The sequence below is a fragment of the Pleurodeles waltl genome, chromosome 3_1 (genome assembly GCF_031143425.1).
Source record: "Pleurodeles waltl isolate 20211129_DDA chromosome 3_1, aPleWal1.hap1.20221129, whole genome shotgun sequence".
Lineage (NCBI taxonomy): Eukaryota > Metazoa > Chordata > Amphibia > Caudata > Salamandridae > Pleurodeles > Pleurodeles waltl.
The window spans coordinates 750,885,170-750,957,258 of record NC_090440.1 but is presented as its reverse complement, the minus strand read 5'-3'; positions in this window follow the sequence as shown (position 1 = coordinate 750,957,258).

The following is a 72,089-nucleotide window of genomic DNA, read 5'->3' as shown; positions in this document are numbered from 1 at the left end:
TTTGGTTCAATGTGTGCTACTTGTGTGTGTTGAGGTGGGTGTGTGCGGATGTGTCTGTGTGCTAGGGACAGGTAGGGGAATAGGGAATTTGGATTAGGAAGAGGGAGCTGTTGGGGAGAGGATTGTGGGAGGTGGATAGCTGCCATCAGTGAGGAGGCCAGAGCCTGAAAAGCTATCTGTAGGCCAGCCATTGCACCCTGAATGACCTCCAGGAACACGTTTGTCTGTTGGAGTTGTGCGCAAGTCTCTGGATGGCATTCACAATGGCTGGCTGACTAACTGAGATCGCCCTCAGAATGTCACTAGCATCCTCACTGATGGCACCAGGGGTAACAGGGGCTGGGGCAAAGGTGCCTGTGGCAAAGGAGGCACTCTCCCTCTTGGGTGAGTAGGCACAGTCAACTAGGTGGGGAGTAACAGGGAGGGTGGTGATAGGACAAGGGTGGCGGACAAGGATGGCACAGAGGGGTCCCTGAAGGGCCTGCCACCACTAGGGAGTGGCCACTGGAGGAGGAATCCTAAGATGTTGACATGGTCCCAGTCTCCCCTGTTGCATTCTCATAGCCCTCCAGGCCGTTGTGCCCCTCTGTGTTGGTTGTATCTTGACCTTTGGTCCTGTGGCCAGATGCTTCCCCACTTGGCTCAGCTCCATCTCCCTCACTTACCTATGCTGAAGCTACAAGATTCAAAGAGAAATAGGGTCATCGGTTCATAACAAGTACATGACTACTCTTCAACTACAACTCAGAGTGAAAGGCAATACCATCATGTCAACTAGTCCCGAGCAAAACTTTCAACTAAGTGGCACATTGATGTGCCATCACATATGCATGCATGTCAGCAGGACTTACCCACCAGAAAATCAGGATCTCAGACAACAACAACTGAATGGATGAAATCTAGCAACCACATAAACATAACTATAACTAGGCGACCTCTCCATCTTCCAAGATGTACCACATGCAGCAGACCCCAGTCAACTTGTAGCCAACAATGGTATCCCACTGTGAACTACTCTGCCATATTTCACACACAACCAAATGCACACATCTATCGTGCACTTACACGATGTACCAACAAATAGAGATGATGCTAATGAAAACCATTCCTATCTGCAATATCCTGGTGTAGGTGACATGTAAATAAACATGTCACAATAGACACATTCCAGCAATGTACAGCTCAATAAGTTGCACCAGTCCCATCTAAGTCAAAGAGGTAGTAGCAAGGTCACCCAGATAGGCCTCGCATGTGACAACAAAAGGACCAACATTGACGTCAGGTCTAATATGTCAGGGAGAGATGTTTGAAGAGAACATACAACAATCAATCAGCAATCTACAGGATAGCCACCACTAATGTCTGATACCAATGACAGTGACATCTGAGTGTGTCTGTAGTAAAAATATTTTTCTTGCACGTTGGAGAGTCACAGAACCTGCAATGACCAATAGAAGGACCCCAATTCGTTGTCCAATGTGAAGCTACATCGCTACCCCATCTCAGAAATGGTAAGCCTGCCATCTGGCTGTGGATGAATGCCTGAACCCAAACACATGTGATGCCAACATCACTGCAAGTCACTCCATGAGGCATGCCTACAGCCAGGGCACAATCCCCAATCCCTACACAGGTGCAGTGCATTATACAAAATGATGCCCCAACAAGGGCATGGGAAACACAGAGTTGTTCCATAATCTTGGTCTACCTGCCATGTCTCTCAGTGTAACTGCAGTCATACATGCCAAATGACATACTGTGATGCAAGAAGGTATCAGTCAGATGATAACCAAATGTGGCACACTCCTGTCTGTGGGACAACATGAAATGGACCACCTTTGTACCTGTACTTATCCATTAACTGTTTTTCATGCATATATGTATATATATATATATATATATGACTACATACATTATCCCATCAACATGGGTACAACATGCATGTCATTGCAGAAAGGAATGCATCCCTATGAGGAAAGGACACATGTTGACATGTAGGCACAATGGTACAGTCATGGGACATAGTTGTTGCAAATGGACATTCCCCACTTACCAAGGGAAAGTAGCTTGCTACATCTGACAGCCTTTAGCCATGTAAGTCATGTCACATCTGTGCTGGGCACAGACCTATCACAGACTGCAATGAGGCACCAGCATCAACCATATATCTAATCACTTGCTTCTGGGTGGCAGATGTCTGCATATACATATGCCCAGACACATAGCAAACAAAAGTGATCCCTCACCCACTTACCTATTGTCTGTGACATTCAGGGGAAGTAATCTGTGGGTCAGAAATCATACCTATCCCAACTACAAATAGCAACTGATTGTTCACTGTACACAGCCATTTGTGGTCCCTGCAGAGGAAGTGGCTTAGGGATTCACAACAGATTTGTAGTAGGTTCGAGGTTCAGAAGGCAATGTTTCATACACATCACATATTATCACAAACAATCTCCCATCAAGTGTGTGACACATGACTCAGCCCTCATTGTTAGGGGGAGCAGTCAGCACTCATTTATCTGGCAAATGTGAATTTGTCTGCAATGCTAGCGTCCCCAGTAGGAGGTTATGTTTTGCATGTTTAGGTATGTGTGTGTGTAATCACAATGTTGGTATTGTGACATTATGTAGCATTTGTTGTGGTATGTATTTCTTATTATGTTGAGCAATGTGGGCATGCATGGTGTTGGACTAGTCCCCACGATATGGATTCTGTACTGATGTGATGTGTATCATCTTGAGTTTTGTATGTGCAGACATGTGGTGTGTTCAGTTGTGCTACCTATGTTTGCATGTTCGATTTAGGTGTGAGTCCCTTGCAGCTGGTTCCTATAGAGGTCTGTCCCATGCAGTAGGAGTTGTGGCGCTTTGTTGACTTGCCCTTCCCCATTGTTTAGATGTGCATGGCAGTTGTATTAAGTATTGATTATCCCTGTGACCTATGTAGGGCCATTTCCTGTGGACATGTTGGTTGAGGGTCCTGTTGGGAGCCTGATATGTCCCAGTGCAGTCTCCTTCCCTGGATGTCCCAGATGGCCCCACCCCAAATATGTAGGAATAGCTGTGAAGTTGTTCCTGGTGCATTTGCCTCTCTGTGTTTTGTGGATGGCATTGTGCTTCCATTGTGGTGTGTTGTGTGTTGTGTGTGTCCATTTCACAGTTGTTTACTGTTGATGTTGTTTGTGTTCCATGCCATAGATATTGAGATGTGTGTTGTATGTAGAGACAGTCCCTGGCCAGTGTTGGATATGAATATGTGAGTATGTGAGTTGTATTTGCATATGTACTGTAGGTGTGTTGTTGTTGCTATGTGTGACAATGTTGTGTAGCCTTCAGTGTCCCTGAGCTGTGTGGCCATGTGTATTTTTGTGGTGTTGGCATGCAGTGTGAGTGTGCTGGCTAAAGTGTGCATATTGTGAGTGTGTATGTGTCCGTGTTGCTGTGTGTCAGTGAGTGTGTATTGTATATAAAGTGTAGCTGCTGGCTGTGGCGTCCTCCCCATTATGTCTTTGCAGGCGCTACGTCCAATTTTTAAGGGTTAATGATACAGGTAGGTGTGTGTACTTACAGTTGGTGTCGCTCAGGTTGATTACAGTGTTTCAGGATGAGCAAGAGCAGTGGCATGACGTTTGCGAAGGGGTCCATGGTGGTTCCGAGTGTGTGAGGCTGCCTGCAGGTGAATATCTCCCTTTATACTGTTCGCTTCCACCAGCTTGTCCCTGGTGGTTGGACTGCCACAGTCATGTTGGCGGTGTGCAACCTTGTAATGGGTCCATTTGAAACACAGGCTCCGTCAGCCTGTATGTACTTGCTTGTGGCCGTGGCAGTCTGTGCTGCCTGGCGGTGGCAGCGGACCGCTGGTGGTCTTCTGGTGGTATGACCTCCAAACTCATAATACGGCGGTCTGCTTCCCCAGACCATTGAGGGTCAGATCGTCACCACCAACATGGTGGTCCAAGGACCGCCAAACTCATAATCAGCCCCTAAATGTTTTGCATGTGGTTTTTTGTGATGGTAATGTATTGTATGGGTGGGTGTTTAACATTTCTATTGCAGATTTGCAGGAGGTTGAAGTTACATTTGTTTTACATTTTGTTTTCTTTTTAAAGAAAATCTGTTTTGGGTTATTAAAAAACAATTATTTTTACTTTTATTTTTCAGGTTTCCTGCCATGGTTCTTTTTTTTAAAACATTTTTTCGGTTACAGACCTTTAATTATTTGGATTGGCAATATTTTTGCAATATTTAGGGCTTTTTGTATTCATTTTCTTCATTTGTTGGTGGATTACTATCTTATGCTATGTGGCAACTGCGAGAGATCTGCAGCTACAAAACAGTAATTTGTTTATATACATTTTTTGTTAAGGGTGGGAAATGTGACATTGTATAGTTTTTGGTATATTTATGTTATTATAGTGTGGAATTGTTTGGATTGCATGTTGTATTTATTTGATGTGATGGATTTAATTTGTTTTTAAGTTGGTTATTATTACATATGTTTTATTCATATTTACATTTTATTTTATCAGTGAATATTATGTTTTAGATTTTTTAAAATATTTTCATAGATGTAATAAAATATATCCTTGATTTCTTCTGTTAAAGTATGTTGTAGATTTTGAGGTTTTTGGTAGGGTAATGTGTTTAGAGGATAGGTGTGACCATTATGCCGACCGATGTGTCATTGAAATAATCCATTAGCGTACTAAGGAGTTGATTATGACTTTGGCGGCTGTAGGACCACCTTACTCTTTTTGGCAGTCCGACCACCACCTCCCCGGTATTTCGACTGCCTGATATCAATCTGTGTGGTCAGACCACCACAAGGCCGCTCTTACCGCTGACATTTGAGCTACTGCGATGTTGGCGGTAGGAATTGATTGCATCAGTAGAAGCCATTAGTCCTTTGTTTATTGGAGAGGCCCAGGGATTTGCAACTATTTGTAGAAAGCTCTCAACATGTTACCCAATGGGAAGCCACATCACTGTCTCCAATTTGGACCTGCAAACCCATATGTCCATGGATTAATGGTTGTACCCATTGACATGTGATTCCCACAAAACTGCAAGTCTCTCCATGATGCATGTGAACAGTCAGGTAACAAATCTTCCCACTTTCACATGTGCAGAGCATTCCACATCAATGCCATGGAAATGCACATTGTGGTAAAATGCTGTAGTTCTACCTGTCATTGCTACTGCAGTTGTACATGCCAAATGACATGCAATGACGTGAGGGTACGTGTCCAACAACAATCAATGGCAACACACTCCTGTCTGCAGCACCACATGAAATGTAGCCTCATTAGATATGTCCAATTTCAAACACAGGCTGGCATGCACGCATATGTGAGAGGAAATCATCCCATGAACACAGGTAGACCATGCATGAAACAGCAGTCTCCAGGGTCCGCACCTTCCTGGTGATGGCTTTCCAAAACCCCTTCTTCTGATGGGCATTGACCTGCATGGATGCAAAAAACAAGACAGGAAATCATGTCATAAATGCCCCATCCAAAATGACAGTGTCACATACATGTCTGTACACTAAGCTAAGCACATCATGTATTGCTTAGACTAGCCAGGTGTGGCACATACCAGTCACTGAGTACAGGGACATGACAACAAACACTTCCTAATCAGAAGACCTCCCACCACTCTGCTCAGGCCCTCCACTGACCAGGTAGGCCAACTTACATCTTGTGGGACAAGCCCAAGCAATCAGAGTGAGCTCAGAAGCACTGTAGAACACCATGACAACTCTGTGGCTTCTGAGAGGTGGAATCCATAGGCGCACAGGTTTTAATTCACTCACACTCTGTGGGGATGGTTATCCACCAACATTTACTCCAGCCTTTTGCCAGGGCACAAGATCCAAACGCACACATGGGTAACTGTAGGAAAGTCCTCCTTTTTGCCCTGGTCACCCCCAAAGGTTTTGGACAGGTACTGGTGGTTACTGACTCTTGGCTGTGCCCTGGGTACTGCTTGCCAGTCCCAGGGCCAGTGCTCTGTGTAAAGTGGATATGCAAATTAGGCTAATTATAATTGGAAAAATTAACCTACCTGTAAGTCCCTAGTATATGATAGGGCATGGAGGTTTAGGGACCCCAGCATAGGTAGTGCCCCCATGGGTGCACTGCTGAGGTGCCCAGTGTCATTTTAAAGGCAGGCCTGCCTTGCTGGCTGCTTTTAAATTAAAGTTACATGCAAATTCGACTTTGGAATTAAATGTAGTTCCAAAGGCTTAAACTACCTTATTGTTACATATAGGTCACCCCTAAGGTGTGCCCTATGTGCCCCTAGGGCTGGGTGCCATGTAACTATAAGCAGGGCCCTTATAAAAATAGTTTTATAGGCCCTGGTGAGGTAAAACAGCCAAATTCATTTTTCCCTCATTGTAGTGAATGGCCTCCATAGGCTAGAATGGGGAGACTTTATTTTAATTTTTAAAATCCCCTTAAGTAACAGATACCAGAAGTATCAAATTAATTGTTATAATAAATCCCACAACTTCCAGTTATTAAATGTAATATAACTTGTTCAGGTAAAGAGTTTTAAACTTTACCTCAAAAGTTGCCTACTTCAGCCCTGCAGTGTTTTTGCTGCTTTGCTATGATTGGCCAGCCTCTGGCAGCCTGGCCAGGCTGCCTTGATGAGGTGTGAAGTGGCCTGGCTCAACACAAAGAGATGTGCCTGGGGGAGGACATCTCCCCTCAGCAGATGGGGAAGCAGGAAGGGAGAGGGCTGCCAAACTGGTCTTCAATGGCAGAGAAGGACATTTGGAGCAACTCAGCAACACCCTCACATCCTGCAAACCCAGACAATTGGGTCCCCCCATGATTAGATTAGGAGAGAGCAGGAGAGGGGTGTGTTTAGGATTTTTAGCCACACCAGTGGGTGGGCTCAGCCAGATGCAACCTCCAAAAATCACTTTCAGCCACAATGGATTTTTGAGGAACGTTGCTCCCTGGGATAGATTTTTGCCGCACTTCCCAGGAAGTGGTCATCACAGGAGGAAGGATCCTGCCCCTGATAGGAGAACCAGGACCACCCTGTTTTTCACCCAGGAGCAAGGATAAAACTGTCAGACCTGCACCTACACCTCAGATCCCTATCAGATTCCAACAAGGAGGAACTACATAAGAAGAAGGACTGCCCTGCTGGACCCCTGGCCTGCACCTGGACACTGCACTCTGGAGGACTGCACAAGCTGCACACTTGGACTTCACCACAAGAAGGACTTTGCCTGGCTCAACTGGTTCAAGGAGGGGCTCCCTGTTTGCTACATGTGACAACTTGCTAACCAGAGTCCCCTGCACCAACTCCTGAAGAAACCAACCAGCTGACCAGTGTCCAGTGTCCAAAAAGGAGTTTGCACCAGGTACATTCTGGGAGTTGTAGTCAGGACCCTCAAGGAGCATCTCAGAGATTCTGGAACCTTGGAGTGAACTGTGGACCTCAACATAACCTCAAAAGAACATCTGGAAGAAGATCCGGAAGTTTGGAGAAGTTTGGAGAACTTCTGAAAAAAAAGCTCCATAGAGGGACCGACCCGCCGCTGCAACTCTAGCCGGCTTGCCTCAACTGCGACCCGGCCTGACTTGCAGGTTCTTCCCGGTGAAGAAAATCTCCAAAAAAGAGACTAAGGGGTCATTACAACACTGGCGGTAAAAGCCGCTTACCGCCGCGCCGAAGACCGCCAACACACTGCGGCGGCTGTGGAATTCCGCCACAGCCATTATGACCCACAGCTCGGAATCCGCCAAAATCTAGACACCCACACAAGTCCGCCACACCAAAGGTCAGTGATAAACTGGCGATAACAAAACCTCCACCGTCACGCCAACAGGAATACGCTCACACTATCACGACCCACGAATCCACGCGGCAGTCTTACAACCGTGGTATTCCATTGGCGGTACACACTGCCGTGCTCAAAATACACACACATTCACAAAACACTACCACCTTGGACAATTCAAAATACACACCTGATACACATACACACACCACTCCCACACACCCAATACACTATACAACACACACCCACATAACCTACAAACCCCTACGACAACAATTGCGACAGAAGGCCAGAGAGAGACACCTCCAGAAAGAATAATAGCATCCACAGGCACTCAACACCATCACTCACACAACATCCACGCACCTCACACAACACACCTCTAAATATCACCCCACACATCGCAACACACACCACCCCACACATCACCCATACCACCCCATGGCACTGCAAAGACACCCCATGTTTTCTGAGGAGGAGCTCAGGATCATGGTGGAGGAAATCATCCGGGTAGAGCCACAGCTATTCGGATCACAGGTGCAGCACACCACCATAGCTAGGAAGATGGAGCTATGGCGCAGAATCGTGGACAGGGTCAACGCAGTGGGACAGCACCCAAGAACCAGGGATGACATCAGGAAGAGGTGGAACGGCCTACGGGGAAGGTGCGTTCCGTGGTCTCAAGAAACCAGATTGCGGTTCAGAGGACTGGCGGCAGACCCCCACCTCCTCCCCCAGAACTCACAACATGGGAGGAGCAGGTCTTGGCTATACTGCATCATGAGGAACTCGCAGGAGTAGCTGGAGTAATGGACTTTGGTAAGTCAAACCTTTAACTACTTCATCCCCCACCCACCTGCATGCTATCACATACCCCCACCCTCGCCCTCACCCCCATCACTCCAACTCCTCACACATGTCCCACTATCACAAACCACACATCCCAAACCCAAGCCCTGCATGTAACACCAAAGCATGGACACCCAACACCAAAGCATGTCCACTGCACATACAAATACACCCCCCTAAACCATTATCACAGAAGGTCCCACACAGGAATGGAAGCACTGGGGTACAGGGTGACCCACCCATTGCACACCCTGGCACACACAGATGCAATAATCATGCCTTTACACCCCTGCAGGACCCCTACCTAACGTCACCGGACAGGAAGGTCCAGACATGTCCACTCCACCCACAGAAGATGCCCACAGTGATGACAGCAGCTCTGTCCAACTGGATCTAGACGGACCAGCTCGGCCCATCTGGGACCTCGGGACAGTCGATCCCCTCACACTAGCACAGGCCACTACAGAGCTTCCTCCCTCTGGAAACACCAGCAGACCCCCCCTGCAGGCCCATACCTCTGTCCCCAGGACACGTCAAGCAGCAGTGTGTCCACCACTACAGGGAACCCAGGCTAACCCACCACCCCAACAACATCAGGGACGTGGGGGCAGTGGTAGTGGGCACACAGTTCAGGGGACAGAGGCACAGGGAAACAGGGGAACTGGGAGGGCTGATGTGCGACAGGGGGAGGACAGGCCCAGGGAACCCACTCTCCACAAGGCCCTCTCCAACATCATGGGAGCCTACCACCATTCCCAGGAGACGATGGCAACGGTACTGGCCAAGTTTCAGGAGACCCAGCGGCAGCAGGAGGAATAGTATTTGGGGTTCAGGGAGGAACTCAAATCCATCAATTCCACCCTGGGCACCATCGTAGGGGTGCTGAAGGAACTCGTGAGCACCGGGAAGGACACTGTGGCACAACAAGGGGCCCCTGACACTAGCCAGGACGATGAACTGTCCAGGTGAAGAAAATCTCCCAAAAAGAGACTAAGGGGGTCATTACAACATTGGCAGTAAAAGCCGCTTACCACCGTGCAGAAGACCGCCAACACACCACCGCGGCCACGGAATTCCACCACAGCCATTATGACCCACAGCTCAGAATCCACCAAAATCTAGACACCCACACAAGTCCGCCACACCAATGGTCAGTGATAAATTGGGGATCACCGGACAGGAGGGTCCAGACAAGTCCACTCCACCCACAGAATAGGCCGACAGTGATGACAGCAGCTCTAGATGACCAGCCCGGCCCATCTGGGACCTCAGGACAGTTGGTTCCCCTCACACTGGCACAGACCACTACAGAGCTTCCCCCCTTTGGAAACACCAGCACAGCACCCCCCCAGCAGGCCCATACCTCTGTCCCCAGGACACATCAAGCGGCAGTGTGTCCACCACTACAGGGAACGCAGGCTAACCCACCACCCCAACAACACCAGGGACCTGGGGGCAATGGTAGTGGGCACACGGTTCAGGGGACAGAGGCACAGGGAAACAGGGGAACTGGGAGGGCTGCTGTGCGACAGGGGAAGGACAGGCCCAAGGAACCCACTCTCCAACATCATGGGAGCCTACCACCATTCCCAGGAGACGATGGCAACGGTACTGGCCAAGTTTCAGGAGACCCAGCGGCTGCAGGAGGAACAGTATTTGGGGTTCAGGGAGGAACTCAAATCCATCAATTCCACCCTGGGCACCATTGTAAGGGTGCTGAAGGAACTCGTGAACAGCAGGAGGGACACTGTGGCACAACAAGGGGCCCCTGACACTAGCCTGGACGATGAACTGCCCACCATCTCCGCCGGCGCTAGTGGACAGGAGGCACCGCCACAGGACCACAACACCAGCACCCCACCCCCTGCAGATGGAGAACCACCCCGCAAGCGGTCCCTGAGATCCAGGATAAAGACAGAGAACAATGCCAAGACCCCTGCCAAGAAATGAGACCACCCTGATTGTCATCCTTCTGTCCCACTTTGTCACCCTTTCCATACTTAAACTGCCCTAGCTCCACTTCCTATGCCCCTTTGGACAGTGCACCTGTGAGACTAATAGACTGGACTCTGCCATGGACATTCCTCCATCATCACCCCTGACCAGTCTGTGCTTTCGAAAATTTGTATTAGCAATAACTGTGGCAAAATGCTATATCCAATGTAATGACAACATACCTATGTCACACAGCTCTAGTCCATGTGGAAACAAAGCAGAGGTCACACAGTGGGACCCACATCTGTGATTTCGAAAGGGAAAGTGACAACTGAGTGTCCATACACTGGGTGAAAATGACAGACAGATGAGAGGTAGAAGAATTAAATCAAATGTAGCAGGCAGTGTTGACTTCTTACCTGTGTCTCACTGGAAGTATTGCTGGATCACCTTGTTCCTGTTGTCTATGTCCTCTTCTTCTGCTTCCTCGTCTTCACTGTCCACAGACTCCACAGTTGCCACAACACCTCCATCTGGACCATCCTCCTGCAGAAAAGGCACCTGTCGTCGCAAAGCCAAGTTGTGAAGCATACAGCAGGCCACGATGATCTGACACAGCTTCTGTGGTGAGTAGAATAGGGAACCACCTGTCATATGGAGGCACCGGATCCTGGGATTCCAATGCATACCTGGAGGGCATTCATTCTGGTCAAGCAGCCCAACAGCAAGCTTTTCAGACTCTGGCCTCAACACTGATAGCAGCCATTGTCCCTGTCTCTAGCCTCCCCCCTCCAACTTTCTCCACCCAGACCCAAACCCCTGTACCTCAGCCTATAACAAAGCACACCATCAGACCAGCATGCACACACCTCAACTCACAAGGGAAGCTCAGGCAAACATAAGCACCACACATCCCACAGGCACTCACGCAAGCATCATACCCATGCAGACATACCAACAGCCACTGCCTCCACTGTGTCCCCCTCCTCCTCGACTCCCTCCTCCCTCCCAGTCCCGTCTCCACTCACACCTGCATGCACTACATCGTCAGCCACTACCTCCATCACCAGCACACCCACCACCACGCCCCACTCACGTGCACTCACCACCCCCACTACCATTCACATATCCCCTGTGTCCTCTCCCAGTGTGTCTGTGAGCCCACCTCCCAAGGTACAAAAACGCAGCCACACATCCACCCAACAGCCATCCACCTCACAACAGCCTCCAGCCCATGCACCTTCACCCAAAGTCACCAAACGTACACCTCCGACAACAACTACCTCTTCCTCCACTCCCAAACCCCCTCCATCTACCCGTCCCAGTGTGTCCAAAAAGCTTTTCCTGTCCAACCTTGACCTCTTCCCCTCACCTCCCCCACCCCTTCAGTCTCCCAGGGCCCGCCTTTCCAGGTCCCAACCCAGCGCCTCAGCCACTACATCTGCGGAAACAGTGGTGCCAGCAGTAACCGGCTTCTGGAGTGCGCCAGGCAGCAGGGCAGCCAGTGTGCCAAGGAGCCAGACCACGGACAGTCCCCCACCTCAAAAGCACAAAAAGTTGGCCAGTGCCCGGCGGGAGAGAGAGGCAAACCATCTTCCACCAAATCCTCTCCCAGGGGTACAGTTGGGAGTGTGAAGACAGCTACGCCACCAACCAAGGTGGGGAAGGGGCACAGTAAAACAGGCTGCGAAAACCTGCACGGCAGACAAGATCGCCACCAGCACCACTGAACAGGACACTGCCGCAACAAGCACCGCTGCCAAGGACACCGCCACCACCAGCACCGCTGAACAGGACACCGCCGCCACCAGCACCGCTGAACAGGACACCGCCACACCAAGCACCGCTGCCAAGGACACCGCCGCCACCAGCACCGCTGAACAGGACACCGCCACCACCAGCACCGCCACCAGCACCGCTGAACAGGACCCCGCCGCAACAAGCACCGCTGCCAAGGGCACCGCCGCCACCAGCACTGCTGAACAAGACTGCGCCGCCACGAGCACCGCTGACCAGGACACCGCCGCAACAAGCACCGCTGCCAAGGACACCGCTGCCACAAGCACCGCTGCCAAGGACACCGCCGCCACAAGCACCGCTGCCAAGGACACCGCCACCACCAGCACCACTGAACAGGACACTGCCGCAACAAGCACCGCAGGCCAGTGAGCCCCAAAGCTTCCGACGCTACTGAGGCCGCCACGAGCAGGATGAATCACTCTGGGCACAAAGCCCCCTCCAGAGCCAGTGGAGATTTACATCCACTACCTCTGTCCTTGGCAGGATGAAGCACTCTGGTCACAAAGCCCCCTCCAGAACCAGTGAAGATTTACATCCACTACCTCTGTCCTTGACAGGATCAAGCACTCTGGGCACAAAGCCCCCTACAGAACCAGTGGAATATCATATCCAATACCTCTGTCCTTGGCAGGATGAAGCACTCTGGGCACATGGCCCCCTCCAGAACCAGTGGAGATTGACATCCACTTGAGAGACTGTGGCTTTGCACTCCCCAGGATAAAGCAGTGGACAAACCACCCACTGGAGAGACTTGAGAGACTGTGGCTTTGCACTCCCCAGGATAAAGCAGTGGACAAACCACCCACTGGAGAGACTTGAGAGACTGTGGCTTTGCACTCCCCAGGATAAAGGAGTGGGCAACCCACCCACTGGAGAGACTTGAGAGACTGTGGCTTTGCACTCTCCAGGTTAAAGCAGTGGGAAAACCACCCACTGGAGAGACTTGAGAGACTGTGGCTTTGCACTACCCAGGATAAAGCAGTGGGCAAACCACCCACTGGAGAGACTTGAGAAACTGTGGCTTTGCACTCCCCAGGATGCATCAGTGGGCAAACCACCCATTGGAGAGACTTGAGAAACTGTGGCTTTGCACTCCCCAGGATGCAGCAGTGGGCAAACCACCCACTGGAGAGACTTGAGAGACTGTGGTTTTGCACTCCCCAGGATAAAGCAGTGGGAATGGAGCCCCCTTGTGGATCTGGCATTGTGCACTCATCCGGCTGAGGTGCCCCCCCTTCCCTTCCCCCTGAGGTGCCTGTTGTATTTCTATCTGATGCCCCAGCAGTGTTCTCTCCGTTTTGATCGGGTATTAAGTGTGGGCCTCGCCCATGCATTTTGGGCCCAGTGGTCCACGGACTATGATGGTGGAATACCTTGGACTTGTATTCTTGGTGTATATATTTGTTTCTAGTGTAAATATATATATATGTATATATTTTTGATTACTCTGTATTTGAATAGATTACAAACGTTCGACTCATTTCCTTTTGTCCTTGCATTCTTCCGAGGGGGTGGGGGTTGTTAATGTAATGTATCAACATGTACTTGTGTGTGTGTTGTAGTGGGTGAGGGTGGGGGTGGGGGTGTTGCGTGTGTGTGTCACTTTTCTTTCCCTCCCCTCCCCTGTGTCGCAGGTGCAGTACTCACTGTGGTCTTCGCTGCCGTCTTTGTTGTTCCTGGTAGAGAAGCAGGAAGATAAAGGCTGGGAGTATCTGGAGCTCGGGTTCCATGGCGTACTGATTCCTCGTGGGGTGTGTAGAGGTGAGCGTTTTCCCTTCCAAGTCCTGTTTCTGCCGTGTTTTTGTTTGCGGTGAATTCGCCCCGGAAAAGGTGGCGGATTGGCCTGTTGTAATACAGTGGGCAGAACCTTGTCTTCCGCCTGTCTGTTGGCGGTTACCGCTGCGGTGTTTGTTTGTACCGCCTTGGCGGTCGGAGTGTTAAAGTGGCTGTCTATGTTGGGGGTTTCCGCCACGGTCGTGATTCCAATTTTTTTACCGCCATCCTCTTGGCGGTTTTACTGCCGCTTTAACACTGACCGCCAGGGTTGTAATGACCACCTAAGTCTGAACGTAGGAAGTTGACTGGGACATCCCAGCCAGTGATCGAAGAGGGCTCCACAGACGTCGGATCAAGCTTCAGGTTTGTCCGGGTCGAAAGATTTTCACCTTGAAAAGATGACTAAGGGGGTTATTCTAACTTTGGAGGAGGTGTTAATCCGTCCCAAAAGGGACGGAAAAGTGACGGATTTACCACCAGCCGTATTACGAGTCCATTATATCCTATGGAACTCGTAATACGGCTGGTGGTATATCCGTCACTTTACCGTCACTTTTGGGACGGATTAACACTCCTCCAAAGTAAGAATAACCCCCTAAGTCCGAAGGTAAAAATCTCCAGAGGGCTCCCGCAACACGTATCCGGGGAAGAGTTCCATGAGGTCGGATTGGACAGGCAGGTTCGTCCCGCTGAAGAAAATCTCCAGAAAAACGATTAAGTCCTAATGTAAACTTTTTACTGAGGCCTCCCGCGGGCTGTAGCTGAGCCAAGCTCCATCGCAGTCGGCCTTAAACTTTGACTTTGCCCCGGTCGAGGTGGGACCAGATGACCAGATTGGCGCTTTTTGTTTCTATGCGCTAGAAAGCAATAATTGTTTAAAAATTCATATCTCAGGTTCCTCTTATCCGATTTTATTGGTTTTGGTGTCATTTTAAAGCTAAAAATATTTTTACATTGATTTTGGATTTTTAAACTGTTTTTTTTGTTTTATTTTATTACTGTTTTTTGATATTTGAATACTTTATGCTTTGTCTCCTAAGTTAAGCCTTGTCGCTTGTTGCCAAGCTGCCAAGGGTTGGGCTAGGTTTAATTTACTGAGACCTAACTGGACCTAAGTGGAGGTTAGTGGCCTATTGCTAAGTGTAGGTACTAACCTACCCTTACTAATAACCCATTTTCCAACAGTAACAATGAAGTAACTGCCATGATGGGTACAGGAGATTCCTAACTTGTCTATGTGATGCATACTCATTCCACCTCAGAGTGTGGGGTAATGCACCCTCAACCGGTGACACAGAACATGCTTCTGGAAATGTGTCCATCCTACACTGATGGCATACAACAAACAAAGGCATGCTTTGTCCATTGTCAGCCATGTAACACAACAGTTGGGCCAGATATCATTGGTTCACGGGATTCATTACACTGTCTGCACTGTGAGACTGACATGTATGCTATAAGCCTACACAGGACAAATTTGACCCATGTAATGATGACAACAGGGCAGTGGGAGTAAGGGACCTGTCAGGGGTCAGAGTCACACATTGACAGTGATGCTTAGTGCACGTTGTCACAGAGCTTTGACTCTCCATCCAATACCACCTACATACTTCTCAGTGAAATAACCTCAGGAAGCTGCATCTTAGCACAGAGACTAGAGTGGTCCACATGACAGGATGTCCTGCAAGACAGGTAATGGACACAGTGTCACAGTTGCATATTCAAAATTACTCAACTGAAGCCTAGACTTGGACCCATATAGTGAGATGCAGTTGACAGACACTGGTCTCTGAGGGCTGAGCAGACAAAACCTGCATAAAATTGATTTCCATCACTTCCATGCATGACAGAACATAATGTAGCCAAAGCAACTTACCATGTGATGTCTATGTGGCACCCAGAAAGGCAGAATGAGTCCAAGCATGCCTCCAAAATGACAGATTAGCATAGCCAGACATACTCTGAAGCTCAGTGTAACATACACATGGCTCAGTTTACACACACATTACACATACAACATACCCACTCTGCCCATGCTGTCATGGATATACATGTGCTCTAAGACTGTCGACGTCCATGTGTCATGTGTTGTATAGGCATGGCTGAGGAGTCCCCTCACCTAGTTTAGTGCATCCCACCTAAGGAACAACATGGTACACTTAAAAAACACACACACAAAAGGCAGATGCCTCAACATCTGTGATTGATCCAAGTTACATGCACAATAAGACTCTCATTGATGCCACACCAACTGCAATCCCTGGCCCATACTTTATATTCTGGTCACCATGGCCTCAATCTAGCCTGTGAGGAGTAGAAATATGGTGAAGTACAGGGTAAAATAGTGTACATGAGGCACTTACCTGCTCCTCTGATCCACAATAAGGCTGTTCATACAGGGGTAGGACCTCCTCTTCTAGCTTATCAAGCTCCTCCGGGGAGAAGGCTGGAGCTCTATCACCTGCTGGACGTGGCATGATTGCTCCCAGAGGTGGTATACTGCAGTTCAGATAGTAGAGGTCTCGCTGGCAGCATTGTCAGGAGTCAAGTGATTGACGTTGCAGAACATGGGGTTCACGTCCACCATGTACGCAGCCATCACCGCCAGCGCACACAGCCATTGGCCCATGACCGCCGCTGGCAACAACATTAGCCTATAGCAGTGGTCAAGGACGGTTCACATTGTCTAGTGGAGTAGGTCAGGCAGTCGCCATTTTGGGGGCATAACATGCGGGTCATAGCCAAACAAAAGGCATCACAAGTACAAAAATGTGCTAATGCTAGTGGTGAGTGCTGGTCTTGTCCTGGTATATAGGTCCTTTGTCTTTTACCTCCTTTTGGGTATACAGTACTCACATATGGCTGCTTGCTTTGGGGCCCAGCCCTCCCAGCACAAATTATATTATGTGACATCAACTCACAGTCTGACTGGCAAGTCTAAAGCACAAATAGTTGCTGTCAAGGGATATGATGTGTATATAGTTGTGGGAATGCAGGGGGGAAACATGTTACTTCTGTGTGATTGACAGTGATGATGTGTACTGTGTATCATATACTCGCCCTCTGACATGCCTTGTCACAGTTTGTGAATAACATGCATATATATATGTATGTTGCAAGGGACACATTGAATGATGTCTATACTCATTTTTATCCCACATAGGTATTAAGGGAGGGGAGGGATCAGACATTCTTCTTTGTACCATTCCATTGGAAAACCTTCAGGCCATGGAAGACAGAGACATCATCGATTTCTACTGCCTGAATAGGCAATCAGTCGTGGAACCCTCTGTCAGTTGGAGCCAGATCTTATTCCTGCCATTCGTCATCCAAGTAGCATACCAGCCATCTCACAAGTCATGGCAGTGTTGCCCTTCCTGGTCACAGGGTCCTTCTAGAATAAAGTGGCACTATCTGCTGGAATGTCCCAGCATATGTTCTGTCTAATATTGAAGGATGTATTCCTAGCAATGTTGGGACACCTGGACAGCTACATCCAATTTCCTCAACTTGAGGATTTTGCCCATGGTATGGCTAACTTCCGTGGTCTTGCATGCATCTCACATGTGGTGAGGGCCATTGATGGCACACATGCAGCCTTGGTTCCACCGCATTGCAATGAACAAGTCTGTCAGAACAGGAAGAATTTCAATTCCATCAATGTCAATGTGGCATTCCCTTACAGGGGACTCTGCATACCCAAACTGTCTTGCTGATGTTGTCCCTTGTGCGTGGGGTAGAGCCTATAGCATTCACTGTGTCGAAGATCCTTTGCCACATTTTAATTTCCCATGCAATAGTAGTTTGCTGGACTTGGGCTCCAAATAAATGTGGCTCTACTCTAATGATTTCATCCAGCAGCACTCTTAACTCATCTTCAGTGAAACAGGGATCTTTCTTTTGTGACATGGTGGTGTTAAAAATAGATGGATGGGTGCTGGGAAAATGAACAGGTGACGGGGAGTAAATGGAGTAGAGAGGTGCAGTCAGATGTGATAGGGATGTTTGGAGGATGAGGGGAATGTGGTTAGTGTAAATTGGAGGGGTGTCTATTTTAGTGGATATTAAGTTTTGGGAATTGTGCGCTGTTTTGCAAAGTCTTGCTGTGACAATGCAAAGGATTGTGGTGTGTGAAGGGGTGTGCTTTATAGTGTGCTTTGTAGGTGTGTGAGGTGTAGGAATGTGTGTCAGCTGTGTTGTTTTGAATTCCATCCAGTGTTGTGTTGTACATTACTGTGGTGACAGTGAACTGCCGTCGTTCATTCTGCCATTGGAAGACCGCCGTGTCTGAACCGCCATTGCGGCTGTTGACTTGTAATAGGTTTGGTGGTTGGTTGACAAGCTGGCGGTCCAGTGGTCGGACTGCCTATTTCCGGCCCTCATGTGTCCTGGCAGTGTCATTTTTTGGCTGGCTTTTGGTGGTCCTGGCTGTGTGAGGCGTAATACAAGTGGTCTGTATGACTGCCAACATGGCAGTCTTTTGGTGGCCGCCGCTATGGCAGTCAAACCGCCAAACTAGCAATGCGGCCCAAAATCATAAAAACATAATTACCATCACATATTTTAAAATAACCTAAGCATATATTAATGCAATTTTAAAAAGTGACATGACAACCTGGTGTAAAACTTTAACAAAAACCCATGTAAACATCGCAAAAACCTAAACAACACTAGATCCAACTATTGCACATCCATCCTAAATCCCCTTTTCCCTCAAAATCATAAAGTCAATCAATCAATCAATCAAGGATTTGTAAAACACTGCTAATCACCCATAGGGTCTCAAGGTGCTGAATGTAGGCGGGCTGATCAGTCGAAAACTCAGGACTTGAGGTCCTTTTTGAACTGCTTCAGTGATGCGGTCTGCCTGAGCTTGAGGGGAAGTGTGTTCCATGTCTGGGCTGCTAGCTAGGAGAAAGATCTCCCTCCTGCTGTACTTTTCAGGATCTGGGGGACGGCTGCAAGGGCGAGTAGGGAGGAACGGAGACATCTATTGGGTATGTAGACAGTGTGGATCAGGAGTTTGTATGTGATGCGCTTGTTGACTGGGAGCTAGTGTAGGTCTGTGAGGTGGGAGGAGATTCGGCTGTGTTGAGGAATGTCTAGGATGAGTCTGGCTGCTGCATTCTGGACTCATTGTAGTCTTGATTGACGTTTCTTGGTAATGCCGGCATATAGTGTGTTGCCCTAGTCTAGTTAGCTGGTGATGAGTGCTTGGTTGACTGTCCTCCTCGTGTTGAGGGGAATCCATTTGAAAATCTTCCACAGGAGATGGAGGGTGCGGGAGCTTGAGGTGGAGATAGTGTTAACTTGGTGGGTCATCGATAGAATGAAGTCCAGGATGATGCCCAGGTTGCGCACATGTTCCGTGAGGGTAGGGGCATTAGCCTGAGCGGTGGGCCACCAGGAGTCGTTCCAGGCAGAAGGGGTGGAGCCGATCATGAGGATCTCTGTCTTGTCCGGCTTGAGGCAGCTGGCCTCCATTCAGGTGGCGACTGCTCTCATTCCATTGTGGAAATAGCTCTTGGCTTGTGCAGAGTCCTCAGACAGAGAGAGGATCAGTTGGGTGTCGTCAGAGTGACTCGAACCCACATGAGACAGACCAAGAATAAACATTAATAACAATCATTTTAAAATTTTGCTGAAACGAAATTTGCATACCCATTAAATCGACACAGTCAATATCTAATATCATGAGTTCACACTGCAATTTCTTGCTTAAAAGTATTAACAGGCCTCCTTTGGCACGGCCTAAGCCCTTCTCTGGTGGGTGCGCCCGGATACTAAATGAAAGAAACCCATCTATATTGGTTTCACCCTCAACCCAGGTTTCCTGAAACAAACAAATATCCTGATTGTTAATTTACATAATCCATTCTGGATCGTCCAGTTTCCTGTCGAGGCCAGCTAAGTTCCTAGTCATTAAGGTTAGATCATGATTGTCTGACTCAATTCCAGGGATCGAACATCCAGGCTCCCTAAGGGCCATTTCCTCATTACAAATCCCATGAGATACCACCCTATTTCCCTCATCCGTATGTATAACCCCAGAGGAGATCCCCACAGGTACTACCTGATCAGTAGCTAGTCATACAGGGTTTGCCAGCAAACAAGGAATTTTTGTCATCATAAATGGATCATTTCACTGGGGAAAATTTGGACTACCCTGAATAGTAGTCGGGCAGACACTGGCTGGCTTCAATGTGAGTCTAATCCCTCCTCTACTCGACTCCCTATACTGGTCGGTGTGTAAATCAAAAGCCATATGTTGGTTCACCATAATCTTATCAAAAAAGTCGACAGAAATTGTATCAAGATTTAAACCTGGGATACTACATCTTTCTACTGCAAGAATATCCGAACAAATAACTCAAAGACAGTTCCTTCGGATACGTATCCAGTGTATTACCTTGTTAACCAGTGAATCATGATTCTCAACAGATCCTGATGTCAATTTTGGGACATTAACCATATAAATTATATTGTAGCAACTTTTCGGGCTCAGGTTCTGGGTCCTAGTTGCTAAACCACTGGTATCCTTACAAAAGAGAATATTACTGTTGGTCAGAGGTTCCAGTGGCTTATTCGGGGGGGGAGGGAGGTCACCCGCCCTACCAACTATTTTGGAAACATCATACACCCTTGCTCCTTGCCTATCTTTGGAGATCTCAGGGTAAATAATGTTGCATATCTGATCTCCCAGAAGATCTCTGCAACTAGATGCTCTATTGGGCCCTCCACTTTTGCTAATACGATTGCTTGTGGAACTTAACTGGTGACACTCAGCACCAAAAGTAGACAGTTGATCGCAAGCTGGGGATCTTACTGACCCCCTTAAGCGGGTATCATTTGGTGTATTTAATTTGGTCATAACAAACATTTTCATCCCCTCTTACCTCCTCACCAACCCACTGACATTTACAGCTACATTGGTGGGTCGCTTTCTTCTTCATTAAGCCTGTTAATGCTAGAACCAGGCTCCTAACTTCATCCACCCTCTGTAGAATAAGAGCCATATAAGTCCTATTATCTATTGATTTCAATCCTTTGGAATCGGGCTGGGGCTTAATCGGAGTATTGTCATGGATGGCTACTCCAGGCACGGATTGAAGCGTGTACAGACGAGCATCTCCTTCCTCTGACAATGGGTTGAATCGATTGGTGCACACTATACTTGGAACCACCCTTACTGCTGAACGGGAGAGGAGGGGGCATTGCTGCCTCAAGGAAGGAGTCCTTCTGATGGGGAGGAGAGCTAGGGGCACTGCATGGTATTACCAGCGATGGAGATCTAACAGTATTTCTTGGAATGTGCATTCCCCCCCCCAACCTCCTCTAAAGCAGTGGCTGGTAGCTGCCTCCTCCTCTTCCCGATGAAAATCTCCGGGATTTTCCTACCTCGAGACAAATCCTTTTTAGCAGGAGTACTACCGGTTAAATGAATGTTCTACTTCCTCAAATAAAAAGATCAATTTCATCGAGAGGGTTCGGTCCACAAGCAGATGCCAATTTCCCTTGTTTTCTTGGATGTTTTTTACGTTTTTTTGTGCCTTTTACTGTCACTGGTAGACCAACAGCCTTCCTTTTCCCCATGGTGAATAAATGATGTAACAAACCGTATAAAAAGGGAAATAAGACCTCTTACTTGCTTATATGTCCCTTCTTCACCAACCAGAGTGATAGGCCCAGCCCAGCCTTGTCTTGGCCCGGTCTTCGCCTGGGAGCGTCCCGCGCACACCCTGCATGCCTCCCGGGCACGTCCTGGGCGCGTCCCATGCCGTGCAAGTTCTGGCCTGTAGTTATCTAGAGGCAGGGAGTCTGGGGGATGTAGTCCCACCCCAGGCTAATGGTGAAATGCCGATAGTGCGACCCGCACCGCGCGAGTTCTGGCCAGCACAGTTATCTAGAGGCAGGGAGTCTGGGGGATGTAGTCCAACCCCAGGCTAATTTTAAAATGCCGATAGCGCGTCCCATGCCACACGAGTTCTGGCCAGCAGTTATCTAGAGGCAGGGAGACTGGGGGATGTAGTCCCACCCCAGGCTAATGGTGAAATGCCGATAGCGCGTCCTGCCCGCTCAAGTTCTGGCCAGCAGTTATCTAGAGGCAGGGAGTCTGAGGGATGTAGTCCCACCCCAGGCTAATGGTGAAATGTCGATAGCGCGTCCTGGGTCTGTAGTTTTCCAGCTCCCTAGGGTCGGTGGTGGGTTTCCTGAGTAGCGTGCTGATTTCAGTGTGTTTCCAGTCTGAGGGGAATGTGGCAGTCTTGAAGGATAGGTTCATGGTTCTGCAGACCTCAGGTGCTATGGAGGCTCTGGCCAAGTTGAGGATCTGATGAGGGCATGGATCTTAGGGTACTCCAGAGTGGATGGAGTTCATCAGTCTTTGGGTGTCCTCTATCGTGATGGGGGTCCAGGAGTTCAGTATCTGGTGTGGTGCAAGGTCCGTGGTGGTGAGTGGTGCTGGCGGTCCCCCTAAAAAAGGACTTACCTGCTTTGGCAAATAGCAGCACTGAACCACGACTTTGCTCCTGGAAAAAAGACCCAAAAATAACACCAACAGACTGCAAATAAGAAGTTAGTGGTTAGAAAAATGGGCACCAACTGAAATTAAAAAACAGCTATCTCCCCATTGATAGGAAATAGTGAAAATGTTTCATAAATGTCGTGAAAATGTTAAAAATTATAAAAATTTTACATATGTCACACAAAGCTGTGAAACATTTCAAACAATTGTGAAGTATAAATGGACTGTATAAAATATATACAATTATTTAATTCAATTATTTCATTATAAATTGTAAATTATATTAGAAAATTTATGATTTTTTTTAAAAATGATTAAAAATGACAAATGTAAATTATTAGTTGAAAATGTACATTAAACAAATATGTTTAAAATTTGATTTATTTCTGTATTTTTTACAATTTTTAACAAATAAAAAAACAACTTTTTAGATTACTTTAGTTTAAAATTGCTATTATTTTATTATAAAAATGTATTTTTCAAAATGTAAAAGTTTACAATAAATAAAAATAAAAATAAAAAAATATTTAAAAGCTATGTTTGACATTTGTTTTATTATAACAAAGTGAGGAAAAACGTACATTCCCACCTCAATTTAAACCAACTCAGGAAAGGTGATGGACACTAAATGGGTGAAAATTACTATTCCCACTAGAATGTAAACCAAATGGGAGAAGGTGTTGGACACTAAAGGCATGACATTTACTCTTCACACTCTAACCTAAACAAACTTGGGGTAGAGGTTGGACACTAAAGAGGTTACATTTACTGTTCCCAATCCAAAATAAACCAACTTAGGGATGGCGCTGGACACTAAAAGGGTGACATTTACTATTCCCACTCCAAAGTAAACTAACTTGGAGAAGGGGTTTGACTCTAAAAGGGTGACATTTACAATTCTCACTTCAATGTAAATCAAGTCAGGTAAGGTAATGGACACTGCAGGGGTGGCATTTACTATTCTGACTCCAATGTATACTAACTTAGAGAAGGTGTTGGACACTAAGGGGGTCATTCTGACCCTGGCGGTCGGTGATACAGCGGCGGCCAACCCGCCAACAGGCCGGCGGTCCAAAATATGCAACTCTGACCCTGGCGGGAACCGCCAACACAGCCCGCCGCATTAACACTCCGACCGCCACGGCGGAACAAACAAACAGCGCGGCGGTCACCGCCAACAGCCAGGCGGCAGACAAGGTACCGCCCACCCTATCACGACCCACCAATCCGCCACCTTTTCCGGGGCGGGAGCACCGCCGATAAAAACACGGCGGAAACAGACTACGAACGGGAAAACGCTCACCTCCACATACTCCACGCGAGATTCCAGCAGTATGGAACCCGAGTTACAGGTCATCCCCGCACTCCTATACCTGCTCCTGTACCAGGAGCACGCCCGGCGGCGCGGAAGACATCGGTGAGTACTGCACCTACGACACAGGGGAGGGAAAAGATTACCGGCACACACCCACCCACCCACACCCACTACAACACACACATCAATGCATTCCCACAGATCACTGTCACAACCCACAAACCCCCCCCTCCGAAATAATGCAAAGACCAAAAGAAGAGATCTTAAACGGGCAGATATATTGAAAAATGGACAGCAGTAATCCAAATAAATAAATAAACTATGTACAAAGTATATACATCTACTATATGTAGTCCAACCACTGTCCGTGGACCACAGGGGTCCTGAGCAAAGGGGCAAGGCCCAGTCCCACGACAAGAACTCCACGGAGAGAACACTGCAGGGGCATCAGAAAGAAAAAAGGACAGGCACCTCAGGGGGAAGGGAAGGGGGGGCACCTCAGCCACTTGAGTACACGACGCCAGATCCACGAGGGGACTCCATGACCACTGGCCCATCCTGGGGAGTGCAAAGCCACAGTCCATACAGTCCATACAGTGGGTGGCCTGCCCACTGGGCCATCCTGGGGAGTGCAAAGCCACAGTCCATACAGTCCATACAGTGGGTGGCCTGCCCACTGGGCCATCCTGGGGAGAGCAAAGCCACAGTCCATACAGTCCATACAGTGGGTGGCCTGCCCACTGGGCCATCCTGGGGAGTGCAAAGCCACAGTCCATACAGTCCATACAGTGGGTGGCCTGCCCACTGGGCCATCCTGGGGAGAGCAAAGCCACAGTCCATACAGTCCATACAGTGGGTGGCCTGCCCACTGGGCCATCCTGGGGAGTGCAAAGCCACAGTCCATACAGTCCATACAGTGGGTGGCCTGCCCACTGGGCCATCCTGGGGAGAGCAAAGCCACAGTCCATACAGTCCATACAGTGGGTGGCCTGCCCACTGGGCCATCCTGGGGAGAGCAAAGCCACAGTCCATACAGTCCATACAGTGGGTGGCCTGCCCACTGGGCCATCCTGGGGAGTGCAAAGCCACAGTCCAAACAGTCCATAACAGACTCCACTGCCACTGGAGGAGGCATGTTGGCCAGAGGACATCCTGCAGCCCTGCCGGAGACAGATCCCGCCTTGCCACGTCTGCCAAAGGGCCAGCGGTTCTTGCCTGGAAGGGCCCAGTTCAGCGGTTCTTGCCTTGAAGGGCCCAGTTCAGCGGTTCTTGCCTTGAAGGGCCCAGTTCAGCGGTTCTTGAGACGGCGGTCCCCAGCGGAGCGGTGCTGGAGACGGTGGGGCCCAGTTCAGCGGTTCTTGCCTTGAAGGGCCCAGTTCAGCGGTTCTTGCCTTGAAGGGCCCAGTTCAGCGGTTCTTGCCTTGAAGGGCCCAGTTCAGCGGGTCATGAGACGGCGGGCCCCAGCGGAGCGGTGCTGGAGACGGCGGGGCCCAGTTCAGCGGTTCTTGCCTTGAAGGGCCCAGTTCAGCGGTTCTTGAGACGGCGGTCCCCAGCGGAGTGGTGCTGGAGACGGCGGGGCCCAGTTCAGCGGTTCTTGCCTTGAAGGGCCCAGTTCAGCGGTTCTTGAGACGGCGGGCCCCAGCGGAGCGGTGCTGGAGACGGCGGGGCCCAGTTCAGCGGTTCTTGCCTCGAAGGGCCCAGTTCAGCGGTTCTTGAGACGGCGGGCCCCAGCGGAGCGGTGCTGGAGACGGCGGGGCCCAGTTCAGCGGTTCTTGCCTTGAAGGGCACAGTTCAGCGGTTCTTGAGACGGCGGGCCCCAGCGGAGCGGTGCTGGAGACGGCGGGGCCCAGTTCAGCGGTTCTTGCCTTGGAGGGCCCAGTTCAGCGGTTCTTGAGACGGCGGGCCCCAGCGGAGCGGTGCTGGAGACGGCGGCCATTCTATGGCCAACTGCTCATTGCCTGGTGGTGCCCTCCTGGGCAGCGGGGATGGTGCTCCTTCAATGCCCACCTGGGCTGTGGGTGGTGGGGCCCTCCTGGCCAGCTGGGCTGGGTCCTCCCTGGGCAGCGGCTATGGGGGTTGTGGGCTCCTCCTGGGCAGTTGGGACGGGTCCTCCATGGGCAGCAGGGCTGCTGCCTGACTTCTCCGCCTTGCTGCCCTTGCCCTCCTTAGTCGGGAGTCTGTGGCCCTTTCCTCCCTTTGGAGCTGTGGCTGTTGACGGTGGCTGGCTAGTGTCCTGGGGGGATATAGAACCCGGGCTCCTGCGGCGGCCCTTCCGCCTCCTGCTCCTCTTCCCAGGGGGTGGGCTGCCTGTCCCCTTGCTGCTGGGCGAAGATCCAGACATGCGGGCTGGTGGGCTCCAATACCCCTGCACCCTTGTCAAGGGGGCTGCAGGGCTCGTGGTGGCTGAGGTGCTCTTTTTACCCCGACGAGAAGGAGGGGGGGGCTCAGGGTCAGGAAAGAAGGTAGCAGTAGAGAGATAGATTTTCTTGGGACAATGGAGAGTGATAGGTACAGTGGGAATGGGAGTGGAGGGAGAGGATGTGGTTGTAGGTGAGTCACGTTTGCTGTCTTTGGGTGCAGGTGCAGGAGGGATAGGCTGTCGTGAGGTGGATGGCTGTTGGGTGGGTGGGTGGCTGCGTTTGTGTGGTGTGGAAGAGGGGGTGACAGACACAGTGGGAGAGGACACAGGGGACGTGTAAATGGCAGTGGGGGTGGTGACTGCACGTGTGCGGACTGTACTGGAGGGTGTGCTGGTGATGGAAACACTGGCTGATGGTGAGGTGAATGAAGGTGTGAGTGTAGACGTCACAGGGAGGGAGGAGGGAGACGAGGAGGTGGGGGTCACAGAGGTGGTAGTGACTGTTGGCATGTCTGCATCGGAATGTTGCTTGTGTGAATGTCTGCGTGATCTGTGGTGCTTATGTTTGGATGAGCTGCTCTTGGGTGTTGAGGTGTGTGCAGGCTGGTCTGATGGTGTGGGTGGGACAGGCAGAGGAACAGGAGACTGGGAGGAGGGAGTTAGTAGAGGGAGGCAGGAGACAGGGACAATGGCTGCCGTCAGTGCTGAGGCCAGAGCCTGGAACGATCGCTGATGGGCAGCCTGACCCGAATGAATGCCCTCCAGGTACGCATTGCTGCGATGAACCTCCCTCTCCACGCCCTGGATGGCATTCAAAAGGGTAGACTGCCCAACAATGAGCGTTCGGAGGAGGTCAATGACCTCCTCACTGAGGGCAGCGGGGGTAACAGGGGCAGGGCCTGAGGTGCCTGGGGCGAAGGAGATGCCCGGCTTCCTGGCAGAGCGGGCACGGGGCGAACGCTGAGGGGCTGCTGGGAGGGCGGAGATGGTGCGCTGGGTGGCGGCTGTACCTGTAATGGCGGGGGGCACGGATGGTGCCACCCCCGCAAGGGAGCTCCCTTCCGAGGACGTGTCCGTGTCGCTGCAGGGTCCAGTCGTCCCCGTTGTGGAGCTCCCCTCGCCCTCCGTCTCACTGGTCCAGTCAGACTCTGTGGCATGGCCCTCCTGGGCCATGTGAGATGCAGCTCCCTCCTGCCCCGATGCCACTTCTCCTCCGCCTGATGATGCTGATGCACACAAGCACAGAAAGACAAACAAAAAGGGGGGGGAGAGAGAAATAAAGAGATTTTGAGTACATGGATCACCGGTACAGTTAGCGGACATGACAGACACAGATGCCCCCTGCACTAAGTTGCGCACTTGTGGTCCGCTACGCATTCCGTGGAACATGCCCTACACGCCTAGAGTTGACAACTGCACCCATGGATGACACGGCCCAGAGATGGCTGTACTGGCACACTACTGAGGGTGGTGGCTGGGGACACAGGGGCTTACGGGGGTGCCCAGCCTACAGATATCGCCCTGGCCTAGGGGGACCCACAGCCCTCCTCCCCCACCCAGACACCTCCACTGCGCGACAACAGAGTAGATTATGCTTGTACTCACCCCCTTGTGTCTGCTGTGCTGCCCTCACGCGCCCATCCAAATCAGGGTAGGCCACCGCCAGGATCCGGAACATCAGGGGGGTCAGTTGACGGCAGGCACCCCGCTTACGTTGGGAGGCCATCCCCAGCAGAGACTCGGCGGTCTTCTTGGTCCCGCGGCGGATGTCCTCCCACCTCTTGCGGCAGTGGGTGCCCCGTCGATGGTGGACCCCCAGGGTCCGGACTTCCTTGGCGATGGCACGCCAAATCCCGATCTTCTCATGGGCGCGGACCTATGTGACACGTACAGGGAGGGAGAAATACCACGTTCAAGTTTGTCTGCATTTTCGTTGCCAGTGGCCCAACGCCCCCCATCCCTGCCAGGCCCCCCGCCATGCCCCCCGCCAGGCCCAACATGCCCCCCATCCCCGCCAGGCCCCCCACCAGGCCCCCCCGCCAGGCCCAACATGCCCCCCATCCCCGCCATGCCCCCCGCCATGCCCCCCGCCATGCCCCCGCCAGGCCCAACATGCCCCCCATCCCCGCCATGCCCCCGCCAGGCCCAACTTGCCCCCCATCCCCGCCATGCCCCCCGCCAGGCCCCCCGCCAGGCCCAACATGCCCCCCATCCCCGCCATGCCCCCCGCCAGGCCCCCCGCCAGGCCCAACATGCCCCCCATCCCCGCCAGGCCCCCCGCCAGCCCCCCCGCCAGGCCCGCCCGCCAGGCCCAACATGCCCCCCATCCCCGCCAGTCCCCCCGCCAGGCCCCCAAGCCAGCCTGTGGCCCCAAATCCATATTGAATTAAACTCACTTGTTGGTCTGGAGGACCGTAGAGTAGCGCATACTGGGGGAGGACCCCATCCACAAGTTTCTCCAACTCTTCTCCAGTGAAGGCAGGGGCCCTTTCCCCAGGCGCAGCAGCCATTGTCCCTTCCAGACCGAGGTCACAGCAACACTTGCAGTATAGGTCCTCTCCTGTGAAAGTTCAAGTCGCGAGTGAATAAGTAGATAGAAAATGGCGGTCACGCCCGCGGCGGTGCGTACCGCCACCGCCGGCGCCCTTCGCCATTGGCTCCTGAAACCCATAGGCTTCAATGTTAACCAATGCGGCTTCGCGCCGCGGTCTTCGACCGACGACCGCCGCAGTGTGCCACGCCAGCGCATTGACCTCACATCCCATTGTCACACTTCACAGGTCAGGCAGCCGCCATTTCGAGGGTCCACATGGCTCAATTTCAACTGCGTCACACAGGCCTAGGCCTTGCATAGCCACTCATACACGCCATTCACTGCATAGAGAATCGTTTACTGTGCAAGCTGTGAGTACGTACCTGTGGGTTGCTTGACTGTGTGCTCCATGTTGTCCTTCCTAGGCACCGTCCGCCGGGTTTGGCGAGGAGACGGATGAATCCTCCCGTGTACAGGCCGCTGGTGGACCTGTCGACAATGGAAGCACGCCACATTATCCTGACCTACCGGCTTGACCGTGCCACTATACATGAACTGTGTGCCCAGCTGGAGCCCGACCTGATGTCCCCCATCCGCCAACCCACAGGGATTCCCCCTCTGGTGCAGGTCCTGTCAGTACTCCATTTCTTGGCAAGTGGGTCATTTCAGACAACAGTGGGAATTGCTTCTGGGATGTCTCAGCCCATGTTTTCGAAGGTGTTATCCAGAGTGTTGTCTGCCCTGATGAAATACATGAGGAGCTACATCCTTTTCCCTGAGGTGGGCGAATTGGCTACAGTGAAGGGTGATTTCTATGCCCTTGGACATATTCCCAACGTCATTGGTGCCATTGATGGGACCCATGTGGCTTTGGTTCCCCCAAGAGACAGTGAGCAGGTGTACAGGAACAGAAAAAGTTACCATTCCATGAACATCCAGGTGGTGTGTTTGGCTGACCAGTACATCTCGCATGTAAATGCCAAATTCCCTGGGTCAGTGCATGACGCCTACATCCTAAGGAATAGCAGCATCCCTTACGTGATGGAACAGCTAGAGAGACACCGTGTATGGCTATTGGGGGACTCTGGGTTCCCCAACCTGTCGTGGCTACTGACCCCAGTAAGGAATCCCCGGACCAGGGCAGAGGAACGGTACAATGAGGCCCATGGGCGTACTAGGAGGGTGATCGAACGCACCTTCGGCCTCCTAAAGGCCAGGTTTCGGTGCCTGCATATGACAGGTGGATCCCTAATGTACTCACCTAAGAAGGTGTGTCACATCATCGTGGCCTGCTGCATGCTTCACAACCTGGCTTTGCGCCGCCAGGTGCCTTTCCTGCAGGAGGATGGTCGAGACGGTGGTGTTGTGGCAGCTGTGGAACCTGTGGAGAGTGAAGAGGAGGAAGACGACGGGGATGAAACAGACAACAGGGACAGAATCATTGCACAGTACTTCCAATAGGACACAGGTAACAATTCAAACATAATTTAGTAAATGTAAACTACTCTCCTGCATCTCTGCTGCCTGTCTATTTGCCCCAGTGTATGATGACTGAGTTGTGGCTTTTCCCTCCCTATTTCAGATCTGGGGTCCCCACTACGAGTCCTGTGCTTCGTTTCCCCATGGACTACAGCTTTGTGGCAGCTGTTTGTTGACTTCACTATGTACAAGGACATATTTGCACTGTCATGTCAATTACAATATTTTTAAATCACAGCCAGACTCCAGATAGTTTTGTGCAAAATAGGTGTTTAATTCAGTGCTCAAAATGGGAAGGGTGGTTTCAAGTGGGTGGGGGCTATGGTGAAGGAATGTCCATGGCAGAGTCCAGAGTAACAGTCACACAGGTGCATTGTCCATAGGCTTGTGGAGAGATGGAGCATGGGCAGTTCAAGGATGGACAGGGTGACAATGTGGGACAGTGGGATGACATCAGGTGGTATCCTTTGCTGGCGGGGGTCTTGACATCCTACTCTGTCTTCTTGCGAGATCTCAGGGCCCTCTTGCGTGGTGGTTCTTCTCCTGCAGGAGGTGGGGGTCTGGTGGGCTGCTGTTGTGCGGGGGCCTCCTGTCCACTAGCGCCGGCGGAGGTGGTTGGCTGTTCTTGGTCCAGGCTAGTGGCAGGGGCCCTTTGTTGTTGTTGAGTGTCCGTCCTGGTGTTGATGAGTTCCTGCAGCAGCCCTACCATGGTAACCAGGGTGGAGGTGAGGGCTCTGATGTCCTCCCTGTACCCCCGATAGTGTTCCTCCTGCAGTACCTGGATCTCCTGGAACCTGGCCAGTACCGTCGCCATCGTCTCCTGGGAGCGGTTGTATGCTCCCATGATGGTGGTGAGGGCCTCGTGGAGAGTGGGTTCCCTGGGCCCGTCCCCCCCCTGTCGCACAGCTGCCCTCCCAGTTCCCCTGTTTCCCTGGGCCTCTACCCCCTGGCCGGTGTGTCCACTACCACTGCCCCCAGGTCCCTGTTGTTGTTGGGGTGGTGGGTTATCCTGGGTGCCCTGTAGTGGTAGACACACCGCTGATTGACGCGCCCTGGAGACAGAGGCATGGGCCCGCTGGGTGGGAGCTGTGCTGGTGTTCCCAGAGGGGTTTGGGTCTGTAGTGGCCTGTGGCTGTCTGAGGGGAACCGACTGTCCAGAGGTCCCCGATGGTCCGGGCTGGTCATCAGTGTCCAGGTCGACAGAGCTGCTGTCATCGCTGACGGCCTCTTGGGTGGGGGGTGTGGAGAATTCTGGGCCCTCCGTGGCGGTGTGTTGGCGGTCGTGTCCTGCAGGGGTATAGAGGTATGGTTATAGTTTCAATGTGTGCCATATGGGTGTATCTGTGGGTTCCCGTGTCCCCAAGTGCTGGCATTCGTGTGTGGGGGCTTTGGTGAGGGTGGCTTGTGGGGGGGATGTGTATATGCATTGGGCATGCTTTGGTGATGGGTGTCCATGCTTAGTGGACGCATGCAGGCCTAGGTTTTGGGATGTGTGGGTTGTGATGGTGAGACATTGGCAGGGAATAGGTGTGCTGGGGGTGAGGATGGTGGTGGGGGTGAGGATGGTGGTGAGGTGAGGATGGTGGTGGGGGTGAGGGTGGGGGTGAGGATGGGGGTGGGGGTGAGGGTGGGGTTCGAGGATGGGGGTGAGGGTTGGGGTATGATTTGGCATGCAGGTGGGGGGGAAGCAGTATTGAAGCTTCAACTTACCAGAATCCATTCCTCCGCCGACTCCTGCGAGGCCGTCAGGATGCAGGATGTTCAAGACTTCCTCCTCCCATGTTGTAAATTGTGGGGGTTGAGGTGGGGGTCCTCCGCCAGTCTTCTGCACGGCGATGTTGTGCCTGGATACCATGGAACGCACCTTCCCCCGTAGGTCGTTCCATCGCTTCCTGATGTCTTCCCGATTTCTGGGGTGCTGTCCCACAGCGTTGACCCTGTCGACAATCCTCTGCCATAGCTCCGTCCTCCGGGCAATGCTGGTGTATTGGACCTGTGTGCCGAAGAGCTGGGGCTCTACCCGAACGATTTCCTCCACCATGACCCTGAGTTCTTCGTCTGAGAAGCGGGGGTGTCTTTGGGGTGCCATGGAGTGGTGTGTATGATGTGTGGGGTGGAGTATGTGTAGTAAAGTGAGTTGAGTGTGGTGGTGTGTGTTGTTTTGTGTGTGGATATTGTGTGGGTGATGGTGTAGTGTGCCTCTGTGTGATGGTGTTCTGTGATCGCTGCTGTGTCTCTCAGTGCTTCTTTTTGGATTTTGGTCGAAGGGGTTTGTGGGTGATGTGGGTGTGTGTTTTATATTGTATTGTGTGTGTGGGAGTGGTGTGTGTATGTGTATCAGGTGTGTGGAATTCAAATCGTCCAATGTGGCTGAGTTTTGTTCGTTTGTGTGTATTCTGACCGCGGCGGTGTGTCCCGCCAATGGAAAACCGCGTTTGAAAGACCGCCGCGTGGATTCGTGGGTCGTAATGGCATGGGCGTATTTCTGTTGGCATGACGGTGGAGGTTTGGTCACCTCCACTTTTCCGCCGACGGCTGGTCTGGCGGTCTGTTGTGGCTGTCGGATTTTCGGAGGTTTGGCTGCTGCGGGTCAGAATGACCGTGGCGGATTACCGCGACCGCGGCGGAATTATGGAGGATTTCTGACCGGCGGTAGGCGCCTTTTACCGCCGAGGTCAGAATGACCACCTAAGATCCATATTTATACTTTTTTAGCGCCACAGTTGCGCTGCTTTTTAACGCGAAAGCGGTGCAAACTTAGAAAATACAATTGTATTTTGAAAGTTTGCGCCGTTTTTGCATTAAAAAGCGGTTCAAATGCGGTTCTAAAAAAGTATAAATCTGGGCCTAAAACACTACAATTTACTACTCCTACTGCAATATAAAACTACTCAGGGAAGGTGTTAGACAGTAAAAGGGTTACATTTACTATTCCCACTCCAATCTAAACCAATGTAGGGAAGATGTTGGATACTCAAGCGGTTACATTTACTATTCCCACTCCAATCTAAACCAATTTAGGAAAGGTGTTGGACATTAAAGGGATGACATTTACTATGCCCACTCCAATCTAAACCAATTTGAGGAAGGTGTTGGACACTAAAAGGGTGAAATGTGCTATTCCCACACCAATATAAACCAACTCAGGGAAGGTGTTGTATACTAAAGGGGTGCCATGTACTATTCCCACTCCATTCTAAACAAACTTGAGGAAGGTTTTGAACACTCAAGGGGTGACATTTACCATTCCCACCCCAATATAAACCAACTCAGTGATAATGATGGACACTAAAGGGCTATTTACTATTCTCACTCCAATCTAAACCAACTCTGGGAAGGTGTTTGGCACTAAAGGGGTGACATTTACTATTCCAACTCCAATCTAAACCAACTTGGCGAAGGTGTTGGACACTAAAGGGGTGAAATGTATTATTCCCAATCCAATATAATCCAATTAAGGGAAGGTGTTGGACACTAAAAGGGTGACATTTACTATTTGCACTCCAATCTACACCACTTTGTGGAAGGTGTTGGACACTAAAAGGGTGAAACTTTATATTCCTACTCCAAAATAAACCAACTCAGGGAAGGTGTTGGACACTAAAGAGGTGACATTTGCTATTTATGCTCCAATCTTAGGGCCTGATTGACAGTCTTGTCACTGCCATCACGGTGGCATTGGAAACCCAGACCTCTGACCAGGTGGTCTACCAGCTAAATTAAGATGTTGGTGGTTTGCTGAACTAGAGACCAACAGTGTCCCACCAACACCGCCAGCCATCTGATGACTGCAATGATGGCAACTCGTGAAAAGCAGCTGCCACAAAGTGGTATAGACAAGGGTACTTCCTTCCACATTATGATGTGCTTTTCCGTCGACCTGACTGTTTCAGGGAGACCACCTGATTTGAGATGACAGAATCAAAGGAAATGGGATACCAGCTCCTCCATTGCCTTCTGTTCCCTTCAGTCTCCGATGTGGGCCCCTTCATCCAGGAATCCTCCCTTCTCAGCAGAAATTTCACCCCTACAAAATTTTAAAAAACAGGGAAGTACGATTTGCATTTTTCTTCCATTGGATGGATTGGGCATATATGGCCCAGTTTCCAGCAATGGAATGAGACATTCACAAAGTATTTTTACACATGTGTTAAGCATTCTTGTAGCTTTTGGTCAAAATGTAAACACCTGCATCAACACAAATGTAAAAATATACCTTGTTTTGTTCACTGTGTCTCCCGCCGGTCCACCGCCATCAGGAGTACTGCCACTGGGCCAGCAGTAACATTGTAATATGCGGGAGCCAGACCGTAAGCTCAGCAGTCTTTTTGGAACCACTGCCTTAACGGTCTGGCGGTCCAACCTTCAAACTTGTTATTAGGCCCAGAATCAACATGTGGAAGCTGTTGGACATTAAAGAGGTGGTGACATTTACTCTTCCCACTCCAGTCTAAACCAATTTGACCAAGGAGGTGGACATTTACTATTCCCATTCAATCTAACCAAACTTGAGGAAGGTTTTGGGCCCTCAAGAAGTGACATCTACTATTCCCACTCCAATATAAACTAACTAAGGTAAAGTGTTGAACACTAAAAGGGTGACATTTATTCTCACTCCAATTTACAGTAACTCAGGGAAAGTATTGGGTAGTAAAGGGGTGACATTTACTATTCCCACTCCAATATAAACCAATTTGGGGAAGGTGGTGGGAACTAGAGGGGTGATGTTTACGATTCCCACTTCATTCTAAACCATTTTGTGAAAGGTCTTTAACATTACATCAGCCCCTAAGTCTGGACTTAGTGTAGAATTGAATAATAATAACATAACATGCCATTACAGCTGCCCCAAAACAGGCTGCAGAGTAGCAGATATGACAGCATAGCTCCATTAGTGTTGTATATATGGTCAATTATTAATTGTGCAGCATATATATGCCTTACTCATTAAAGCAGCTAATTCATTTATTAACACAGATAAAGTGGGTCATTATGAATTTAGCAGTCGGAATCATCCTGCCGCCAAATTCCTGATGAGGAGACCACATCAGTGCTGGTGATTTCCCCATCAAGGCCCTTACAACTTTCCCACTGGGCTGATGGGCGGGAACCAAGGTTTTGCCCGTCAGCCCAGGGGGAAAGGTGCAGCAGGATTGATCATGGTTAATAATTGAGCCAGCGGCAATGCTGCTGCATGCAGGGTGCACCAAACCCTTGAAATGTGCATTATGTGCACATTGGACTGTGCACATTTCAAGGGTGTTGTGCGGGGGACACCTGCACTGCCCATGCCATCGGCAAGGCCAGTGCAGGGCCCCCTGGTACTTGTTCTCCACCAGCCTTTTCATGGCAGTCAGACCACCATGAAAAGGCTGGAGGAGAACAAGTTTGTAATCAGCAGGGTGGTGCTGACTTCAGCGCCACCCTAGCTAATCACAACCAAGACCCTCATCATCCCATCTGGATCAGGGATCCTGACGGAGACATGGGTTCCCTGGTGGTCAGACCGCCAAGGTTGTACTGTGGTGGTCAGGCTGCTGACTCATAATCAGGCACAGTCTATTCAGTTTCACTAAGAAAATCCTTTAAACTAAATTCACTTTTTGATTATGTTAGTGCTCTGGCTTAATTCTTTACATTCAGTGCTATTTCATTATGTGGCATAAAATACTTGGCCCTGAGACTAATCATTCTAATGGCCATGTGTTTGTTATAAGCATCACAATTCATGCTTTTTTTTCTTTCTTGACATAGCTACTCTTGCTGCTGGAGCTGGCCAGCAACTATCCTGGTTGGAGACAGCCTTACAGCTGTGGCGCTCAAAGTTGGAGGCTGTGGCAGCAGAATGTTGCAGAGTGGTGGGCTTGAAGGAGGAAGAGGAAGAGGCACAGATCTCCAGTTCCTTGTGCCACCAGCCAGGCCGATCCCCAACCTTACCACGCCAACACTGGTGCCACATGCAGTCAGGGTCCACTGTCACCTGAATACCACAGCCCCCCTCCTGGTTGTCATTTAACCGCCTCTTCTACCACATCCCACGGAAGCTGGTGTTGCTCACGGTTGGGGAGCAGAACCGGGCTCAGGAGGTGGCAGAGATATAAACTGAACTGGTGCCCTCAGAGACCTTTTCTTATTGAATTTTTTTTTGGTGGGAGGGCCTGTTCTGGGTGCAAAGGGTGAAAATTGAAGTTGGGGAAAGGGTCAAAAAGGGACATTTGGGTTTTTGCCAGGGGAGGGTCTTAGCATTGTCAGTTAATGTAGCATTGTGGTTTAGTGTTGAGAGCAAACGAAAAGTTGTCCACTAAAATTGTCACACTACTTTTTCCCCTAGACTTTTCATACATGAAATCCCTTGGCATGTATTTATTCTTCATTAGGTTTTACTTACCTCTTCCTGCAGAATACCTCACTACCAGAATGGAAATGTAAAACTTACTCATTTTGTTTGACTTTATTGCTTGATGAGGATTTGCAGCACCAAACTACCTATCATTGATATTGTATACTAGTTAGTCACTGTCCTTGCCCCACCCTCAGTAACTATGGACCATTAATGGGGTCTGCCAACAACAAGCTCATGAATCTGAATCTTATCTATCTCTCCTTCCAGAGAACAACATCAGCATTACATATTTGAATAGTTCTTACCTGAATAGTTTAAGTGATGAGTTTACTATTTTTTGCTATTCACAAACTAAAAGTCTAGTTTTACATGTAGTATTTTAACGACTGCAGAGATTGTCCTATCTTTTAATGTTCAGAGTTCTCCACAGCTGTAGAACTACTATATGTAAAACTGCACTTGTACTTTGTGAATAGCATAAACAATAGTAAACTTACAACAGAACTGTAAGGTTACATTTGTGAAAATGGCCTTCCATCTTCCCACGCCTAATTGCAGGGTTTCCCAAAGGGCATTCCTAATGCTGATGGTAGTAGTGGTCTAGCGCTAACAGGAAAGACATCACAAAGTGAGGTCCTGCTTCCACGTATTCCGAATTATGCTTTTGAGATGAACTCCAACTGTTGGATTCTGTAGAAGGATTACTTCAGGGGCAACTAGACTGAAAGGAAACACAGTGTTAATTGGTAATCCAAGACTGATTTCTGAATGACAAACAATTCACATTACAAACAACAGCTAGCAGTAGTAACGTCTAACCAATCTGGGGAGCTAGTAACTACTTAATTTATTTAAAAAATTAAAACTAGACTTCCATAAACCTCGACTTCGGAGTTAGGACCATTTGGAATAAAAAGTGCAGCAAGTTGCATTTTAGTGCTAAAATGTGATAGGAACAGTGACTGTTCATAAAGTCAAAACAATTTAGTTTTACACCATGTTAGTAAAACATAGTTACCTTTCTCATTTGCTATTGCTCTTTTATAAAAATGTAAACAGGTAAAGTACCAAGGCCAGTGTCACTGGGTTAGTGATAGTAAAAAAACAAAAAATGTCAGATTGTATAGAGAATAAGATCTGAATGGAAGATTTGAATAAAATGAAAGTAATGATTGTAAGTCTGACTTGAGTGTTGTAATTGGGAAATCATGTCACACCAAACTGCTTTAGAATTTAGGGCCAGAACACAATGGCCATTCTTGACTCAATAAGATGTCAGACCGAGATAAGAACTGGCTATCTGCAACACCTCCTGAAGGTGTTTAGACAAACAAATGATCTAAAAATATTGGAGGACAGAAATATTGGAAATTAAATATTGCAACACACATATCATAATGCATAAACACGGTCAGTAATACAGTGGTTACAAATATAATTTTAGAGTTATTTTAATGTGTTTTAGTTACTATATTGTTATTGAGTGCTGTTTGGTGGTTGCATTCATGGGGCACTTTTTCCTGAGCATGCTTGTAATAGTAGCTTGGATTTGCTTTCTTTTGTGGTGGTGCCACAGATACAGGCAACTTTCAGAGAGAACTATGAGGTGGTAGACTCAATGTGAATCTTATGGAAATCACTATCTGTGGTGGAGGTGTCTGCACCTGAGTCTTGTGACATTTGGAGGGGCTAACGCGGGTGCTGCTAGCACACTACAGGGGACAGGGCTGCTTTGTGTAATGCTATCATCCTCTTCTTCATCATGACCACCTTCTTCTTCTACCACTGTAAACTGAGCAACTTCCCCTCTCTAATCGCCACCACCTCCCACCAGATCGTGAGATGTTTTTGCAGATGGCATATTTGGCCTCTAGAACCTAGCTTAACTTGAATAACAATTGTGGGGCAAATGGAGCATATTGCAATGTTCTCCTCCTGCTTGCTAATTGTAAAAAAGCCTCAAACTGTGAAGGATATCTTTTTCAGTGTGCCACCGCCAATGCCTGAAGAACTGGAGGTAGATGGCTGTGTTGTTTACCTCTCTGTAGGGCATTCTTCTACTGTGGTAGTAGTGGACGCAGGTCTTGACAGGCTATTACAAATATAGAAGCTGGTGGTGGAACCACATCCATCTGAGCAGGTAGAATAGTAGGGGGTCATCTCAGTGACCTCTGAGCACCCTCCATACTGACAATCTCTGGCTCGTCACTGTCACGTTCCATAAATCTAAGTCTATCAGGAACTTTCCTTTTCCCTTGTCTTGTGGAGCGGGTCTCAGACTCAGCTGGGTTCCTATCCATATCCAGATCATCAGAAGGGGGGCTTGGAGAAGATGATGGAGTACCTTTTCTTTTTCTTTCTGGACATTGTGATGCCAATGGTCGAAGACCAACATGTTTCTCAGATGGAAGCTCAACCTCCTGTTCTGCTCCTACTTCAAGATGAACTGTTGCTGGTTGCAGCTCCTGTTGTCCACTTTCCATCAGCAATTGGGTACTTTACGGCTGAGGCAAATCCAGTTCAGACTCATTGCTTGTCGCCATGACTGCAGTGGCTGCATTGCTGAGAGGCATGGGCTTGTTCTTAACCATATGTTTTGGTGGTGCTGTTGATGATGTGGGAGTGCTGCTACAAGCCATTTGCTGCTCAGAGGAGGGTGCAGCAAGTCCACCACGTTTCCTGAAAAAAGTGGAGGGCAACACGCTGGTGATGGCAATATCCTTATTCTTCTCCTCCTCACTGGCCACTTTCTTGGCAGGAACACTCTTCTTTGGGGCCATCTTCAAGTTCTTTCTTAGATCTGGCAGTTGCCACTTGGCTGCACAAACTAAAGCGGAGGAGGCCTCAGGTGGTGTCACTGGCAGTGTTCTGTCTAACAGTACTGTGTGTGAGATCTCTCTAGTTGTGCACCTAAAAAAAAAAGTGCAAGGACACATGCAGGTAAAAATCAAATTATTGAAAAAAAAAAGAAAATTTTGCTGGTGTCTTCCTAGGGAACTATGAGAAATCCTATGGGAGGCAAGAAGGGGCAGGGGAAAGTGAAAAAAATGCATAAAAAGTATTGTACAAACATGCCACAATCATCCAAAATTAGCACCCTATCATGATGCCCAAGTATCTCCTGGGAGTCAATCACCAATCAAACTGGATGTGGAAGCAGAGGAATGAAGTTCCCAAGCCGTATTAATTCCCATGCAAAAGAGTTCCCATACTTTTTATTTAAAAAATACACAACAGTTTCTGAACGGTTGAACGGTTGAACTGCAGCCGGTAGAAAGGGGAGAAGGGGCTCCTCTACCATCAAGTGTATGAAGGTAGAGGTAGCCGAAGATGAATGAAGCCTTCGGTCCAGCCTTTTGTCAAGGGTATCTGCAACCTGTTTAAAAATGTAAATGTGGCAATTGGTTAAACAGCAATTCTAAAGGCTGTTCGGAAGCCAATATAGGCTTCGATTGACAGAATCAGGAATGTTTGATTTTAATGGAAACCTCTAAAAAAGGTTTGCACTGGGTACAATCAGCGTATTACTAAAAACGTAATGTTAGAAATGGGGTTTATGGTTGGCTAGGGTATGCACCTAAGCCAGGCACAACCCACCCGCTCTACTCAGGGCAAGGGAGTTACATGTCCAAGATAACCCCTGCTGACCCCCAAGATGTACACCACAAAGTAAACACAACACTGAGCTATGTCAAAATCAACTGTATTGCATAAAACATAATTAGACCAAACATTACACGTCAGTAATACCATGCTACCTTGGCAGTTATCAAAATATTACACAAATTACTAATACTCTGCAAGAATAAGTCGTTTTCACAGTGGAAGACATGAGTACTAAGGATTCTGCAACATGAGCAGTAGTCAGGCATTGCAGTAAATAAATGCACTTGTCATAGAAAATATCAGGAACATTATAAAATGCTATGGCAAGTCATGAAAAAGAAAACATACATCAGCCTATAATGTCCATAACAGGAACAAGTAGCAATTTATACATCCTTATAAAAAGGAACCTGGAGCGTACCACCCTCCCAGTGTCCCCAAAAGTACCTGATTCTGTTGAACAAGGCACTCCTAATGCCTGGAAGATTGATATAGGGGCCCGGCGCTCTTTTGCGCTCAACAGGAGCCAAACTTGGCTCCTAGGGGAGAGGGGTGGTCGACACCCTTTCTGATTTCCTAACGGGCCCCTCCTGGTGCCCGCAATCTCCAGGGGCCCCTGCAGTACTCCACTGGCCCTACCTCTAAGGGGGGGGGCACAAACAATGCCCAAACCTGAGTTAACGGGGCGATCGCGCAACTAAGGCAGTGGCCGGGTGGGAAAGGAACTCCCTTAATGCTCCCCATGGCCTGCATCTTGTAGGGGCGACTGTCCAAACCCAAGTAAGTTGGAGCAGGGGCCTCTGATGAGGCTTTCCTCCTGCTCTGGAGGGCGGCCGCACCCGACACAGTGCCCGAGCCACTTTCCTCCCATTCTCGGCATTTCTGGTGAGCAGGCACTGAGGACAGTGCCTGCTGGTGCCCCGGGGGCGAGTCTGAAAGCGCACTTCACCCCAGTGCACGGTTGGAGCGTGTTAACTACTCTTTTCCTGTCTTTGGTGCCCTGGGGGCACTGGATAGAGCACAACGCCCTCCGACAATAAAAGTACACTCGGACTGCGGCGGTGATTCCACGGCACCCGGGCCTCAGCGGTGATTCCCTCAGCGACGCGCTTCTAAGTGCAAATTTAGGGGACCCTAAAGAAGAGCGCTCACGAGGCGCTTGGGCAGTCCAGGAGGCGCTACACTCAGCGCTGTAGCAGCAACACAAAAAAAATGAAGCACCCCTCGTGATGGGGATCGTTGCAGGGGGTCAGGGGCCACAGCACCCTTCTCTCAGCCCAGGAACACCATACAATAGGTAGATGTACCTCTGTGACACCTCTACCCTCCCTGTGTGAAGGCTGTCTGAAAAATATGCACAAAGCCCCAACTGTCAGTCTGCCCAGACGTGGATTGGAGTCAAGCTGCAAAGACACCAGAGTCATAAGCATAGAGAAATGCGCAGTTTCTAGAAGTGGCATTTTTGTAATAGTAATAAAAATTACACCTACACCAGTAAGCAGCATTTCTTATCACTATTACAACCATACCAAACATGCCTACGTCAGGCCAGGTCCAACATATAAATTTTGAAAGCACTGTAAACAATTAAACAAACCATTTTTGCATACAGCCTGTTTACACTGTGTGCAACCTGTCTTATCTTGTGTGCAATACATTGTTTAAACTAATAACTTACTTGTTTACAGTGCTTTCTGTCCCAGGTTTAGATCTCTTAGCACTATAAGTACACAATACGGTTTCCACAGTGCACTTTCCCGGATTGAAATTAGTCACTGTCTGGCTACCCTCATAGACATCGGAAGTGATCGCATTAACCAACAGAGGTGGGCTACGAGAACAATGCATTTCCAATAGATACGTTTAAGTTGCATTTATTTCTCATTTAGGGCCAGATGTAGAAAGCCTTTTGCACGTCGCAAACTGCGAAAAACGCAGTTTGCGACGTGCAAAAGGCCTAACGCGATGCACAACCTCAAATTGAGAGTCGGTACCGACTCGCAATTTGAGGCTGCTACTCGCAAATAGGAAGGGGTGTTCCCTTCCTATTTGCGACCTCATCGCCATGCTGAGTTGCTTTGTGACCGCGAATGCGGTCGCAAACCAACTCGCAGTTACCACCCACTTGAAGTGGGTGGTAACTCATTCGCAAAAGGGAAGGGGTCCTCATGGGACCCCTTCCCCTTTGTGAATGACAATTTTTTTTTTTTCAGAGCAGGCAGTGCCTACTCTGAAAAAACCGAAACCAAATGGTTTCGGAAGTTTTTCTTTTTGCAACTCGTTTTCCTTTAAGGAAAACGGGCTGCAAAAAGAAAAAAAAAACTGCTTTATTAATAAAGCAGTCACAGACATGGAGGTCTGCTGTCTCCAGCAGGCCACCATCCCTGTGTGTGCATGGACTCGCTATGGGGTCGCAAAATGCGACCCACCTCATTGATATTCATGAGGTGGGTCTTTGTGACCCGATAGCGAGTCGCAGAAGGTGTCTGAGACACCTTTCTGCATGCACTTTTGCAAGTTGCAATTTGCGAGTCGGTCAGACTCACAAATTGCAAGTCGCAAATTTTTCCCTTCCTACATCTGACCCTTAAGGTGGGCGCATTATGTTACACCTGGTTATTCGTAGGTTAAAGCCAACAAAAAAGCGTTAAAATATCACATCTCTGACCCTGCCCCCTACACATGCTGACCACCCTCCTATTGTACCTAGGTCATAGCTCCCATACTTTTTTACGCACTTCGACCACTAGAGCCAATGTATAACAGAGCAGCAGTTGCACAGTCTCGTTGCTGTACAAATAAGGACCAACCTGAAAATGAGCATACCCTCCTAAAGGATACGCGCCTTGTGTAATTCAATAACAACCTGTAGTCAAAGAAAAAAAAAATTGTCGCGCAAGGCACATTTTGCTTTTCACAGATGTGCAGACCAATATTGGCACGACTCAAGGAATGTGAAATAAATCACCTTAAAAGTAGAGTTTTGACAATTAGAAAATATTACTGTCTTTTCATCTTTTCTAGCCTTTGTGCACATTGTACCTGACAACTGGCTTGCCTCTTGCCTTTCAATTGGTCCTTACACCCCTCTTTAAGTACTGGAGCAATTACATGAACAGAAACTACTATCACAATATAGCATAGAGGAAAATAACAAAGGTGATAGTCTCATAACATAAAGACACTAAGGGCCAGATGTAGGAAGCCTTTTGCATGTCGCAAACTGCGAAAAACGCAGTTTCCAGCATGCAAAAGGCCGAACGCGATGCTCATCCTCAAATTGCAAGTCGGTACCGACTCGCAATTTGAGGATGCGACTCGCAAATAGGAAGGGGTGTTCCCTTCCTATTTGTGACCGCATCGCCATGCTGAGTTGCTTTGTGACCGCGAACGCGGTCGCAAACCAACTCAATCGCAAAAGGGAAGGGGTCCCCATGGGACCCCTTCCCCTTTGTGAATGCCGAAAAAAATATTTTTTCAGAGCAGGCAGTGGTCCTATGGACCACTGCCTACTCTGAAAAAAACGAAACCAAATGGTTTTGGAAGTTTTTTCATTTTGCAGCTTGTTTTCCTTTAAGGAAAACGGGCTGCAAAATGAAAAAAAAAACTGCTTTATTGAAAAAGCAGTCACAGACATGGAGGTCTGCTGACTACAGCAGGCCACCATCCCTGTGAGTGCAAGGACTCGCTATGGGGTCTCAAACTGTGACCCACCTCATGAATATTGATGAGGTGGGTCTTTGCGACACCATAGCGAGTCGCAGAAGGTGTCTGAGACACCTTTCTGCATCCCATTTTGCGAGTTGCAAATTGCGAGTTGGTCAGACTCGCAATTTGCAAGTCGCAAAATTTTCGTTTGCTACAGGAAAGGTAAAGGTAATTCAGACTTTACAAAAAAACGTATTTGCAGCTGATATCATGTTCTTCATGTGACTCGGTTGGTACATTTCTTAATTGTGTGCTTGTTTTTTATCTCGCGGCCCAGATCCTGCAGCTCCAAGACAAAGTCATGTATTGATTACTTGTAATAAGCTATGTGTACTTAACGTATTACTCGGAACAAGAGGCCAAGTCCCAGTGAATATTTTATGAGATGAATCGGAGAAATACATGAAATCAAGTATTCCATTCTGTGCGTTAAGCTAATTAAACTAAGGGACTGCTCCAAGCCAGAAAGCAACTCGAGGGGATTCTGGAATGAAGCCCGATATTCTTTTTTGAATTTCAACTCACATGGATAACAGTTGATGCTGCACTGAAGTAGGTTTATTCCTATTACGAAATGTTGCAGGGGTGCAAAAACAACACATGCTTAATGTCTCCTGGAGGTCAGATTTGCCCAAAAAAGAGTTGAATTTGGATTTGGTGAGTTTATGCTCTCCAGAGAACGCAGACCTCTTGTTGTGACTTCTGCACCGTGAGCACAAGCTGACACAATTAGACAGTACAGGTATAATAAGGCAGGATTTGTAACATGTCCCTCAAGGGCAAGCAAGACAAAGATATGTGAGTCCACTACAGATGAGGCTGGCAAAACATGCTCAGATAGCCCCTGCTGACAGCAGGCTTAAGAGCTCTGGGAAAGACCCCGATGATTCCTAACAGTGCAATCGGGAGGACTATGCCAGTGAAAAATGAAAATCTAATAATAATGAAAGTGCAGTATTGTAATACTGCAGTAGTTAAACGTTAAGATACAACAAAGGAATATGTTCATCCATTTATCCATGTGTTCGTTACGCCACCCACCGAGGAAACTAGGGGCCAGATGTAGGAACCAGTTTGCGACTCGCAAACGGCAAAAATTGCCGTTTGCGAGTCGCAAACCAGAGTTCCTATGCAGAAATGCATTTTGCGAGTCGGACCGACTCGCAAAATGCATTTCCGACTCGCAAATAGAAAGGGGTGTTCCCTTCCTATTTGCGACTCGCAGTGGTATGCAATTCCATTTGCGACCGCGTATGCGGTCGCAAATGGAGTCGCAGTTACCATCCACTTGAAGTGGATGGTAACCCACTTCCAAATTGGAAGGGGTCCCCATGGGACCCCTTCCCCTTTGTGAATGGACCCCAAAATATTTTTTCAGGGCAGGTAGTGGTCCAAGGGACCTGCCCTGAAAAAAATACCGAAAGGTTTCGTTTTTTTTTTAAGTGCAGCACGTTTTCCTTTAAGGAAAACGGGCTACACTTGAAAAAAAAAAAACTGCTTTATTAGCAAGCAGTCACTGACATGGAGGTCTGCTGACTACAGCAGGCCTCCATGTCACTGAGTGCTCATAGTCGCTATGGGGCCGCAATTTGCGACCCACCTCATTAATATTAATGAGGTGGGTCTTTGCGACCCCATAGCAAGTCGCAATTTGCTTTGTACCTACATCTGGCCCTCGTTAACCTAAATATGTTTATAATGAAGTATCGAAATCGAAATGCGGATTATGTATTTTTCTCTTGTTCTGCAGTACATTGGAGTTATTTATTTAGGTTTGTGGTTTTGTTGTGTGCGAACCAGGCTCTGTGTGGTGTCAGTGCACTGAACCTGTTGTTGGTATCTGCTACAGAGTGCGGGGTGCAAGAAAGGCGCCAAATCTGTTACACATGAATAACACTTTCTATCATCCATTCCAGGTGGATGCAGATGGGTATGTAATGAACAGAGAACGGCGACATATTAATCGGCATTAGTAACATGTACATAATATTCACGACCTTGTTATTATATCGCTCTTTACGTTATGCAGTTTATGGAGGTGTCAGAAAATGAATCACTTCTTATTTTGTAACTTTCAGTTAATTTCGAGGCTCACCTCAAACTAAGTTGCTTTCTTATGGTGACCTGTTCGCGAGTTAAAATGTGTTTCCAACAGCCCATCTCTTTAATAGAGGTTATTATCCATGAATTCGTGGAAAAGAAAGAATGAAAGCACACATACAAAGTATGGATGAGGTGGTATGGGTGATATTGAGATATTCAAGGCACAAAGGGTCATTGCTCACGTTTTGTATGTCACTGAAGCCTCAACAGAATCATCTGGATAACTCTACCTCCATGTGAAAAATTATCAGTATTGATTTCCGGCAACGCTGGTTTCTGTCAGGGAACTCTAACTAATCTTCCCAAACAACAGAGTAGAGGCACAACTTGTGTATGCAAAGGACTTGTTATTGTGCTCTTACGATTATAATTTTTTTCAATTAGTAGACGCAACATGTTGCTAAAAATGACCAACTTTCAACAGGAAAGGAATAGGCTAATTGCCCAATTGTGAAGGTGATATTTAAACAAAGTAACTCTATTTTTCTTGTGTAAAACAGATGACAATGAATATACCGTAAACATGTGCCAGGAGGCGCCTATTGATAAAGGGCATTGTTTTATTTATTTTTCCGCATTTCATGAGTTTCTAAAAATTAATTTTACCTCTCAATAGTTCATATTGAATTTTCATATATTTACAGCCGACAACTTTACAAATACTAGTCTATTATTCATTTTACACATTCTTTAAATGTGTTTCATGATTTTCGAAATGTATTAATCCAATACATTTGGCATTCATATTGTACCTTTCATGCACTCCTGTTAAAATGTTTAACCACCTTTGAAAAGAGTGGTTATCACTGATTTCTCCATTAGGACAGCTATGCACCACAATAATCTATCCCCTTTCGACATTCCTCCCAAGTGGAATGTCCTAGTAATATTTCTAGTAAATTCGGAACTACTGATATTACTAAGCAAATATTTACACATGTTAACACCTGATGCCAAAACGGTTGACACCTTGGGCACTTCCAGATCACATGGGCCCATCTTCCTTCCCCCTACATCTGGGGCAGTGGGTGTGCATCTTAAATTGTCTAAAATTAGCTCCTGGTAGAATTTTTGTGTTGCAATCACAAGCCTCTTCACAGTTTTTTTGGCTTAATGCTAATTAGGCCTTGAGCTAACCATGTTATCAATACACTTGGTGGGATAGGTTCTAATATGACTTAATAAAAAAATATGGACGCCTAGAGACATAAAATATGTGATAGCAAGTCATAACTCTTTGCCTTTTGTGAGTTACGGTTCCACTCCCAAGATATCTTGATTTAATGGAACTTTTTTCATAATTTTAATTATTGTGAATTTTACTATTAAACATTACAATTACAGTAAATTTGATTATATACATTAATAATAATTATAATAATAAGTATGATTATATTAAGTACGCCATGTAAAATGTATAATTTTTTTAATTAATTTCTTTTTCCAGAGCTAGTGGTGAATGACCTTGCAGCATCATTAAGAAGACTGAAACAAGCACATCCTGCCCCTCTGTATAATTCATTTATGGTCAAATGTCAAACATGGAGTTACAATGACAAGCTCACAGAACTACTCATCATGGAAAACTTTATTAGAGCAGCTCAAGTAAGGAATTGCATTCCACTATTAGACAATGCAAGAAATATAGAAAGCAAAATGGTTCTCCAAGTATTTTACCAAAGGAAGTGCAGGAGTCTGTTTTCTATGAAGAGAGATTTACAGACTATTAGGCAAAAAGCTGAAGCAAGTGCCAATGTGATGCTAGAACAAGTGAGTGCACGAGTAAACGCTTAAACAGAAAAACATCATTAAATTCAAACGTGTATGTTGAAGAATGTATATTTTGGTGAAGGAAGGAACATCAATGCATGAGAAATTAATTGAGGCCACGGAGCTTAGGGTGGACAAAAGGATTCAAGAGTGTGCAGCCATTTATTCTGATTCAAAGAACTTAGAAGTTTCTAATAGGGACATATTGACTGTGGAAGCCCATTATCATGCATCTTGCTATAGGAACTATACTGTACAGGGGTTAAAGAAAAGGAGGAAGATGATGCATCTAGCATTCAAAACAATTATCACTAGAAAAATAGGAGAGATGAAGTATATGATGAACTATATCAATACATTAGAACTGTGAGCATTCCAAACAAAGAGGTAATACTTGTAATGAATCTCACTGAAAGGCATGAAACCTTCATGACACGCAGAGGAATACTGAGAATAGATGAATCCACCAAGAAGCATATTAGAAAGAAAGTAGACTCTGAGTTCGATGACAGCCTCCACATATTCCCAGACAACCAAGGAAAATGATCTGCTCATCTTGATAGTGTCACACTACAGGAAGTTGTAAGTGAAAATCAGAGTTTGAAAAGAGAGTCATCAGTTTTAAAGGTTAAGGCAACAAACATGAACAAGATCATTGATCAAACATCTTGGACATAAGAACAATGTCTAAAACAAACTTGAGTTCAACACCATGGCCATAACATCCATCTGACACTGATTCATACTCACAAGTGGATGAAAATGATACTGCCTTGTTTCTTCAGAAACTTGCTGCTAACTTAAATGTGCAAATTGTTCTTCCAGCCAGAATTCGGCCTCATGTGTTAACTAACTTAACATGGGATAACATTGATAGGCTGGAAGGCATTCTTACTGGTCAGGGAACAACTCACGAGTCAACAGTATAGCTGTGCATCCCAAGTTCTTTGGACCACAACCTTTTAAAGCTCCTCCCCCAAGCATTGAGAAACAAAAGCAAAGAACATTGACTACCACAAATACTGAAGAGATGTTCATGTATGTTTCTGGTGAATGAGTTGGGCCTCAATCATTGATGACAAATACCAAAGTCATGCTAGAATGTGTTGCCCAATTGGAGCTTGCACAAAATAAGAACATATTCTGGGTAGTTAATATGAAAAGAAGCAAGCCTCTCACAGATAATACCAAGCTGGACACAATTTAACATCAGTACTAGAGACCTAGTTATGTTATCACAGGATTCCATTGACCACTTGCCCACTATTAATGCCCCTGCAACTGAGTTGATTTCTGTTTCTGAAATCTCGAAACAGTCAGAGCTGATAAGGGATCCCCTACATTTGATGAAAATTGTAGTAGTCATGGATCAAGCTCTCAACGCAAAAGCAACTGAGATCTTTTGGAAGTATAAAGCAACGTATTACAGAGTCATTCTTCGAATGAGCACCTCTCACACCATTTGCAATCTCATTTCCATTCTTGGAAAATGCTTTCAAAATGCCGGCCTTTACAACCTTTGCATTGAAGCAGACGTGATAGCAGAAGGATTACTATTATCAGTACTAGAAGGCTGTACGTACAATAGTGCAGTTCAGGGTACACAAGTGCACGTATGAAGCTATGTTGGGACTGACTGGGTTGGAATTGATCCCCTAGGTGGAGAAGAATTATGAAGGGAACATTCAGGTAGTCTACTCCTTCATTGAGGATATTAATGACTTTGCAAAAGACCTATGCCAACAGAGATTAGATAATCTCTTGCAGAATCCTGCCTTTGTCGAAGTAAAAGAGCTTTGGGATGTTGTCCAGGAATATCTTCATCATAACAATGGAGATTCTCTCTGCATTTTGGCTGTCATATGTGGATATTGTTGAAAATGTCTCGCTCGCCCTGCTGCATGCTGCTTGAGAAGGAAATTGGCATATCTATTTTACCGCCATACACTATGATCCCATGGTGATTTGCATATGACTGGATGAACTATGCTAGATTACTTCCTGCATACTATGCTGAAATGACATTAATAGTAGTGAAATATCCAGAAATACACCACAACTTAATCAACAGATGCTTCTCAGTTGAACTGTCAAATGTTCATCTGTTTGGATGAATTCTGGTCAATCAAGCAATAGAGGTAACAGTCAACACAGATACCTAGTCCAATTGGTAGATGTTGGAAGTTGGAAAAACACAACGGAGTGGAGCAACTGGCAGTGGACTGGATGGAGGGGAAGCCAGCACCTCAGGCTGTGTTAAATCTACTAGCTCGCAACGGCATTAGGAACTGCAAACTTCCAACATGTGTCTGCTGTCTAAATGACCTCAAGTGCACTGACATGTGCAGACTTCTCACCTGTGATAATCAAGCAGACACAGAGAATGATGACACCTATTCAGCAGAAGAAGATGATGATGACGAATGTGAATGATAAAATTGTGTTTATGTTCACTCACGACATACATTGAATATGTAAGATGTGACAACTATTATTATTTGAAATTGTAAGTGAAGATTATGAATATAATCTATATCAATATATGAAGAATGCAATTAAGTGTTATTGTTATTATTTTAAGGACTTTGGGCCAGATGCAGGAAACGGATAGCGACTCGCAAACGGCAAAAATTGCCGTTTGCGACTCGCTAATCGCGTTTCCCTATGCAGAAATGCATATTGCGAGTCGGTACAGACTCGCAATATGCATTTCAGAGACGCAAATAGGAAGGGGTGTTCCCTTCCTATTTGCGATTCGGAGTGCTATGCAATACCATTTGCAACCGCATATGCGGTCGCAAATGGTGTCGCAGTCACCATCCACTTCAAGTGGATGGTAACCCACTCGCAAATTGGAAGGGGTCCCCATGGGACCCCTTCCACTTTGTGAATGGACCCACAAATATTTTTTCAGGGTAGGTAGTGGTCCAAGTGACCACTACCTGCCCTGAAAAAAAAACGAAACTAAAGGTTTCGGATTTTTTTTAAGTGCAGCTCGTTTTCCTTTAAGGAAAACGGGCTACACTTAAAAAAAAAAAACTGCTTTATTTAAAAGCAGTCACGAACATGGAGTTCTGCTGACTACAGCAGGCCTCCATGTTTGCGAGTGCCTAGACTCGCTATGGGGCCGCAATTTGCGACCCACCTCATGAATATTAATGAGGTGGGTCATTGCGACCCCATAGCGAGTCGCAGACGGTGTCTGAGACACCGTTCTGCATTGGAAATTGCGACTTGCAATTTGCGAGTCGCTCCGACTCGCAAATTGCAAGTCGCAATTCCCAACTTTGCTACATCTGGCCCTATATTATTACAATGAATAATCATCATTATTTTTAAATTATATTGAATGTAACTAATCTGGTGGCGCTAGTTTTATTTTTCCACATATTATAATGAATTTGAATGCTAAGTATCACAAATATGAAAACCATACTTTTTACGGGTATGGTTGCTAACCAATAATATCAGACAAAAGACAAAGGCCCTCATTCGGACCTTGGCCGGCGGCGGAGGCCGCCCGCAAAGTCCCGCCGTCAAAATACCGTACCGCGGTCGCAAGACCGCGGCGGGTATTTTGACTTTTCCCCTGGGCTGACGGGCGGCCGCCGAAAGGCCGCCCGCCAGCCCAGGGGAAAACGACCTTCCCACCATGAAGCCGGCTCGTAATCGAGCCGGCGGAGTGGGAAGGTGCGACGGGTGCTACGAAACCCGTCGCGTATTTCACTGTCTGCTATGCAGACAGTGAAATACTAGCGGGGCCCTCTTACGGGGGCCCCTGCAGTGCCCATGCCATTGGCATGGGCACTGCAGGGGCCCCCAGGGGCCCCGCGACCCCCCCTACCACCATCCGGGTCCCGGCGGGAGAACCGCTGGGAACTGGATGGCGGTAGGGAGGGTCGGAATCCCCTCGGCGGCGCAGCTAGCTGCGCCGCCTTGGAGGATTCCAATGGGCGGCGGTACACTGGCGGGAGATCGCCAGTGTTGCCGGTCCGACCGCGGCTTTACCGCCGCGGTCGGAATGCCCATTGACCGCCGCGGTTGGAATGAGGGCCAAAGTGTGATGACTTGCTGTCACATATTTTCCCTGTCTAGGCATCCATACCTTGCAAAAGATCATGCTAGAACCATCCCCAGAGTGTTACCAATTAATTAAATTTGGGGTCCTGGCTCATGGCCTAAATCCTTTTTCTTTTTGCAATTTACTGTGGATTTGCACACAGAGGGGGTCATTCTGACCTCGGCGGTAAAAGGCTCTTACCACCGGTCAGAAGTCCGCCATTCTACTGCCGCGGCCGCGGTAAACCGCCACGGGCATTCTGACCCACAACTGCCAAACCGCCAAAAACCCGACATCCATGGAAGGCCGCCTCATCAGCGGTCAGCGATAAACTGGAGATGGCCAAACCTCCACCGTCACGCCAACACAAACACGCCCATGCCATTACGACCCACGAATCCACGCGACGGTCTTTCAACTGCGGTATTCCATTGGCGGTACACACCGCAGCGGTCAAAATACACACACCTTTACAAAACACAGCCACATTGGACAATTCGAAATACACACACCTGATACACATACATACACCACTCCCACACATCCAATCAACTATAAAACACACACCCACATCACCCACAAACCCCCACTACTAGAATTTCGGAGAGAAGGCGAGAGAGAGAGAGAGAGCACAGCTATCGAAAAACCCAACACACACAGGAACACAACATCATCACCCACACTACATCTACGCACAAAACACCACACACCACCACACACACCACACTCATCACCACAAACACCACCCCACACCACCCCATGGCACCCCAAAGACACACCAGGTTCTCGGACCAAGAACTCAGGGTCATGGTGGAGGAAATAATAAGGGTAGAGCCCCAGCTATTCGGCACACAGGTGCAGCACACCACAATAGCTAGGAAGGCGGAGCTATGGCAAAGGATCGTCGACAGGGTCAACGCTGTGGGACAGCATCCCAGAAACCGGGAAGACATCCGAAAGCGCTGGAACGACCTACGGGGGAAGGTGCGGTCGATGGTGTCAAGACACAACATCGCTGTGCAGAAGACTGGCGGCAGACCCCCACCCACTCCACCCGAATTCACAGCATGGGAGCAAGAGGTCTTGAACATCCTGCATCCTGAGGGCCTCGCTGGAGTAGGCGGAGGAATGGACTCTGGTAAGTCTAATCTCAACTACTTCCCCCCCCCCAAAGACGAGCATGCCAACCCACACCCCCACCCTCACCCCTAACCCCCCAGCACACATCCTCCCTGCCAATGTCTCACCAGCACAACCCACCCAACACAACCCCAATCCCTGAATGCCAACACAAACCATGGACACCCATCACCTAAGCATGACCACTGCACATACCCATCCCCCCTCACAAACCACCCTCACAACTACTCCCACAAGGGAATGCCAGCACTGGGGGACAAGGGCACCCACAAATTGCACGCCATGGCACACACAGAAGCAATAACCATACTCTTTTACCCCTGCAGGGCCCGAACGCCAACACACCGGCCAGGAGGGTCCAGATTTGTCCATCCCGCCCCCAGAACAGGCCCCCAGTGATGACAACAGCTCTGTCAACCTAGAACCTGATGACCAGCCCGGACCATCGGGGACCTCTGGACAGTCGGTTCCCCACACACAGACACTGGCCACAGCAGACCCAACCCCCTCTGGGAATACCAGCACAGCTCCCACCCAGCGGGCCCATGCCTCTGTCTCCAGAACGCGTCAATCAGCGGTGTGTCCACCACTACAGGGCACCCAGGCTGACCCACCACCCCAACAACAACAGGGACCTGGGGGCAGTGGTAGTGGGCATACTGTCCAGGGGACAGAGGCCCGGGGAAACAGGGCAACTGGGAGGGCTGCTGTGCGAGAGGGGGTTGACCGGCCCAGGGAACCCACTCTCCAAGAGGCCCTCACCACCATCATGGGAGCATACCGCCACTCCCAGGAGACGATGGCGACGGTACTGGCCAGGTTCCAGGAGATCCAGGCACAGCAGGAGGAACGGTACATGGGGTTCAGAGACGAACTCAGGAACATCGGTACCGCAATGGGGACCATCGTCCTGGCCCTCAACCAGATAGTCACCACATTGCGGGACCATGTGGCACCCCAAAGGGCCCCTGTCACCAGCCCGGACAGCCTACCACCTCCGCCGGCGCTAGTGGACAGGAGGCCCCCACACCACGACAGGCCACCAGAACCCCACCTCCTGCTGAAGATCAACCACCCCGCAAGCGGAACCTTAGATCACACAAGAAGACAGAGTAGGATGCCAAGACCCCCGCTAGCATAAGATACCCCCTGATGTCATCCCACTGTCCCACATTGTCACCCTGTCCAACCTTGAACTGCCCCTGCTCCATCCTTCCACAGGCATATGGGCAATGCACCTGTGCTACTGAGAACTGGACTCTGCCATGGACATTACTCCACCCCCACCCATCACGGTTTTACTATCATGGACCTATACGCAGCACTTTAAATAAATCACCAATTGCACTTCAAATGTCAGGAGTCTGCTTGTATTCTTTACAAATGTATTACACATAACGGTGCAATAATGTTCATTTACATTGTGATGACAACATACCAGTGTCAATAAGCATTAGTCCATGGGCAAACAAAGCAGAAGGCACGCTGTGGGTCATACAGCTCTGAAAAGGGAAGGGAAAGTCAAAAATCAGTGAAAAGGAACTGGGGGGAAACACAGAAAGTAGAGATGCAGGAGGCCAGAAGTAAATGTAAATTGGCGTGGGTGATTCTTACCTGTGTGCTACTGAAAATACTGTTGTATAACTGTGTCCCTGTTGTCCGTGTCGTCCCCGTCGTCTTCCTCCTCTTCACTCTCCACAGGCTCCACAGCTGCTACAACACCACCATCTGGACCATCCTCCTGCAGGAAAGGCACCTGGCGTCGCAAAGCCAGGTTGTGAAGCATACAGCAGGCCACGATGATCTGGCACATCTTCTTTGGTGAGTACATTAGGGATCCACCAGTCATATGGAGGCACCTAAACCTGGCCTTCAGGACCCCGAAGGTCCGTTCTATAATCCTCCTAGTTCGGCCATGTGCCTCATTGTACAGTTCCTCTGCCCTGGTCCGGGGATTCCTCACTGGGGTCAATAGCCAAGGCAGGTTGGGGTAACCAGAGTCACCTATTAGTCACACACAGTGTCTCTGTAGCTGTTCCATCACATAAGGGATGCTGCTATTTCGCATGACATACGCGTCATGCACTGACCCCGGGAACTTGGCATTTAGATGGGAGATGTACTGGTCAGCCAAACAGACCACCTGGACATTCATCGAATGGTAATTTTTTCTATTTCTGTACACCTGCTCATTGTCTTTTGGGAGTACTAAAGCCACATGGGTCCCATCAATGGCACCAATGATGTTGGGGATATGTCCAAGGGCATAGAAATCACCCTTCACAGTGGCCAAATCACCCTCCTCAGGGAAAACAATGTATCTCCGCATGTATTTCATCAGGGCAGACAACACTCTGGACAAAACCTTAGAAAACATAGGCTGAGACATTCCTGATGACATGGCCACTGTTGTCTGAAAAGACCCACTTGCCAAAAAATGGAGTACTGACAGAACCTGCACCAGAGGGGGAATCCCTGTGGGTTGGCGGATGGGGGACATCAGGTCAGGCTCCAGCTGGGCACACAGTTCATGTATAGTGGCTCGGTCAAGTCGGTATCGAAGTATAATATGTCGTTCTTCCATTGTCGACAGGTCCACCAGCGGTCGGTATACGGGAGGATTCATCCTTCTCCTCGCAAGTCCCAGCGGACGGTGCCTAGGAAGGACAACATGGAGCACAGAGTCAAGCAACCCACAGGTTCGTTCACACAGCTTGCGCAGTACACGAATCGCTATGCATTGAAAGGCTTGTATGAGTGGCAATGCAAGGCCTAGGCCTGTGTGACGCAGTAGAAATTAAGAGATGGGGGCCCTTGAAATGGCGGCTGCCTGACCTGTGAAGTGTGACAGTGGGATGTGAGGTCACTGCGCTGGCGTGGCACACCGTGGCGGTAGGCGGTCGAAGACCGCGGCGCAAAGCAGCATTGGTTAACATTGAACCCTATGGGTCTCAGGAGCCAATGACGATGTGCGCCGGCGGTCGCGGTACGCACCGCTGCGGTACGCACCGCCGCGGGCGTGACCGCCATTTTCTATCTGATTAATCACTCGAGACCTGATCATCCACAGGAGAGGACCTATACTGCAAGTGCAGCTGTGACCTCGGTCTGGAAGAGACAATGGCTGCTGCGACTGGGGAAAGGGCCCCTGCCTTCACTTCAGAAGAGTTGGAGAAACTTGTGGATGGGGTCCTGCCCCAGTATGCGCTACTCTATGGTCCTCCAGACCAACAGGTAAGTACACTGGGTGCACGTTGAATGGCCTATGCCTGGGTTGTGTATGGTGGATGTAAGATGGTGGGGTGGGGAGCGAATGAGGAGTGCAAGGCACGACAGATGAGAGCATGTGCCACATGGCAGGGTTGGGGAGGGGCGGGCAATCACATCTAACATGCAGAAAATGTTGAAATTTTCTTTCCCTCCCTGTACATGTCAAATAGGTCAGCGCCCATCAGAAAGTCGACATTTGGCGTGCCATCGCCAAGGAAGTCCGGGACCTGGGGGTCCACAACAGACAGGGCACCCACTGCCGAAAGAGGTGAGAGGACATCCGCCGCGGGACCAGGAAGACCGCCGAGTCACTGCTGGGGATGGCCTCCCAACGTAGGAGGGGTGCCAGTCGTACCTTGACCCCCCTGATGTCCCGGATCCTGGCGGTGGCCTACCCCGATTTGGATGGGCGCGTGAGGACATCACAGCAGACACAAGGGGGTGAGTACCAGCACATTCTGCTATCTTTACACGCAGTGGAGGCGTCTGGGTGGGGGAGGAGGGCTGTGGGTGACATTAGGCCAGGGCGCTTTCTGTAGTGTAGTCCCCTCCTTTAGGCATGGCCCTGTGCCCCCGCCCCCCACCTCTGTAGGGTGCCAAGTACAGCAATCCATGGTCCAGCATCACCCATGTGCGCATTTGTTGTCCATAGACCTGTTGGCCTAGTCACAAGTACTGAGTAGTGTACCCCGATTGCACGGCGTAGTGCATGAGGCTCCTGTGTCTGTCCTCTCCGCCAACGGTGTTGTCAATGCATGCACTCAACCTGTTTTTATTTCTCCCCCCACCCTTTTTCTTTATCTTCTTGTGCATGTGTGCATTAGCATCATCAGGCGGAGGAGAATTGGCATCGGAGCACGAGGGAGCTGCAAGTCACAAGGCCCCGGTGGGCCATGGTACAGACACCGAGGTCACCAGTGATACGGAGGGCGAGGGGAGCACCACAACGGGGACCCGTGGTGACACCAGCGACACCGACACGTCCTCGGAAGGGAGCTCCCTAGCGGTGGCGGCAACATCCGGGCCCCCCGCCTCTACAGGTACAGCCGCCACCCAGCGCACCAGCTCCGCCCTCCTAGCAGCCCCTCAGCCTTCGCTCCGTGCCCGCTCGCCCAAGAAGGCGGGCATCTCCTTCGCCCCAGGCACCTCAGGCCCTGCCCCTGTTACCCCTGCTGCCCTCAGTGAGGAGGTCATTGACCTTCTACAGACCATCATTGTTGGGCAGTCTACCCTTTTGAATGCCATCCAGGGGGTAGAGAGGGAGGTGCATCGGAGCAATGCATACCTGGAGGGCATTCATTCGGGTCAGGCTGCCCATCAACGATCGTTCAATGCTCTGGCCTCAGCACTGACGGCAGCCATTGTCCCTGTTTCCAGGCTCCCTCTTCTGACTGCCTCCACCCTGTCTCTGTCTCCTGTTCCTCAGCCTATCCCATCCACACCATCAGACCAGCCTGCACACACCTCAACACCCAAGGGCAGCTCATCCAGACATAAGCACCACAGATCACACAAGCATTCACCCAAGCAACACCCAGATGCAGACATGCCAACAGTCACTACCACCCCTGTGTCCCCCTCCTCCTCGTCTCCCTCCTCCCTCCCTGTGACGTCTCCACTCAAACCTGCATGCAGACCACCATCAGCCAGTACTTCCATCACCAGCACACCCTCCAGTACAGTCCGCACACGTGCATTCACCACCCCCACTGCCATTTACACGTCCCCTGTGTCCTCTCCCACTGTGTCTGTCACCCCCTCTTCCAAGACACACAAACGCAGGCAGCCACCCACCCAACAGCCATCCACCTCACGACAGCCTCCGTCACAAGCACCTGCACCCAAAGACAGCACACCTGACTCTCCTACAACCACATCCTCTTCCTCCACTCCCATACCCACTACACCTACCCTTTACATTGGTCCTAAAAAACTTTACCTCTCCAAACTTAACCTCTTTGCCCCACCTGACCCACCCCCTCCATCTGCTAAGAGTCCCAAGAGCACCTCAGCCACCACCAGCCCTGCTTCAAGTGTCAGCATTGTGCACGGGTTTTGGAGTCCACCCTTTCCCAGCACTGATACATCGGCCAGCAGCAAGGGGACAGCCAGCCCCCCCCCCTGGAAAGAGGACCCGTAAAATCAAGGGCCGCCGCGAGAAGACTGACACGGCTGCCCCCAAGGAGCAAAGTCCTGGGCTGTCACCTGCCACAACATCCAGGGGAGGCAAGGGCCAGAGAGCCTCATCGAAGGAGGGCAAGGGCAGCAGGGCGGAGAAGACAGCCAGCAGGGGCGCGGACCAGGAGGGACCCACAAGCCCCATCCCGGGTGTGAGGGAGGACACCCACGGGCCCAGGACTCCGTCACAGAAGGGTCCAGCAACTGCACGGTCGGAGGGCGACTAAGCAGGGAGTCCTGGCCAGGTCTGGCTCCCTTGAATGACTGGACAAGCACCGCTGAACAGGGCCCCGCCGTGCAGAAAGGCACCGCTGAAGAGGGCCCCGCCGTGAAGACAGGCACCGCTGAAGAGGGCCCCGCCGTGCAGACAGGCACCGCTGAAGAGGGCCCCGCCGTGAAGACAGGCACTGCTGAAGAGGGCCCCGCCGTGAAGACAGGCACCGCTGAAGAGGGCCCCGCCGTGCAGACAGGCACCGCTGAAGAGGGCCCCGCCGTGCAGCAAGGCACCGCTGAAGAGGGCCCCGCCGTGCAGCAAGGCACCGCTGAAGAGGGCCCCGCCGGGCAGAAAGGCACCGCTGAAGAGGGCCCCGCCGGGCAGAAAGGCACCGCTCCGCTGGGCCCCGCCGTCTCATGCACCGCTCCGCTGAGCCCTTCCTGTAAAGCACCGCTCCGCTGGGCCCTTCCTGTCAAGCACCGCTCTGCTGGGCCCTTCCTGTCAAGCACCGCTCCGCTGGGCCCTTCCTGTCAAGCACCGCTCCGCTGGGCCCTTCCTGTCAAGCACCGCTCCGCTGTGCCCTGCCGTCTCAAGCACCGCTCCGCTGGGCCCTTCCTGTCAAGCACCGCTCCGCTGGGCCTCGCCGTCTCATGCACCGCTACGCTGGGTCCTTCCTGTCAAGCACCGCTCCGCTGGGCCCTTCCTGTCAAGCACCGCTCCGCTGGGCCCCGCCGTCTCAAGCATCGCTCCTCTGGGCCCCGCCGTCTCAAGCACCGCTCCGCTGGGCCCTTCTTGTCAAGCACCGCTGGCCCATTGCTGGTTCTGGGTCGAGCTAGTGTTCACGCTGCACTCGGGGCACCCTGCCTCCTCCATTACCTGTGGAGTCTGTAATCCACCTGATGGCCTGTGTCTCTGCACTCCCCAGGATGGCAGAGTGGGCAGACCACCCACTGTAGAGACTTGTGAGACTGTGGCTTTGCACTCCCCAGGATGGCACAGTGGGAAGACCACCCACTGTATAGACTTGTGAGACTGTGGCTTTGCACTCCCCAGGATGGCACAGTGGGCAGACCACCCACTGTTATCCACTTGTGAGACTGTGGCTTTGCACTCCCCAGGATGGCACAGTGGGCAGACCACCCACTGTAGAGACTTGTGAGACTGTGGCTCTGCACTCCCCAGGATGGCACAGTGGGCAGACCACCCACTGTAGAGACTTGTGAGACTGTGGCTTTGCACTCCCCAGGATGGCACAGTGGGCATGGTGGACCCTTCGTGGATCTGGCGTCGTGGACTCATGTGGCTGAGGTGCCCCCCCTTCCCTTCCCCCTGAGGTGCCTGTAGTTTTGTCATCTGATGCCCCAGCAGTGTTCTCTCCAACGGACTCAGGTCTCCTGTGTGGGCTTTGCCCATGTGTTGATACACTTTGGCCCACGGACAGTGGAAATTTAAGTGACTGTGCAGGACTTATTGCCTATGTTTATCGGTTTCGCAAGGTTCTTACTTGATTTTTTTGAATTCATATTGCTATTTTACCATGACTTCAATGACCCTCTTTTATACATAAATTTTGATTCTCACTTTAATTATGTCTTTGGATTATTCCGGGGGGTTTGGGTGGTGTCACTGTGACTTGGTGCTCTGCATTGGTGTGTAGATAGTTGGGGGGGGAGGGGTCGCATATGTGTGTGCATGTAAGCTTTCCTCCTCCCCCCTCCCCTGTGTCATAGGTGCAGTACTCACCGTTGTCGTCTGCGCCGGCGTTCGTACTCGTGGTAGATGAGCAGGTAGACAATAGCTGGTAGGATGTTTAATTCGGGTTCCATGCTGTTCTCCGTCCTCGTGGAGTGTGTATAGGTGAGCGTTTTCCCGTTCGTAGTCTGTTTCTGCCGTGTTTTTATCGGCGGGGCTCCCGCCCCGGAAAAGGTGGCGGATTGATGAGTTGTGATAGTGTGGGCGGTACATTGTCTGCCGCCTGGCTGTTGGCGGTGACCGCCGCGCTGTTTGTTTGTGCCGCCGTGGCGGTCGGAGTGTTAAAGCGGCGGCCTGTGTTGGCGGTTCCCGCCAGGGTCAGAATTCAATTTTTTGGACCACCAGCCTGTTGGCGGGTTGGCCGCCGCTTTAACACTGACCGCCAGGGTCAGAATGACCGCCAGAGTGTGTAAAAGTCTTTAATTGTCCCACAGATGTTTCCCCCAATGTCAAATCCATCTTTGGGTATTGGTAATTTGAAATAGATACTATATCATGCACATTCTCGTTTGTTTGGGGTGGGTCAGTTTGTTAAATACTATGCATTTGTCTATAGGCACACTGACACCCATTCACCATTGGTTTTAACTTAGTTTTCACTTAATCCCAAGATATTCATTTGTAATTCACATACCATTCACCCCTTTTTCCCAGCTTCATCTCTTCCCATCTCACGAGTTCTTGCTAAGATAAAACTGAGAGCCTATCCCTTCTCATGGGATGGTAATTTGATATGCTAAACTTTTTAAAGCTGATCATAGCTGCTGTTGCTTCTTACAATTAATATCAGTTGTGCAGTATCATTTTAGTTTAGAATTTCTTGTCCAGTACATTGGTGGGTGTCAAATACGGAAAATGGTTCTCCTTCATTTTCTCTATGTAGTAGTCAACGAACATTTTTAATGTTCTTAAATTGAGAAGTCTAGTATGCATTACCAAGATAGAGGCTTAGTAATAGCACCTAAAATCAGAGAGAACCATCCCTTCATCTTCCTTTGTGAAATATAACTTTTTCAAACTGAAAGAACTACTAATGTTTGCTGCTATTTTGAGAAAGAAATGGTTGAATCAACAGGGGGTGTAACAAAGACCCCCTCAGCCATTGCGGTTCCGAGGGGGCCTAAGCTCAACAGGGCCCCCTCAGCACTTTACCCTGGCCTGAGAGCTCCTGAGTGACTCTGGGGGGGGCTCCATGTACTCTGCAGAGAGGCCCCTTCAAGTTTTGTTATGACACTTACATGGGAAAGTAGTGAAAAGGAAATTACCTGAGGTAATATACACATTTGGGCAACTTCAACCTGGCCAATTACCGAAATTGGTAGATTTCTCCATCACTCAATCATTTGACTAATTTTTTGGTGCAAAGAAGACTAATTTAACCTGTAGAGATCATCATACCTTTCTGTAACTTTCATTCCCATTTATCTTAATGGATTGTTCATATAATTTCCTTGTAGTTTCTTGATTACTATTAAAGAACAAAGTCTAATCTTTTTACCAGTTACATATAACCCTCACATGTCATAAAAGCGACTGGTGGCAAACACCCACTCCACTCTGGGTTCAGACAGTAAAAACAGAGCCTTGTTGTCTGCTTACAATATAAACTTTGAAGCACTGGATACAGGGGATTTAATTAGCTCATTATTTTCAGGACTTAAAATAAAAAATACCAATTTACCAGGTGAATTGCTTCTTCATCATCTAAAAATAGGACTGTTGCAGTTTTCTGCTTTTTAAAAAGTAATCAATGGCTTCAGTAAGAACATATGGTGTGCACAAATTTGGCAAGCTGGAATTAATCCATTTTGATCTTTGCTTATCAGTTTTGGTATCACCGTGGCTATCCTTACTGCTATACTGTTAATGAAGATTTTATAATCCATATTTATTAATATTGTTGGACAATGAGAATTAACTTCCTCAGGGTCCTTATGTTTTTTTTCAAACCTTGCTACTATACCCTTCCTAAAGGATACTGGGATATAGACAGCCCTTAATATTTCAATTCATAGTCTTGTTAACAGGTCTTTTAGCTGTTTAGTAAAGATATGATACTTTTCTGAGGGCTGTATGTCCTCCATTGTTGCTTTACCCTTTGCTAAATTGTTCCTGGTATTTACTACCTCAATATATTCTCTTACTGCTAGCAGACCAGAGTCTTCCACCTCAGAGAGTGAGGGCATTTGTAATTAAACAAAAAATTCACATATCTCTCTCTCTGATGGTTTTCTCCCTGCTGTATAAATCATTTTCAAATGATTGAGAAAGATTTTCTCCATCTCTCTGTTTTTCACGATCAGCTGACTAAGTCAGGGGCTTGAATCTCTGTTATTGTGTTTAGAACTTTGCATAGTTTTGTCTGCCATGCTAGCAGTCTCCCTATAAACTTACCATCTTCAAATACCTGTTGTCCAAATGTATTTGAATGAATGAGCTCCTCCATCCAATAATTTCACAATTTTTCCTTTGCCTTTTTCCTTTCATAAAAATATTTATTATCACAATCTGTTAATTGTATTTCCCCCTCAAGTGAATTAATCATAATTATTTCTTCTTGCTTAAGATTTGCTTGGCGAGTGATGACTTGCTCCCTCAGGATTGCTTTATAGGCTTTCCATACTATGGCCAGAAATCCCAAATTCTGATTTTCAAAAAAAAAAAAAAACATCTGGACCCTAATATTTTCAGAGAAGCTCTCATATGCCAACAGAGTTTTATCTAGTTGCCACCTAGGCATGGAGTCGTTGCTAGAGAATAACTTAGGACCTCATTACGAGTTTGCCGGTCTGTGGATCGCAATAGTGGCTGAGGGGATCTGACAGCCATCGGGATGGCAGGCGGACCGCCGAATTACAAGTCAGGTGGGCCTATAGAGCAAAGACTGCTCTGGTTCTGCCGGCACCGCCGGACAGCACAGACCGCCACGGTCACAAGACAGCACAAACAGGCCAGCAGAGGCAGGGTTTCTGCCAGACACATTACAAGGTTGCACACCGCCAACGTGAGCATGGTGGGCCAACCACCACATCTTAGAAATCGGAAATTGACAGTATAAAGGGAGATACTCACCTGTGGGCAGCCTTACACGTCCAAGCCCATCACGCTTGTCCTGCCGCTGCTGCTGCACATCGAAGGACCACTAAATTAATGCCACCATACTGTCCATAAGTCTACACACCTAGCTGTATCATTAACCTTGAAAACAGATCATAGCACCGTCGTCCATATCATAGGGGGGCATGCCACAGGCATCAAGTACGTTACATCCTGTACACAGTAAAAAACATACATTAAGATTAACATCCACAGTTGCAATATGCCCCCTTTGGGCAGCCCACCCATACTGCACTGCAACACTATACAAAAACAGACGTCCACACATCTCAGGCACAGGGACAGTGAAGCCTACATAACATAGTCATATACATCACCAACAACACACACAGATCACATGTACAAATACAGTTCAAACACTCACATTCCATTCTGGCCAGGGACTGTTGTCACATGCAACACACATATGTATCGATGTGGCATGGAACACAAATAATACTCCCAGTAAACAGACCTGCAATGGACACATACACCACACACTTTACAGCCCAATGGAAGGACAATGGCATGCACAAATACACAGAGAGACAAATAGACAAAGAGAACTATGCTAACAATACCTTGACAATAGGAATGGGGGCATCAGGAACACACAGGGAAGGAGCCTCCACTGGGACACATATAACTTTACACAGACCCCTCAAACAACGTGCACAGGAACTGGTCTTACATGTGTCACAGGGACAAACAGTACTAGACACACATGTCATGCCCAACTGCACAATGTGGAACATGCACAGTCCATTGCAAATAGAAGTAGCATAACTGAACACACTCCATGTCCGCACAAACAAAATTCAAACTGACACACATCAGATGAATACATAAGCCATTTAAGGGGAACAAGTCTAACACCATACATGCTCACATAGGACAACACAAGCTGAAATAGTTACCATAACAAACAGTACACAATGCCATGAGACCACCATTGCATTTACACCCACATATCCACACATTCAACATATACCCTTCTCTGGCACTGCCCACAAAGTCAGATACTGCAAACAACAGCAAATGGAGCAGCACGCAGACTGAAACACACACAACTGTAGGCACACAACACAAGTCACTAAGAAATAACATTAACGTAGAAAAGGAATTGCAGGACAAATGTGTATACAAAACAACTCTTTGGGTCCATGCCAAAACTAGATAGGAAATATTCAAGGCCATTCATCAGCCCATAAAAAATTGTCCATGCATATTCATGTGCTCACACTTGACTCCCAGTACTACCAGGGAACCTCCACATGATAGAGGCATCAAGGGGGCAGACAGGCACCTCAAGGATTATCTGGGGGATTGGATTTGGGTTGGGGGTTTGGGCTAGGAGTGGTCTTCTTTTTGGGTGGTGGGCTTCTTCTTGGGGGTAGAGGTATCGGAGCTTGCACGGGGGGCAGGAATGGCCTTGGAGGTGGAAGGGATGGGCTGGGAGCTGGGTGTGTGCCTCTGGGGTTTAGGACAGGGTAGGAGGGGTGGAGACAACAGGGCAAAGGTCCAAGTTTCTTAAGGACACGGGCAGTCATCAGGAGGAGTTCAGGATCTGGAGGTTGAGGGAGTGGTTGTAGGCTGTGTTGATGTGGATGTTGTTGGTGCGTGCTTGTGGGAAGTATGCTTGTGTGTGGTGGGTGTCTTTTGGGTGGGTTAGTGAGTGTGTTTGTGGGTCTTGTGGGTACGGGATATAGAGGTGCCAGGGGATGGAGTAGTGGATGTGTGTGTGTCAGTTGGGGTGATGACTGCAGGTATGCTGGTTGTGGTTGATATCTGTGTGTCTGTTGTGATGTCTGTGGGTGTGGTGCTTGTGGTGGATGTCTGGGTGTCTGCTGGGGTAGTGTCTGTGGGTATGATGGGTGTGTCACTGTTGGTGTGCTGCCTGTGGGTATGCAGGATGCTGTGTGTGTTATGGTGGGGTTAGTGGGGCTGTCCAGGGAAGTTGTGACTGTTGTTGTGTCAGTGGGTGGTTGTTGTTTGTGTGCATGCCGGTGTGTTTTGTGGTGCTCGTGTTTGTGTGTGTTCCTCTTGGCTGTTGATGTGGATGCCCCCCGATCTGTCTGTGTGTTTTGGCTCGGTAGGCAAAGAGGCAATTATGAATGAGAAGAGGGAGCTGGAGGGGGGATGGAAGGTGGGGGATGACTGGTTGCCATCAGTGAGGAGGCCAGAGCCTAAAAAGATCTCTGCAGGCCACACATTGCACCATGAATGCCTTCCAGGAATGCCTTGGTTTGTTGTAATTTGGTAGCCAATCCCTGGTGATACAGAGATACACAGAGATACTTCTCAGGAGGTCTATAGCCTCCTCACTGAGGTCAGCAGGGGTAACAGGGCCTGGGGCGGAGGTACCTGAGGTGAAAGAGATGCCCAGCCTCTTGGGTGATGGGGGCACGGCCAACTGAGTAGGGAGCATCAGGAAGGGCTGTGATAGAATTGGGGGGTGGACAAGGATGGTACAGGGGGATGCCACGATGGGTCTGCCTCCACTAGGGAGTGGCCACTGGACGAAGAATCTGATTTTGTTGAGGATATAGATCCAGTCTCCCCGTGGCACTTGCCTCGACCTCCAAGCAACTGGGTGTCTCTGTGTCACTGGTGCATTGACCTGAGGTCCCGTGGCCAGATGATTCCCGACTCGGCTCTGCCCCATATCCTCCACGTGCTGGTGCTGCTAATACAAAGAGGAATAAAGTCATCACATGTTCTGTCACGAATCACGTGCTGCTTGCGCCTGGAATTTGCAGACCGGGTGGCGTGGATCTTCAATGTTCGGCTTTGGCCCAAAAAGGGGCGACTCTTTCTGGTAGCCATGGTGCTGTAGGCAATGGAGACGCCAAGAACAGACCGTGCCCTTCAGAAAATAGCGCCATAGGAAAAAAACCCTTAGAAAAAGGGGAAAAACCTCCAAACAGGAAGATTCCTGGAAAAAACAAGAACAAACAAACAGGAATCCAAAAGGAGCAAAAGTCAGGAAACACAGAATGCTGAAATCCAGAACCCACAGGAGAGGAAATCAGGAGCGAAGACACTAACTGAGCAGAAAGTGTTGCAGCGCAAAGAAAGAAGAAAACACAGCCCTTATATAGTAAAAAACAGTAAGTGACCCACAGGAAGTAAAAGGACGCCATCTTAGACAGGGAAACAACACATAGAACAGAATAGAACAGGAACCATAGAGAATAGGGAACAAGGAATGCTGGGAAAGAACAGGAATCTGGGAAGGGGGAAAAGACATAAAGAAAGGCACAACAAAAGACTGCAGAAAAGAAGAAAAGAAGAAAGAAGGGAAAAGAAACGAAAAATAACAGGTAAGAGGGGTCATAGACCCCTAGTATAGTGGAAAGCAGAAGGTAGAACGAGGCCCCATGCAAGTCTGGGGCCTCGAAATGCGCAGGAGAGGCTGGGGGCGCGCCGCGTCCTAGCAACGCGGTGCGCGGCCCGAGCCGAACGCCCAGCTTGAGTCGAGCTCTCGGCTCGCGCCGCACCGCGCGGCGCGACAGTAGGTCCCCCTCCCGAAGGTCCAGGTTTGAGAGGAAATAAGCAGTGAAAGCGTTGAATCAGGAGAGGTGCGTGAACGGAAGATGCATCTTCCCAAGAGCATTCACTGAGAGGATAACCCTTCCAATGAATCAGATACTGAAGGCGTTTGTGAAAAAGACGAGAATCACAAATCTCCTGTACTTCATATTCAGGAACATCATCCACGAGTACCGGAGGTGGACAAGGAAACTGACGTGATTAAGGGTCAGGCACATAAGGTTTAAGCTGAGAAACATGAAAGACCGGATGAATCTTCCATGTATGAGGTAAGTGAAGACGGACAGTGACAGGATTGACCAACTGAAGAATACGGAAAGGCCCATAGTAACGAGGTGTGAACTTATTTTGAGTAAGACGTGAGGGTAAGAATTTGGAGGAGAGCCAAACTTTATCTTGCGGATGATAGTCTGGATTGGTTGCACGTCTCTTGTCTGCAGCCTTCTTCATATATCTCTTGGTATGTAACAAATTAGATCGAATTAGTCTATGGATTTGGAGAAGGCGTTTGGAGAAATAGGTAATAGCGGGTAGAGGAGAGTTGGATTGTGGAGAAGTAGGAAAAGAGGTAGGATGAAAACCATAAGAACAGAAAAAGGGAGTGACCTTGGAGGCACTATGGACTGAGTTATTGTAGGAAAATTCAGCTATAGAGAGGTAAGTGTTCCAGTTACTTTGGGAAGAATTGCAAAAGCATAGAAGATATTGCTCTAGTCCTTGGTTCAGACGCTCGGTCTGGCCGTTGGTCTGAGGATGGAACCCTGAAGACAGGGCTCTATTAATATTTAGTGTTTTACAAAAATGCCTCCAAAACCGGGAAATGTACTGAGGTCCTCTATCAGATATTATGGTATGTGGAAGTCCATGGAGACGGAAGATATGATCAATGAATATTTGACTTAGTTCTTGAGAAGTAGGTAGCCTTTTCAGGGCAGTGAAATGAGCCATCTTCGTGAAAGAATCCACAGTGACCATGATAACCCGGTTTCCTGCTGATGGTGGGAGTGAACACATGAAATCAGTAGAGATGGTATGCCATGGGGCCGGTGGAACAGGCAAAGGCTGTAGTAATCCTGCAGGTCTGGTATGGGGTATCTTGATTTGGGCACATATGGGACAGACCTGAACGTATCTTTCCACATCCAGCTTCCAGGTAGGCCACCAGAAAAATCGTGAAAGAAGTTCTTGTGTGGCCTTGATGCCTCTATGACCAGCCACAGGTGAATCATGGCACATTTGTAATGCTTTTTCTTGCACCTTGTTAGTAGGGAGGAATATCAGGTTTTGATAATAAAAATATCCTTGTTTCTTATGTAATAATGGTCTTAGTTCTTCTATATCGTGGTCCGATAGGTTGGCGTATTCCAGTTGTACTTCTTCCAGGAAAGACTGAGTCACTCCAATGATCTTACTGGGTTCCAGAAGATACTGAGATGAGGAAGGAGTACACGCTGGATATCGGCGAGACAGAGCATCAGCCAGAATGTTTTGAGATCCAGGAATACATGTGATGAAAAAATCGTACTGACTGAAGAAAAAGGCCCAGCGGGCCTGACGACTATTCTGGCATACAAAATTTCGTAAACATTGTAGGTTACGGTGGTCTGTCCTCACCTCAAATGGTTCCTTGGAACCCATCAGAAACTGTCTCCACTCAAGGCAGGCTGTTTTCAGAGCCAATAATTCCCTTTCCAGTACAGAATAGTGTTGTTCAGCTGTGGAAAGGATATGAGACAAGTAGAAAACTGGATGTTCAAGACCATCATCCTCTTGTCGTTGGAGTAAGACAGCTCCGATGGCTCTCTCAGAAGCATCAGTTACGACTATAAATTGTTTGGTGGTATCTGGATGTCTCAAGATGGGGGCTTGGGTGAAAGCTCTCTTTAATTCTTGAAAGGCTGCTTCAGCCGCCTCAGTCCAGACAAACCCTTTCTTTAAATTTTCCTTTTTTAAGGTGTGAGTTATGTGGCTAGTCTGTCTGGCAAAGTCTAGAATGAATTGTCGATAGAAGTTTGCTAATCCTAGGAAACATTGTGTTTCTTTTATGGAAGAAGGAGAAGGCCACTCTAGGATAGCTTGTACCTTTTCTTGATCCATAGCTATGCCGGTGGGACTTAAATGATAGCCCAGATATTTGACTTCCGTCATGTCGAACTCACATTTTTCTGGTTTGCAAAATAGTTGATGACCACGAAGTCTTTGAAGAACTTGTTTCACATGGGAAGAATGGAGTTCCGGATTTCTAGAATAAATAAGAATATCATCTAGGTAGATCACGACTGTCTGATTCAGAAGGTCTGAAAACACTGAGTCCATAAATCTCTGGAAGATTGCGGGGGCGTTAGTGAGACCAAACGGCATAACCCTATATTCAAAATGGCCAAATGGAGTCCTGAAAGCTGTCTTCCATTCGTCGCCTTCCTTTATGCGTAAAAGGTGGTAAGCTCCTCGTAAATCTAATTTAGTAAAACGTTGAGCCCCTCTGATGGCTTCTAGTATGTCCCTGATGAGAGGCAAAGGATAACGGTCTTTAATTGTTATTTTATTCAGACCTCGAAAATCCAGGCAAGGACGAAGATCCTTTGTCTTCTTGGGCACAAAAAAGAGAGGAGCCCCAGCCGGAGACGACGATGGAACAATAAGACCACTCTGTATATTTTCGTCCAGATACTCTTTTAGAACTTCCTTTTCGGGTTCCGTGAGAGAGTACATCCTCCCAAAAGGAACAATTGTGCCGGGTTCCAATGGAATAGCACAATCATATTCTCGATGTGGAGGTAGCACAGGTTTCGACGGTTTTTGGAAAACATCCTGAAACTCCAAATATTGGTCTGGGACCCCTTGGACCGTATTAATGGACATACCAGTGGCACCTTCAGTATCTAAGGATCTTTTCGGAGACCAATACTTGTCGGAAGTAAAACAGTTCTCATGACAAAATTGCGAAGACAAAGAAACTGTCCGGGTTACCCAATTTATATACGGGTTATGTCTGATAAACCACGGAATTCCAAGAATGATGGTATGGTTGGGGGATGTGATAAGATCGAAGGAGATGTGTTCTTGATGGTTTCCCACCTGTAGACTTAACATCAGGGTAGTGGTGTCTACAGGACCAGAGGATATCAAGGATCCATCCACGGTGTGTACCTGTTCGGGTACTTCTTTTGCTTGTGTAGGAACTTGGTGAGCAGCAGCCCACGTCTTGTCCATGTATATACCACTAGCACCACAATCTAGTAATGCCATAGTCTTTTCTTGACGACCGTCAGGAAGTTGTAACAGGACAGGAAAAATGAACAAGGCGGTTGTATTGTCATTAAAGGAGCTGATGGAAGGTATAGCTGTAGACCCCGTCCCCTCCCTTCTTACAGAGGACGGGAGGTGGCGTTTCCCGAAGGCCTGGGCGGACGTACAGGACAGGTACGAAGCATGTGACCAGCAGAACCGCAGTACAGGCACAACCCTCTCTTGCGTCTGTCCTCTCGTTCACTAGCAGAGAGCGGACCTCGGGTAGTATCCACCTGCATGGGTTCCCCTTCGATGTCTCTAGCAGGAGTGCGAGGTTCCTCGGAACGCTGCAGGCAAGCTCGTGAGCTACTTGGCTGGGAAAACCCTCTACTCCTTTTCTTTTCCGATCTCCGTTCCTGAAGACGATATTCGATGGACAGTGCTTGGTCCATCAGGCCACGAAGATCTTCCGCTCTGGTAGAATGTACTAGTTCATCCTTTATTTCTTCTTTGAGTCCTCTACGAAATAAAGTTACCAGAGTCCGTTCCACCCAAGTGGTCTCTGCCGCCAGCTGACGAAAACGGGTTATATATTGCAAGACGTCTTGCGAGCCTTGTTGGATATCACATAAGGCTTCTTCGGCAGAGGCTTCCAATCCAGGACGGCTAAACATCTGTTTGAAGCGACTCACAAAGGTGGAATAGTCCGACAATACAGGGTCGTTGGAGGACACCATCGGGGTTGCCCAGGCCAAGGCTGGACCGGCTAAGGCACTGATAAGATAACCCACCTTGGTCCTGTCGTGGGAGAATTGGGTAGGTCGGAAGGCGAAGTACACTGTTAATGCATCCAGGAACTCGCGAAGCTTGGTTGGTTCACCAGAGAAACAAGGGGTAGAAGCGGAGATAGTTGGAACATCACTGGTGCGGAGAGCCAAAGCCTGTCGTAACGCAGCATTTTCATTGCGTAGTTGTTGCAATTCCTGAGCTTGTTGCTGAATCGTGGTCAAAAGAGATTGTTCCGGATCTGCAGCAGCCGCCACTGTGTCATCCATGGTGTTTGAGGACGTCGGAATGGTTGGGCGCTGCAATCTGTCACGACTCACGTGCTGCTTGCGCCTGGAATTTGCAGACCGGGTGGCGTAGATCTTCAATGTTCGGCTTTGGCCCAAAAAGGGGCGACTCTTTCTGGTAGCCGCGGTGCTGTAGGCAATGGAGACGCCAAGAACAGACCGTGCCCTTCAGAAAATAGCGCCAGAGGAAAAAACCCCTTAGAAAAAGGGGAAAAACCTCCAAACAGGAAGATTCCTGGAAAAAACAAGAACAAACAAACAGGAATCCAAAAGGAGCAAAAGTCAGGAAACACAGAATGCTGAAATCCAGAACCCACAGGAGAGGAAATCAGGAGCGAAGACACTAACTGAGCAGAAAGTGTTGCAGCGCAAAGAAAGAAGACAACACAGCCCTTATATACTAAAAAACAGGAAGTGACCCACAGGAAGTAAAAGGACGCCATCTTAGACAGGGAAACAACACATAGAACAGAATAGAACAGGAACCATAGAGAATAGGGAACAAGGAATGCTGGGAAAGAACAGGAATCTGGGAAGGGGGAAAAGACATAAAGAAAGGCACAACAAAAGACTGCAGAAAAGAAGAAAAGAAGAAAGAAGGGAAAAGAAACGA